This window comes from Peromyscus californicus, unplaced genomic scaffold (genome assembly GCF_007827085.1).
Source record: "Peromyscus californicus insignis strain IS unplaced genomic scaffold, ASM782708v3 Scaffold_5__1_contigs__length_169319896, whole genome shotgun sequence".
NCBI lineage: Eukaryota > Metazoa > Chordata > Mammalia > Rodentia > Cricetidae > Peromyscus > Peromyscus californicus.
In genome coordinates this window covers 32,006,260-32,078,348 of record NW_026294573.1, presented here as the reverse complement: position 1 = coordinate 32,078,348, position 72,089 = coordinate 32,006,260, and the positions used below count along the sequence as shown (strand labels likewise).

Genomic DNA, 72,089 nt, shown 5'->3' with positions numbered 1-72,089 from the left:
ATCACCCAACATTGAACTCTGACCTCCAAACCCATGCTTACTTATGTGCACACACACAGAGGAGCATTTTCACCCACTCACTCACAAAACCACACATACACACACACACACACACACACACACACACACACACACACACACAAGCACTCAAGTACAAAAGGAAAATGAATTAAATCCACATGCTTCCACAGGGACATCTTACAGGTAACTTCTTTTCATTTCTATAGGAGGATCAGAATCATTACAGTCTATTTATTTGAATAGAAGAAACATCAATTCTGTGTAAGTGCTGCTATAGAATAGAAGGATACTTACAAGATATAGACTCCCTTGGAAACTGTAATGGCAATGTAGCCTTGCTGAAATTTAGGATCCTCAGCAAGAAGCTCACACATTTTGGAAGTGGCATTCAAGTCGTTGTTCTCCATATCCTGAAACAGGAACAGTGAGAAATCAAAGGCGGGACTGTTGGTCACTGGCATCTTCTCTAAGAGGGGAACTGACTTAAGTCCCAAGGTTGTTTGAAGGAAAATATCCCCATAGACTCAGCTATTTAAACTCGTGGTACCAAGTTGGTGTGCTGATTGGGGATGATGTGGGGAAGTTCAGCCTTGCTGTAGGAAGTCTATCACTGGGGTGGGCTTTAAGGCTCACAGCCTTGCCTCACTTCCAGGTTGCTCTCCCTGCTTCCTGTCTGCACTGGAAGCTGTGCTCCCTCACCTTCCTCCTCCTGATGCCATGCCTTTCTGCCGTGAGGAACTCTTATCCCTTTACAACTGTAAGTCTATACAAACTCTACATGAGTTGGTTTTCGTCACGGTGTTTTTATCACAGCAACAGAAAAGTGACTCATACAGGGTGAGACCCTCCTGTCTCCATTAGAGTTATGAGCAGGATGGCACATGTCTGCAATGCCAACACTCAGGGGGCTGGGGCAGCGAGATCAAGTTCCAGGCCAGCCTGGGCTACATAGAAAAATCCTGCATCCCAGTGGGGTTATGGTCTGTAAGGCTAAGCATTCAAAGAGAACTGTCTATCAAAGTCCTCAGCAAACCTCTCAGGGAACAAGCTGCCGTGTTACCTCCTTCACGTTCTTCCAAAGCTCCTGAGGTAAGAAGTGAATTCGAGGTGTTTCCACTCCAGCCATCATTTCATCTGTATCAAGGGGGTCATCTGGCCAACAAAAGCAACGATGAAAATTCATGAAGCAAAACATTAAGTGTTTATATTGTGTGTATCGATATTTTTCATATATGTGTGTGTGTGTGTGTGTGTGTGTGTGTGTGTGTGTGTGTATGTGTGTGTGTACCCTTGTGTGTAGTAACCACAGAGGCCAGAAGAGGAACTCAGGTCCTCAGCAACTGGAGTTACAAAGCGTTGTAGGCTGCCATTTGGGTGCTGAGAACTGAACCCAGGTCCTCCAGTGCTCTTAACTACTGAGCCATCCTTCCAGCTCCACCAACAGTGAATTCTAAACTCCAACACTGAAACACAATACTAAAAGGAGACATTAACTTGGTATTTAAACACTGAAGAAAATATTAAAAGTCCTTGATTCTGGTAGTTAAACCACTGTTTCTATAAGAGCATGAACACTGTATGTACAATCAAAGATCAGAGTTCATAACATACATCCAGATAAAACCTTACACAAATGTTGACAGTAGTATTGTTGGAATAGCAAAAGATAGAAACAGCCCAATTGTCCATTTCGGATTGATAACCTGTGGTATAGTCACACAATGGAATACTATTCACCCATGAATAGGAATGAAGCACTGAAGCATGCTACAACCTGGATTAACCTCAAAGCATGTTCCGCACAGTAACCCCACACAAAAGACAAATCATCCACACCTTCAAGAGTTGTGTCCAGAATAAGAGACCCCACTGCACAGAGAATAGGGGGAGGTCATCAGCAGTGAGAGGAGGGGAGGAAACAATGACTTTACCATATGGAGGTTTGCCTGGTGCTCACAGTTCTGAAACTAGAGAGAAGCTGTGGTTGTCTCAGCTGGTGAACAGGCTCAAGGCCACCGAATTGGGCACTGAAAACGGGTGAAGCTGATGTCCCATGAATTTCCCCTCAGCAGGAACAGATAAAAGAACACTTCCTGTGTAGCTCTGTCTGTCAGGTGCTATGAACCTGGAGAAGCAGCCATGGTGATAAAGCGCTTTCCCAGCATGCACCAGGCCCAGGCAGGACCCAGGACTGTGTAAACTGGACAAGGGGGCACACATATGGTCCCAGCCCTTGGCAGGCAGAGGGAGGAGGATTAGAAGTCAAGGTTATTCTCGGCTGCTCATCACATTAATAAAAACAACAAAGGGGGAGTCAGCTGCGCTGACACTAATCTGTAATCTCATCACTCAGAAGACTGAAGCAGGAGGATTGCCAGGATCAGGATGAGGTACATGAAGTGCCTGAGGCACACACAAGTAAAGGCTAAAGTGAAAACCAACTTCCCTGCTTCTCAGATCCTGACAGAGTGACCTGTGCTGCTTTACAAACAATTAGAATTTAAAGAGCCTGCACCCCAAATGGACACCTGGTGTGAGAGGAGTCATCGTTGACAAATAGTGAGCTGCCCACCTTGTCTGCTCAAACAAGTACACAGAGGGCAAAATGAAGCAAGGCCAGGTAACTGTTCTCAACTGTGGTGAAAGTGTCCCACTCCTGCTGGGGTGCAATTCTCTCTCTAAGAACCAGCCAGCTGTGTGTCTGACCACAGAGTCTATTCTTCATTAAAACTCTAATGTCAGTTCTGCTCTGGTGAATCTTTTACCCTGCACCACAGACATTCCAGAACAACACAGCTGTGCTCAGTAACAGCCCGAGTGCTGGAGAGTACGCTATGTCACATCTTCTGTGAGCCTGGCTCCAGCCCTGGGGTCTGAAGCACCCTTGCAGGAACTGTCCATATTCCCCGACTGTAATTCCTCTCGGTGGTTTTCTTTAACCCATTCCAAAAAGATCAGTCTCTAACTGCTTCTGTCAGGATGGAAACAGGTCTTCACGGGTCAGAGTCCAACAATCAGTTCCCAGGCTGCTCCTGAAGGACCCTCTACCTGTGGTCCATTGACCTCCTGTCCTTCTTTTTGCTGTTGTTGGTCGGGTGTTGTTGTTGCTATCATTGTTATTTGTTTGTTTGTATTAGAGGTGGAGTATCACTCCAGACTGTGCAGAGACTCACTAGAATCTCACTAGTGACAAATTAATCCACCCTGGCCTTGAACTTGCAGCCATCTACCTTCCTTTGCTCCCCAGCCCTGGGGCTGCAGGTGTCAGCCCTCACTCTTGGCTTGTTTCCTTCTTCAGGGAACATTTTCTTCACTGGCTTCCAGGACACTGACCTCTCCTGACCTCCCTCCACCCCTCAGGATGTTCCCTCATGTCTCTCTCCTGGGCTGTTTCCTCACTGTTAGATCCACCTCCAGAAGCTGAGGTGTCCCCACTCCTGGCACAGTCACTTCTGGGGTGACCTTACCCCAGGCAGGACTTTAAATTCAAGCCAGATCCCAGTAGCTCTGAAGTAAAGTTCTAACCCTTGAACACACCTCTGTAACACCTCCCAGATGTTCATTTGAAAAGGTCATGAGATTTACTAATTCAAAAGCTGGGTGTGCATTCTAATACCTATAATCCCAGCACTCCAGAGGTGGGACAGGGGAGTCCTGAGGTCAGACTCAATCTGGATTACATCTGAGCCTGGTTTTGAAACTCAGTGCTACTAATTCAGAAAAAAAAAAAAAAAAGAGCAGGGCATTGTGGTATGCTTTTCATAACCCCGAACTTGGAAAAAAGAAGGACATCAGGAGTTTGAGGTTACATTTGAGACCCTGGACTTGAGACTCCTGTAATCCCAGCACTCAGAAGGTGAGGGCAAGAGGATCATGGGAGATTTGAGGCTAGCCTAGACTACATAGTGAGCTCCAAGACAGCCTTGGCTAAATAGTGACACCCTGTCTTTAAATAAGTACTGAGACCAAATACAATAGAGAGAGAGAAAAGAGAAAAATATGGTCATCCTTGGCTGCAAATCAAATTAAGGACAACCTGGCCTACATGAGACTCTGTCTTCAAAAATCAAATTAGCCAGGCATAGTAACACATGAATGTATCCCAGCACTTGGGAGGAAGAGGCTGTAAGCTGCAGGAAAATGTAATGGAATCCAGCTACTATCACAAAAACTTTAACTTGGAAAAGTCAAGGACTTCTCCAAAGGTCAAGCCATGGCTTAAGAAGTCTTGGTGATATTTTAGCTTTTGTATATATACTAGCTGGTTCCTAAAATGGTTTTCTTGTGTGCTTCCAAGAACTCCTAACAGTGTATTTATCTAAAATGCCTATCAAGCATCCAAAGTCAAACGAAACAACACCTGTCTCCTAGGTCAGGTGGATAGCTTTATTTCTTGTGCAATTTAGGGTGAGACCCTCCTTTCTTATACAACCTTACTAACAGATCCCTAACTTTTTACCTAACCACTTCTAGTAATGTAGACTGAGTACATAAATTCCCTTCTTGATAGACTAAGAGATCATTAGCTCTCTATTGACCTCCTCCTTTTCCACTCCCCTTTTGGGTTGTAAAAGAAAGCCTGGTGGTCACTGCCTGAGGAAAATTCTTACCTGCCTATGACTCTATAAGAATTCAAGCCTGGTGACCTTGATTTGTGAGAGGATTGCTATTGCTTAGGTTTATAACTGGATTCCTGAGAGACTTGGGGAGAACTGAGAGAGTTGGAGAACTGAGAGGGAGAAGGAGGATTTTAACTAGAGAACTTGAGGACGAGACAGAGAAAAGAGAACAGCAGAACTAGATGGGTAAGAACTGGAGAGAAATGGACAAGATTGGAAAAACTAGATTGAGAGGAACGAACTAGATGGAAAGAACTGGATTGAAGGGCTAGAAGAGAATACTAGAGGAACAAGAGAGAAGATGAGGAAGAGCCGGATGGGGAAGGACAAGATGAGGAAGAACAAGATGAGGGAGAAGGAGATGGGAGAGGAGCTGATATGGGAAAGAACTAGATGGATGAGAACCTAGATGGGGCAGAACTAAGATGAAGGAATTAAGATAGAACCTAGAGGGGACAGAAGATAAATGTAGAGAGAAATCAGGCAAGGAAGGAGCTAAGCACGAGAGCAGAATAGAAGCTGTGTAGAGAGAGAACTGACTCAGAAGAATAAAGTGTATGGACTAAGGAGTTTCATGTACATAGATTCATTTCTTTACATCAGAGATTAATTATCAGCTGGTTGGAGATTCTTCCCAGGCCCTGAGAGTTGACTATTGAGGGGCTGGACCCTCATAGTCCCTGATATGTAGAGGCAAGAGGAACAGAAGACCAAGGTTATTCTTGGCTACATAAAAAATTCTAGGTTTCCATGCACTATATGGGATTAAAGAAGCCAGTACACAAGGCTCCATGTTGCTACAGTGGGTAAAGACACCTGCTGCCAAGATAATGACCTGAGATCAATCCCTGGGACCCACCTAGGAGAAAGAGAGAGCTGACTCCCAAAAATTGTCCTTTGACCTCCACATGTGGTGACTTGTGCACACAGACACACTCAGACATACACACACGCAAAATAAAATAAAATAAAAATAAAGAAATTTAAAAGCCAAAACTAACAAAAAACTACAAACAACAATAAAGATCCTTAAGTTAAGTAAGGCCAAAAGCTGAAATCAATTTTAGTTTGTTTGTGACAAGGTCTGACTATGTGTGTCTCCTTGACCTCAAACTAGGATCCTCCTGCTTCTGTCTCCTAAATGCAGGGATTCCTGGCTTGTGCCACTTTGTTTGCTTTAAAGGATGCTGTGGATAATTTACTGACAAATAAAATGCTGATTGGCCACTGGCCAGGCAGGAAGCATAGGCGGGACTAGCAGAGAGGAGAATTGGGGGAACAGGAAGGCTGAGTGAGAGAGACGCTGCCAGCTGTGGCCATGACAAGTGAGATATAAGGTACCGGTAGGCCATGAGTCATGTGGCAGCTTATAGACTAATAGAAATGGGTTAATTTAAGATATAAAAACTAGAAAACAAGAAGCCTGAGCTATTAGGCCAAATAGTTTAAATAATATGAGTGTCTCTGTGTGTTTACATGGTTGCAAGACTGGCCGGTGAGAGAGATTTGTCCTGTCTTCTTTCTCTCCCCCACCAGCGGCACCCCCCCCCCCCCGCCCCTCTCTCTCTCTCTCTCTCTCTCTCTCTCTCTCTCTCTCTCCCCAAAGACAGCATAAACCCCAGCAGTGAATAGCTCTTCCCGAGCTCCCATCAGAGACACCTGGCTCCCTTCCTTCCAGTGCACAGCAGTCCCCAAATCCAAAATCTGGAAAGGCAAGAGCTGCAGGATCACTATCCTTGACCCTTCCAGCTGTGTCTTTGCAGATGTGAACCCAGATGGGGAAATAAAGAGGGCTGCCGGCCCTGTGCCAATCCAGTTTTTACTCACCGTTGTCATACCAGATTGTCAAACCTATTGGCCGTGATTCTGACTGGTGGACCAGAACCCCAAGCTCCCAGGACAGAAGACAGACAGCCAGGAGATACCAGGAACCATGGAACACCATCTTAGCTCAGTGACTCCAACAACTGCTTGAGTTCCTGGATGACAATCAGGGTGCCTGCAGGGACCTAGATGACCACGCCCCTGCTGGATGACACAGCCTGAGCATTCACTGCACAAAACATTGCCAACACATATTTGTTCAGGATTTTCCACAGACCAGAAGCTGCTCTTCTGTCCTTTAATTCATCTTATGCAATGCTCCATTTCATATGTAAGGACATGGAGGTGACAATTTTAGTGTCATCAAGGAGTTGAACTGTTTTTCCTTTCTGCTGTGTCTTAGCAGACAAGAGCTGTCTGTTCTTTGACTACTGTCCTGTGGTGATGTATTGTGTCCCCCAATATATTGTACACCCTAATAAAGTTTATCTGAGCATCAGAGGAAAATACCTGCCACTATACTAAACATAGAGGTCAGGCAATGGTAGTACATGCCTTTCATCTCATTACTCAGGAGGCAGGCATCTGTCTGGATCTCTGTGAGGTTAAGGAAATACCAGGAATCAAGCCAGGCATGGTGACACAAGCCTTTAATTACAGCTCTAACCATAGACATCTGGAGGTCTGTACACACGGGCAGGAAGTGATGTAGCTGAGCAGAGAGAGGAAGTGAGATGCAGATAGAAAGGCATGGGTATACAGGAAGTAGGTCTCTTTGGCTAAGGATCTCCAAGAGGTAAGAATGTGATTGGCTTCTTTCTGCTATTCTGATCTCTCAGATAAACTTTATTTTGGTGCACAATATATTGGGGGACATAATACATCACCACACTGTCCAACTTACTTTGGAATGATTTTGTTCCTATTAAGTTTGTACCCATCCAAGTAGAAGAACTAAATTTTTCCCTCCAACCCTAGGCCACTTTCATCCAAACTAATCCTTGCGGTCAGGGCTGCTACATTGCCATCTTTGGGAATCTTCCCTATAAAGAAAGAGCTCCTGGGACATCACTCCAGACAATAATGTGTCCCTTGTTCCCCTACATACCTAGATCTCACATATTCCAGAAACCTCAGATGACCAAAAGGTGACTAAATGTTAATTTGGCCACTCCTCATTCTAGGACATGGGCTCCTTATCTTTAGCCTACATTGACCCCATGTTGTGTTCCAACAGCTGGGAACCATGTCCTTTGCCCATCTACCTCTGACAGGCAGCCCCCTACCCAGCCAGCCTCTTCCTAGACTCCACCAGCTGGACCATCCACCACCCAGCATGTACTGGTTGTCTCTCATTGTCTCTCTCAAGCTTCCTCCACAGAGCTCTGACAGCTGGATGTTCCTCCTCATCCAGTCTCACCACAAGCTTTTCAGTCAGGCAAATTACCCACAGGCCTCTGCTGGGTCTGCCTGTCTACCCAAACCTAAAAGTCTATAGCTCCCTGCTCTCCAGTCTGCCTGGGTCTCCCCAATGAGACTCCACCTAACCGACTTCTCCCCAGCGCATGCTCTGTCTCTGACCTCCACAGATGCCTTAAACTTCCCCAACTTTCATTCCTTGTTCTTTCTGGAGCCCAAATCTGCAGGCCATTGTCCTCCTACAGCTCATTCACTCTGCTGCTATCATTCCCATCCCCAGCCCCTCACAGCTGTCAAGTACACAGAACCTCTCAACATCTCTGGAATCTGCTCCACTTCCCTTCTAGGGGACCATCTCTGCCCAGACTGCTCTCTCCTCTGAATCCCTTCTTTGAATCTCATCCTCCTTCTAAAACTCTTCCTTCAATGCCTTTGTGAAACATCTACCCTGGACCAGTTGTGGTGGTTCACACCTTTAATCCCAACAATGGAAGACAGAGGTAGGTAGATATCTGAGTATCAGGCCAGCCAGGTCTACACAGAGAAATCCAGGAAAGCCTGGGCTAGAGAGAAACCTTGTCTCAAAAAAACAAAACAAAACAACAAGCAAACAAAGAAAACAGATAGGGCTGAGGGCATAGCTCAGTGGTAGAGTGCATGCCTCGCATGCGTGAAGCTCTGGGTTTAATCCCCAGGGTGAAAACAAATGAATATCTGAGAAAAGTTAGAAGGACTTCCATTTTAGCCAGAAAAGCAGGACACTTAAGCTTGGGGTAGAGAGATGGCTCAGCAGTTCAGAGCACCTGCTGCTCGTGCAGAAGACCCAGGTTCGGTTCCCAGCGCACACATGGTGTTCTCAACCATCCATAACTCCAGTTCCAGGGACTCAAACATCTCCTGGCCTCTGCTGGAACCAGGTACTTACATATATGCAGGGAAAACACTCATACACATAAAAATAAACAAATCTTTTAAAAACAAAGTAACAGTAGTAATAACAACAAAACCTTGGGGCTGAGGAAGGCTGGGCATGGTGGAGAAGGCTCATAAGTCCAAGCCAGGTTTCACCTAACAGAGAAACCACAGCCTCTCAAGCCTTGGCTCATTAGTAATCCTTCCTTTTACCCTCTACTTGTAATATAAAAACTTTGCATGCAAAGTTGAGTTTAATCACTGAATGGAATGGAATTTCACATGGGAGTGGAATAGATTTATTTTCTTTATATGCCCAGAATAATTTCCCCTTCTTTACACTGCTAGAGAGCATTCCAATCAGAGACACAGAGCTAAATTCCAGCTTGATGTGAATTTATGGCGGAATGTATACGTTTACATAGGTATGACCCTACATTTATTTATCCCATGCTTTCTTGGCTTATAACACACAGGTCACATGATATAAAACCTTAACTGAATCCTGGAAACCTGAGTCAGAAACTCCCTCTGTGTTTCTAAACTGAAGGCTCCTTCCCTTCAAGTCCCCCATGGCTGTCTGTGACCACAATGCTCTAGCTCTCCTACTAAAGCCCTGCTGAAGGTTACTGTGTCCTTCCTCTCTACTGAAGTCACAGTGTCTTAGAAGCAGGAGAGATGGACCAGCCATGCAGATGCCGGGGAAGAGCGGTCTGGGCTGAAAAAGTGAGGGAATCTTGTGGGATTCTATATGGTGGACTCATGAATGAGAATGGTGATCCTTCCATCCTTCCCGCCTTCAGAACTTCTTCCTTCCTTCTGTCCTTCCTTCCTTCCTTCTGTCCTTCCTTCCTTCCTCACTTCCTTCCTTCCTGATACAACATGTTGCTATGTAAAGGCCTTGAACTCTTACATTTCTTGCTTCTGTCTTCTGAGTGCTTCTATTATTGGTGTGACCACAATGCCTGGCCAGAGAGACATTTTCTTTTTAAATTAATTATAGTCTATAAATTTTATGTGTCTGGGTCTTTGCTTGCATGTATGTCTGTACATTGCATGCATACCTAGTGTCCATGGTGGCCAGAAGAGGGTATCAGACCAGCTTGAACTCAGTTCCAGACAGTCATGAGCCCCTGTGTGGGTGCTGAGAGTGAATTGTTTATTTATTTAATTCTATGACTTCAGCAGGAACAGCCAGTGCTCTTAACCATTGAGCCATCTCTCCAGCCCTGAAATTAATTTTTTAAGATTTAAATCATTTATTAAATATTGTATTTGAGGGAAGGATGTGCCTGTGATACAGGATCCTGTGGAGGACAGAAGAGGGCGTCAGATCCCCAGGGGCTGGAATTGCAGGCAGTTGTGAGCCAACTGAGGAGAGTGCTGGGGTCTGAACTCAGGTCCTGGAGAAGAACAGTGTGTGCCCTTAACTGCCAAACCACCCCTGAGAAACAGACATTAATATGTATTATTTTCATTTACTTAGTGTGTGTGTGTGTGTGTGTGTGTGTGTGTGTGTGTGTGTGTGTGTTCACACCCATGCTGTGCTGTGCACTTCTGTTTGTCTGTTCTGGCAGGTGATACCTCTGTGTTATGAAGGAACTGGATGACTTTCTTGTTTTTCTGTATTCCAGACAGGGTTTCTCTGTGTGGCCCTGCTGTCCTGGAACTTGCTCTGTAGACCAGGCTGGCATCGACCCCAGAGAAGTACTTGCTTCTTCCTGAGAGCTGAGATTAAAGCCATGTACCACCAAGATCTGGCTTTTTTTAAATTTTTCATTTGTTTTAAGACAGGTTGCTTTGTGTAGTCCTGGCCATCCTGAGACTTGCTATGTAGACTGGCCTTGAACTCACAGGGATCTCCTGGCCTCTGCCTTCTGAGTACTGGGATTAAGGGTGTGTCATCCTGACTCACCTTCACCACTTCCTCCTATATAAAGCCAGTGTTGCAGATCCCACTGTACCATGCACACATCCTACTTAACAGATTCTTTTTAACGTTTTTCAAGAAAATAATTTTGAGTAGCTAATTGATACCTTGAATCTAGAAGAAGAGAAAACACTGTGCACAGAACACACGTACTAAAGAGGGGACAAGAGTGACAACAGTCTCTAGCTATAAACCAGATTGCAGCTTGGATAAGAAGAAGCCAGGTTCCCACATCTCTCTGCTGCACTCAACACATGCCCTCAATGACAGTCTGGATCCCTGACTGGATCTCTAATAAGACACCTTCCTCCTGCTCTCACTAGCTAAAGTTTCCTCCTCTGTAATTTCATCTTTACCCATTGAAATCCTCACTTTCCTTCAAGATCCAGAACAAATACCACCTGCCATGACTAGCCCTGGATGAAAATCAAGTCTCCCTCCCCCAGTCCCAACACAAGGAAGAGTCCTGTCTTCCTTCCACACAGCCTCTTCTTCCATGAAGCACAGTGCTGAAGAGCTGCTGCCTCTGTGGACCTACCTAATTTCTCACAAGGACACACAGACACTGAAATAAAATTTTAGTGTTTAAGGCAGCTGCAGCCAAGCCCAAAGTTCTGAGTTCAATCCCTGGAAGTGAATTTTGAGAAGCCAGGAGTGGTGAAAAGTTAGGGTGTCTCTAGAAGTTAGAGGATGGGTGTTCCTATCTCTAACAGAGATGGCAATCCTCTCCTGGAGAGAAGGGTTGAGCACAGGGAAGAAGAGGTAATCCCAAAGACTCGTGCAGACAGGATACACACTCATCACCTCACAGGTCAGAGCATGGCCTTGGGTGGATGGCTGACTGTAAGGGGAAAATGACCTTCATTTTTTTCTGGGGTTAATTGGGGGAAGAAAGAGTGGAGGGGACGGAGGTTTAGGGGAGGGAGGGAGAGAAAAAAGAAGGCCAGGTGCATTAACAAGTGAACAGTTGGAGATACAAGCCCAGAGTTTTGAGAGTTGCCCATGCTAGGACTTGGCAGTCTGGATGAACAGGTCCTTAGTCCAAGGCAATCCACAATCCTTCACCCAGAGGGCAGGAAGAGGGAGAGTGAGTGGGAGAAAGTAGAGGAGGTTCAGAGACAGGGTGGAACTACCTCAGGGACACCTCAGGATCTAAGGGTCAGCCCTGGGTGCCATGCTGTTACACATGCTCTCTGGGTTGCAAGAGGGTCTCCTGCTCCAAGTTCTCTTCCTAATGTGGAAAAAGGAGTCAGGAGACTGGACTCAAATGCAGGCAGGTTTATTTTAGAGAGCCTGAGAAGAGCTCACACTAAGCAAGCATGCCTCTCTTACAGACTAGGAATCTTTTACCAAGCTAGGAGGAGGAGAGAGGAAGGAGGCTGTGTGCATAAGCAAGTGACTAGTTCTTCTTTGCAGACAGGGTTGGCCTTTTGCAGTTAGGTTGTGTCTCAAGAGTTCACCATGGGGTGCAGAGCACTGCGGTGTTCACGATGCTTCGCACTCCTGTGGACTTGTCTTGTGACCAATCATCGTAGTTTAAGGAAGCAGGAAAGTCGCCTCATCACTCTGCAAGTGCAGTTAAAGGTTATTAGTCACTGAGACATCTCTCTAGCCCTGCTTCCTGACCCCCAAACCCACTTTATTTTTAAAGACAGGTTCTCAGTATGTAGCTCTAGCTGTTCAGGAACTCACTGCTTAGACCAGGCTGTCCTCAAACTCAGAGATCTGCCTTCCTCAGACTCCCAAATCCTGGGATTAAAGCCTTTGTCACTACACCCAGCTTCTCTGGTCACTTTTGAACCCATTTTTATCAAAATCTTGCATCAAGGATTCCAGGAAATAGTATATTTCTAAACCCACGTTGGGTTCTTCATTTTGCTTTTGTTTTGTTTTGGTTTTTGCTTTGGGGGTTTTGTTTGTTTGTTTGTTTTAGCCACTATTTTATGTATACCAAACCAGCCTCAAATTCACTATGTAGCCAAAGCTGATCTTGAACTTCAGATCCTACTGCCTCCATCTTCTGAGGGCTGGGATTAAAGACACATGTCACCACACCAGTTTAAATGCTTCTTCTCTTTAATTGACAAGTATTTATGACACTGTTCCCTAAACTATTCTGACCCTGGGAAGAGTATGTGGAGATACGGGATAAGATTGAGTGTGAATGTGGGTGCCATGGCCCATGTGTGGAGGGCAGAGACAACTTTCTGGAGTTGGTGTCTCCTTCCACCAGGGATCTGACAGTCTAAGTCAGCTGGTCAGGGTTGCCTGGCAACCACTTTTAATCCACTGAGCCATCTTACCAGACCCAAATTACCCAGTGTTAATGAGGGATGAAAGCAAGGGCAGAAATATTCACTCTATTGCTCTCTTTTTGTATATATTTATAATTTATTGAGAGCTGCTGGGAGCAAATGACCATGGGAGTATACAGTAGTGACAACTAGAGTTCAGAAGGTCAACCTATCAGAACTAAGGCTTCTGTTAGAAGGAAAACATCACTCAAGGCATTATGGAATTACTGCCTTTTGAATTAACTGGCTGTCTCTTATTGTAAACTTCTGGTGCAATAAACTATGATTCTCCCCATTTACCATGCATTTCCATGTGTGTGTCCTTGTAATCTCATGGCAACATCTCAATTGTATGGGCATACATAATTGTGGATAGTCTAGAAGATGATTTCTTATTTAACTGTACAATTTTTATGCAAAGAAACATATTGAAATATGCTTCATACTAGGTCTATTGTTCTATGTGGACTGTAGACACTTAGAGGTCCTGTTCTCCATCCTTAGCCACTGACAAGACAAAACTGGCCAGACAAAATGTCCTCATAGATCTTTCACAGAGCAGAATTGCAGGTGCCTGGCCTTGTTGGATCAAAACTCTTCAGAAGAATTATAGGGAAGTAGAATTGATAGTGCAGGTGTCCAGCCTTGGTATATCTTAGTCCTTATCTTAGAGAGATCAATAGCACCTATGTTGCCCTAAGCTTCCTCCACCGGCATCTCCCCACTCTGATTCAAATAACAATTAACACTTTGTATTTCTTTCTGCACCAGTTCTTAATGCAAGTTTTTAGGCTCAGTAGACTAATTATATATAGGTTCTCAGATTCAGATGACTAACAGAAAAGGGCTGTTAGCTGACTAACCGTGTCTGGATATTACTAATCACATAAAATAGTACACACATTCTTTGCCTTTTCCTTACATCTCTCATTGGTTTAATTTCTCTCCTTGTAACCTTGTAGCTATCCCTTTAAGAGATAGCCAGAATGTTCTACAGCCTACAGCTGTTGTCAGTCACCAATGAAGCTGACCAAGTCTTTGCCAAGTGTGACTCTTCTCAGAATACTTGTCTCTGAGGGTTTACTTTGCAGTTTTTAATAACAAGTTGTTAATGAATGGATATATATGATTGGGAAAACAAGAAGGGAGGAAGAGGGAAAGAACTAGGTAGATAGGAGAGAACAGCAGAAAGGGAATTGATGGAGAAGAACAAAGATGAGGATGGAGATGGAAAGAACTAGGCAGAATAATAAAAGGACAGAGAGGAACTAAGTATGAGGACAGAAAAGAAACCGTATAGATAGGATTGACTTAGAAGAATAAAGTCAATGGACTAAAGAACTCAAGTACTTAGATTCACTTGTTATCCCTCAGATTAGAATCCCCAGCTGGTTGTTAGACTCTCCCACAGACCCTGGGAGAAAATCATAAAGACTGGACTTTTAATTGTTTTTGGTAATAATTTTCCCATAATAAAAGTTAAAGTAAACAAGATTAATGTATATTCTGTATATGTAATATATATTAATGTTCATATGCATTTCTGAATGTGTCCAGCCCTGTCGCCACCTTGAACTTCAGACACGCATTTTCAATGGCCTGAAATACAGCTCTGTTGGTTTGCCAATCAATCTGTGCTTACAAATGAAGTCTATATCCTGTCTCTTCACACCACAGTCAAATTGCCTGCCTAAACACACACACACATCCTTTGTTATACCCCAGTGGCTCCCAGTTTCTGTTAATGACAATACTAATCAGCCAGTTGCTCAAACTGTTAACTTGGAGACCTCCTTGCCTCCTCTCTGTGGAGATGGTACAGCAGGTAAAGGCAGCAGCTGCCAAACCTGACAACCTGAGTTCAGTCCCTAAGTACCATATGAAAGAAAGACACAACTGACTCCCTTAAATTGTCTTCTACCTTCACAAACACTCCATGGCACAAGTGTGACCACACACAACACATAAATAAATGGAATGAAAATAATATTAGGGACTGGAGAGCTGGCTTAGTAGTTGAGTGTGCACGCTCTTCTAGAGCACCCAAGTTAGGATCCCAACACCCACATCAGTCTCTTCACAGATGCCTGTACTCCATCTTCAGGGGATCTGATGCCCACTTCTGGCCTCCCCTGCACCTGCAGACACCTGCACACTCACAGAAACACTCTCCAACTACTACCTGCCACGTGGCTCAAACCATCTCACCTCCATGAAATCCTGTCAATGAATATGAAGAGAGAGAGAGAGAGAGAGAGAGAGAGAGGCCTAATGATTCTCCTGTGCCACAGAGCTTTGCAATCCCAAGACACTTCCTGCTTCCTCATTAGTGATGGCTGGTTTGTTATATGATGCAGAAATCGGTTTGACAGGGGTGATTTAGTTAGTGTAAACTCAGACTACTATTTTTTTTCTTTGAATGAATGAGTGCTGGGTGTGATGGTATGTGCTTATAATCCCAGCACTCAGAGGGCTGAGGCAGGAGTGTTGCTAGAGTTTGAAGCCAGACTTGGCTACAAAGCAAGACTTTATCTCAAAGAGAAACAAAAATTCAAAGTATCAGGTGGAAACAGGTTAGAAAAGGAAACAATGGTATAACGAAGTGCAAGTAGGGGCTGGAGAGAAGGCTCCGCAGTTGAGAGTTGAGGTTCTTAATTTAGGTAAATTCTCCAGGCAGTGGTGGGGCTCACCTTTAATCCCAGCACCGGAGAGGCAGAGGCGGGTGAATCTCTGTGAGTTCGAGGCCAGCCTGGTCTACAGAGCTAGTTCCAGGAAGCTAGGGCTACACAAAGAAACCGTGTCTGGAAAAACTAAAAGAAAAAAAAATAGTGAAGTTCTAGTTTGATTCCCGGCACTGACTTGACAGCTCACAACTGTCTGTGACTCCAATTCCAGAGACTCAGGCATTCTCTTAGACATACATGCAGGAAAAGCATACATATACATAAAATAATAAAAACAATTTTTTTAAAAAGTGGAAATTACCTTAACTGTCAGAAACCGAGGCCATATCTTTCATGGGAGGCATTTGGCAATTCTCAGCAAAGTCCTTCCTGGAGAAATCAAAGATGACTGTCAGTTTTGAAGGTCAGATTGGAATGTATCAACACTCTCTTCGCAGATTAAGCTATTTAATACACCCTGGGTCCCCAAACCACGGAGTTACAGGATCTTCCTCCCCTAAGGCTGAAGACAAACCTTTCATAGAAAATAAATCAAGAGGGGGCTGGAGAGATGGCTCAGAGGTTAAGAGCACTGACTGCTCTTCCAGAGGTCCTGAGTTCAATAACTAGCAACCACATGGTGGCTCACAACCATCTACAGTCTTGTCCAATGCCCTCTTTAGGCATGCAGGTGTACATGCAGACAGAACACTTGTACATAAAAACACATAAATAAACTTTTTTTAAAAAGAGACAGAAAATAAATGGAGAGAGACTGGGGAGATGACTCAGCCAGAGAAGTGCTTGTCATGCAAGTGTGAGCAATTGAGCCTGGACTGCATGCTGCCCTGTAAAAAATCCACCAAAATATCCAGGCATAGCAGTAATCTGATAATATCAGCACTGGGGAGGTAGAGACTGGAGGGTCTCTGGAGCTTTCCAATCAGCCAGGCTAGCTCAATAACCAAGTACAAGTTCATAGAGAGACTTTTCTCCTCCTCCTCCTCCTCCTCCTCCTCCTCCTCCTCCTCCTCCTTCTTTTTCTTTGTCTTTTTCTTCTCCTCCTCATCCTCATCCTCCTCATCATCATCATCATCATGTTAACCAGCAAGTGAACACTAAGTAATTGACTATAATGCAAAATGTTTAAAGTAAAGTAGAGGGAGGAGAGATGGTTCAGTGGTTAAATGTGTTTGCTGCTCTTACAGAGGACTCAAGTTCGGTTCCTAGCAACCAAAATCACCTGTAACTCCAGTTTGAGATGATCACATGCCCTCCTCTGGCCTCTGTGACATTGCACACACATGTGCACATGTCCACATGATTAATATAAAATAAAATTTAAAAAAATTTTCTAAAATGGTAAGGTACAGGAAGACATCCAACACTGGCCTCTGACTTCCACACTCATGATCACACATGTGCATACACAGAGGAACATGTTACACAAACACCGAGAGAGAGACAGAGACAGAGACAGAGACAGCGACAGATAGAGACAGAGACAGACAGAGAGAGAGACAGAGACAGAATTAATTAAATTCACAAAGCTTCTTGCAGGGACATCTTAAGAATAAATATAAATTCTTTTCATTGCTATGGGAGGATCCAAATCATTACAGTCAATTTATTGGAATGGAAGAAGTGCCAGTTCCAAGTAAGTGCTGCTGTGGAACAGAAAGATACTTACAGCATCTGGAGTTCTTTGGAGAATGCAAGAGCAGTGTAGCCTTCCTGTAATTTAGGATCATTAGCAAGAATCTCACACAAACTGGCAGTGGTATTTGAGACCTTGTTCTCCATATCCTAAAACAGGAGCAGTGAGAAATCAAAGGTGGGACTGCTGGTGACTGGCATCTTCTCTAAGAGGGGAACTGACTTAAGTCTCAAGGGGGTTTGAAGAAGAATGTCCCCCATAGACTCAGATATTTAAACACATGGTCTCCAGGTGGTGTGCTGATTGGGGATGATGTGGGAGGTGCAGACTTGCTGTAGGAAGTCTATCACCGGGGTGGACTATAAGGGCTCACAGCCTTGCCTCACTTCCAGGTTGCTCTCCCTGCTTCCTGTCTGCACTGGAATCTGTGCTCCCTCACCTTCTTCCTCCTGATGCCATGCCTTTCTGCCGTGAGGAACTCTTATTCCTTTGGAATCATAAACTCATATAAACGCTACATAAGTTGATTTTCATCATGGAGTTTTTATCACAGCAACAGAAAAGTGATTTATACAGGGTGAGACCCTCCTGTCTCCATTAGAGTCATGAGCAGGATGGCACATGCCTGCAATGCCAACCCTCAGGGGGCTGGGGCAGGGAGATCAAGTTGGAGGCCAGCCTGGGCTACATAGAAAAACTCTGCATCCCAAAATCAAACCAAGCCAGTTTGATACAGATTTCAAGGTGAGGTGTTCAAATGTTTGTCAAACTTGGCAGCAAACCTTTAGCTATATCTTACCTCCATGGTGTTCTTCTCGATCAGTAGAGGCAGGATGTATACTCCAGGCAGTGTTTTTCCAACAACCTTTCTAAGGCTATCCATGTTTGTTGTGTCTCCTAGACAACAAAAACAATGATGGAAATCATGAATCAAAACATTACTTTTAAGAGATGTATTTATTATTTTTTTCATGTGTATGGGTGTTTTTCCTTTATGTATGTCTATGCACCACTTGTGTGCAGCCACAGAGGCCAGAAGAGGATCTCAGGTTCTCTGGAACTGGAGTTATCAACACTTGTAAGTTGCCATATGGATGCTGGGAACTGAAACCAGGTCCTCCAGTGCTCTTAACCACCAAGACATCTATCCAGTCCCGCCAAACAGCAAATTCTAAAATTCAACATTGAAACACAATATAGTTGAAAGAGATATTAATTGGTTATTTACATACGAAAAAAATATTAAAAGACCTTGATTCTGCTAATTAAACAACTGTTTCTATAAGGGCATAAACATTGCATGCACAATCAAAGATCTGAGTTCATAACATACAGTAGCCTGAAGTCTGAGCAGAGTGTTGAGGCAGCATTTGCTGGCACTCATGCAGGACAGCATGCACAATGCAAAGCGCATGTGTTTGGTGTTCAGAACCAAGGCTCCAGTGGAGTGGAAGATGCACACACTGCCAGAACACTAGATTCACATCACCTTTCCTTTTTAATTAATTTTTGATCATTGTGCATTCAGAATACTATTGTCACATTCTTTTAAACCCTACATTCAGTTACATAAACCCCATGGGGTCTCACCCCACAGTATAAGAAGCTGGAAGCTAGTGGATGAGGTCAGCCTCCAGAATAAAAGAGAATATTTGTGAAACATGTTTCTGAGTTCAATGGCCAGAAGATATAAAGAATTCTTACAACTTAGCAAGAAAAATAGTGTAATTAAGAAATAATGTGTAGGCAGGCAGTGGTGGCACACACCTTTAATCCCAACGCTTGAGAGGCAGAGGCAGGTGGATCTCTGTGAATTAGAGGCCAGCCTGGTCTACAGACAGAGTTCCAGGACAGGCCCCAAAGACAAACCTTGTCTGAAAGAAAGAAAGAAAGAAAGAAAGAAAGAAAGAAAGAAAGAAAGAAAGAAAGAAAGAAAGAGAAAGAGAGAAAGAAAGAAAGTGTGAAGCCTCATGTGGTGGTGCACGCCTTTAATCCCAGCACTTAGGAGGCAGAGGTAAGTGGATCTCTGATTTTGAGGCCAGCCTGGTCTACATAGCGAGTTCCAGGACAGCCAGAGCTAAACAGAGAAACCTTATCAAGAAAAAAAAAATGAAAGAAAGAAAGAAAGAAAGAAAGAAAGAAAGAAAGAAAGAAAGAAAGAAAGAAAGAAAGACAGAAAGAAAGAAAGACAGAAAGAAAGAAAGAAAGAAAGACAGAAAGACAGAAAGACAGAAAGAAAGACAGAAAGAAAAAATGATGCGTGTGTGTATGAATGTGTGAGTGCATAAGTGTGTGTTGTGGGGGGTAGACTGAAGAGGGATGCTAGAGAGGATAAGTTGTATACTTCTTTTGCAGAGGACACAAATCTTAGCACTAAGGACTGGTGACTCACAACCCCTGTAACTTCAACTATGGAGGTTCAACTATTTCATCTACCCTCTATGGGTTCCTTCACATAAGACATACACAAATACATAAAAAAAAGTTTGTTAAAGATTTTAAAACTCTTTTATTTTCTGTCTGTGAGTGTTTTGCCTGCATGTATGTATGTGCACTCCCTGTGTGCCTGGTACCTGAAGAGTCAAGAAGAGGGCACCGAATCCTCTGGAGCTGGAGGCACAAGCAGTTGTGAGCTGCCATGTAGGTGCTGGGAACCCAACCATAGTCCTCTGCAAGAGCATCTAATGCTCTTGGCTACTTAGCCATGTCTCCAGCCCCAGTTTAAAAAAAATCAGTTTTGCATGGTGGTGGATGCCTTTTATTCGAACATTCTGGAGGCAGAGACAGGGAGGTCTCCGTAAGTTCAAGGCCAGCCTGTTCTACCTATCAAACTCCATGCCTATAGTGAGACCCTCTCTCAAAATAAATAAACAGAGCCGGAGAAATGGCTCAGCAGTTAAAAGCACTGACTGTTCCTCCCAGCACCCACATGGTGGCTCAAACTGTCTGTAACTACAGTTCCTGGGAATCAAACACAACTCTCTGTGCGCATGGTGCACATACATACATACAAGCAAAACACTCACATTATTTTAAGATATAGAATATTATTTTAAGATGTGTTACATTTGTTTATGTTGTGGAACATTTGTTTAATGATGCAAAGCTGTGTTGCATTCCTTTATGTTGCATTTGTTTAACTCTGTGAAGCTATGTTACTTTGCCTGTCTAACACAGGTCTAATAAAGCTGAATGGTCAATATCAAAGCAGGAGAAAAGACAGACGGGCCTGGCAGGCAGAGAGAATAAATAGAAGGAGAAATCTGGGAGGAGAAAGGTAGAGCAAGAGAACAAGGAGAGGAGGATTCTAGGGGTCAGCCACCCAGCCGCACAGCCAGCCATGGAGTAAGAATAAGATATACACAAGTAGGAAAAGGAAAAAGCTCAGAGGCAAAAGGTAGATGGGAGTATTTAAAGTTAAGAGAAGCTGGCAAGAAACAAGCCAAGCTAAGGCTGGGCATTCATAAGTAAGAATAAGCCGCTGTGTGTGATTTATTTGGGAGCTGGGTAGCAGATCCCACAAAAGAGCAAAAACAACAAACAACTCATTAGTACACATAAAATAAAAAATAAATAAATCTCAAAAGCATCAAAATAAATAAAATTATAAAGAAGGAAATGGGAAAGGATGAAAAGACATGTCTCCAAGAAGACAGGAAATGGCCAAAAGCACCATAGGTCTTTAATAATATGCAAAACAGCAAAGTTCTGATTCAGACCTGACAGACTTTGAGAACATGAAGAAATAAGAGCACTTGTGCCTTATTGATGGAAAAGTAACAAAGCAACCTTTGTGAAAAAGTATGGAACTGCCTAAAAAGTAACTAAGCATGTAATGATCCAATGACCGAGCAACTGCATTCCCACCTAACTCAAGAAAAAAATTAAACATACATCCAGAAAAAACCTTACACAAATGTTGATAGAAATACTGTGGTAAAAGCAAAGGTAGAAACAGCCCAAATGTCCATTACAGGATGAATAACACAATGGAATACTGTTCACCCATGAATAGGAATGAAGTACTGAAGCATGCTACAACCTGGATGAACCTCAAAGCATGTTCTGTACAATAACCCCACACAAAAGACAAATCATCCACAACTTCACCTGTTGTGTCCAGAATAAGAAACCCCACGGCACAGAGAATAGGGGGAGGTCATCAGCAGTGAGAGGAGGGGAGGAAACAATGACTTCACCATGTGGAGGTTTGCCTGGTGCTCACAGTTCTGAAACTAGAGAGAAGCTGTGGTTGCCTCAGCTGGTGAACAGGCTCAAGGCCACCGAATTGGGCAATGAAAATGGTGAAGCTGATGTCCCATGAATTTCCCCTCATCAGGAACAGATAAAAGAACACTTCCTGTGTAGTTCTGTCTGTCAGGTGCTAACAAGCTGCAGAAGGCCATGTGAGGCTGGAGACGTAGCTCTGATGACAGCATTCCCAACATTCACCAGGCCCAGGCAGGACCCCAGGACTGTGTAAACTGGACAAGGGAGCACACATATGGTCCCAGCCCTTGACAGGCAGAGGGAGGAGGATTAGAAGTCAAGGTTATTCTCGGCTGCTCATCACATTAATAAAAACAACAAAGGGGGAGTCAGGTGTGCTGACACTAATCTGTAATCTCATCACTCAGAAGACTGAAGCAGGAGGATTGCCAGGACCGGGATGAGGTACATGAAGTGCCTGAGGCACACACAAGCAAAGGCTAAAACTGAAAACCAGCTCCCCTGCTTCTCAGATCCTGACAGAGTGACCTGTGCTGCTTTATAAACAATTTGAGCTTAAAGAGCCTGCACCCCAAATGGACACCTGGTGTGACAGGGGTCACTGTGGACAAATAGTGAGCTGCCCACCTTGTCTGCTCAAACAAGTACACAGAGGGCAAAATGAAGCAAGGCCAGGTAACTGTTCTCAACTGTGGTGAAAGTGTCCCACTCCTGCTGGGGTGCAATTCTCTCTCTAAGAACCAGCCTGCTGTGTGTCTGTCCACAGAGTCTATAGTTCATTAAAACTCTTCTACTCTGGTGAATCTCTTACCCGCTCCACAGACATTCCAGAACAACACAGCTCTGCTCAGTGACAGCCTGAGAGCTGGAGAGGGCAGCATCCATCTCACATCCTCTGTGAGCCTGGCTTGAGCCCCCCGGGGTCTGAAGCAGCCTTGCAAGAGCTGTCTGTATGCATTGACTCTAATTCCTCTTTGTGGTTGTCTTTAACCACTTGCAAAAAGATCAGCCTCAAACTGTGTCTGTCAACATGGAAACAGGTCTTCATGTGGCTAGTGCAACAATCAGTTCCCAGGCAGCTCCTGACAGACCTTACCTGAGGTCCATTGACCTGCTCTCTTCCTATTTGTTGTTGTTAGCGGTGGTGGTGGGGTGGGGGGGTTGTTGTTTTTGTATGTTACTTTTTGAAGTGGGGTATTACTCCAGACTGTGCAGGACTCACTAGAATCTCACTAGTGACAAATTGATCCACCCTGGCCTTGAACTTGCAGCCATCTACTTCCTTTGCTCCCCCAGCCCTGGGGCTGCAGGTGTCAGCCCTCACTCTTGGCTTGTTTCCTTCTTCAGGGAACATTTTCTTCACTGGCTTCCAGGACACTGACCTCTCCTGACCTCCCTCCACCCATCAGGATGTTCCCTCATGTCTCTCTCCTGGGCTGTTTCCTCACTGTCAGCTCCACCTCCAGAGGCTGAGGTGTCCCCACTCCTGACACAGTCACTCCTGGGGTGACCTTACCCCAGGACAGGACTTGAAATTCAAGGCAGAGGACAATGGCTCTGAACTAAAGTCCCCATCCTTGAAAACAACTCTGTAACACCTCCCAGATGTTCATTTGAAAAGGGCATCAGATTTACTAAATCCAAACCTGGGTGTGCCACCGAATGCCTTTAAGCCCAGCACTCCAGGGAAGAACAGAGAGATCCTGATTCACAGTCAGCCTAGACTACTCACTGAACCTGGTTTTGATACAAAGTGCCCCTCACCCTTACCCCAAAATGAGCTAGGCATAGTGGTTCACTTTTAGTAACCCCACAACTTAGAAAGAAGAAGGAGGATCAGGAGTTCAAGGTTACCTTTGGGACCTTGGACTTGAGGCTCCTGTAATCTCAGCACTCAGAATGTGGAGGCCAGAGGATCATTATAGAATTGAGGTTAGTCTCTCTCTCTCTCTCTCTCTCTCTCTCTCTCTCTCTCTCTCTCTCTCTCTCTCTCTCTCTCTCACACACACACACACACACACACACACACACACACACACACACGCGCGCGCGCACACACACACCCCTAGTACTCATCAGATGTGCTTGTCCTATAAGCTTCCCCATCTTGGTAACTCACTTTCTAATCGTCCCAGTCCAATTCCCAGTCCTTACACCAGTCTTGAGAGTCCCAACAGACACGTCCACCCTCTCTTCCCTGCTCCCTCTGCTCCTGCTACACTGATCTGGACACTTACATGCTCAGCTCAGGGCCTTTGCCTCTGCTGTTCCTTTGACCACACATCCATATGGCATCTTCCCCCATCCACTGCCGATCTGCTCAGCTGTCACTCTCCAGGGAATCCTTTCCTAACCTTGCTCTCTCCAAGCTCATGCTCACACCTCCAGCTCTGTCTTCTTCCAGGCTGTCTGTCTGTCTACACTGCACTCATCACCATTTGACACATTTCCCCCATTTCTCTAGAGTGTGTTTCCCCACCGGAAAGTGAGTTCCGGAAGGGCGGACAGTTCAGTCTGTTTCCTGCTCAGGTGTAGTCGTGCTGTGTGGTGACTGTAAAAAGGACGCACAGGTGATTGACTGGTAGATCTCCATTCAGAGAGTGGAGGAATGAAAGCGTGAGTGTGCTGCCAGCTCTGCAGGGACCGACGGCCTGACTGTCAGGTGCTGCTGGCTGATGCCATAGCTGCTAGGATTTCAACAAGGGCAGCATAAACCCTAGCAGTGCACAGCTCTCCCTGAGAGCTCACCAAAGACACTGGACTCCCTTCCTTCCAGTGCAGATGGGTCCTCACAGCATAAATCACTATCCTCACCCTTCCAGCTCTGGCTTTGCAAGTTGGAACCCAGATGGGAAAAGGAAGAGTGTTGCCTGCCCTGTGCCATGCATTGGTCACTCACCTGTCTCATACCAGATCACCAGAGGTAATGATGTGTCTGACTCTGAGTCTACAATCCTCATCTCCCAGGTGTTGCAACACCAGGACAGAAGACAGACAGCCAGGAGCCACCAGGAACCACGGAACACCATCTTAGCTCAGTGACACCAACAAGTGCTTGTGTCCCCGGGTGGCAATCAGGGTGCTTACAAGGACCCAGGTGACCACGCCCCTGCCAGATGCCACAGCCTGAGCATTCCCTGCAGGAAAACCGTTCCTGACACGTGCTTATTCAGAGCTTACCACAGCCCAGAATCTGCTCTTGTGCTCTTCAACTGATCTTATGCAATGCTCCCATTATATACATAAGGACATGAAGGTGACAGTTTCAGTGTCATCAAGGAGTTAAAGTGTGCCTCCTCTCTCAGATGTGTAGAGAAGAACTGTCTGTTCTGTGACAGCTGTCTCACTTCCTTTGAAATGACTTTGCTCCGATTGTACCCCCTCCACGTAGAAGTACTAAAATTTGCCCTCCAACCCCAGGTCCTTTTCATTCAAGGTAAGCCTTGCCATAAGGGCTACTTACACAGGCATCATTTGGAAGCTTCCTTTAAGAAGCTCCTGGCACTTCACTCCAGACAATCTATGTCCCTCATCCCCCTGCACACCTACATGACCTAGGTCTCCAATATTCCAGAAACTTCAGGTGACCAAAGGTGATAAATGGTCCCCAGTATGAAGCCCAATTTCAACACCCTCTCCTTCTGCCACCCTCCTTCCTTCATTCCCTTCCTCCCTGTCTGTCTGTCTCTATCCTTCTCTTTCTGTGTGTGAGTGGCGCTGGCTGGCTTGAAACTGGACTTGTAGACAGGCTGGTCCCAAACTCACAGAGATCCACCTGCCTCATCCTCCTGAATGCTTGGAATACTACCACACCTGGCTTCTAAACTAAACTTTAAAACATCTTTTATTTTAGCTACACCTCATTCTAGGACCTGGGCTCCTTATCTTTACCTCACATTGACCCCATGTTTTGTCCCCACAGCTGGGAACCGTGTCCTTTGCCCATCTACCTCTGACAGGCAGCCCACGGCCCAGCCAGCCCCTCTTCCTAGACTCCACCAGCTGGACCACCCACCACCCAGCCCTGTTCTAGGTGTCTCTCATTGTCTCTCTCAAGCTTCCTCCACAGAGCTCTGACAGCTGGATGTTCCTCCTCAGTCTCATCACAAGCTTTTTAGTCAGGCAAATTACCCACAGGCCTCTGCTGGGTCTGCCTGTCTACCCAAAACTAAAAGTTTATACTTTTTTCTACTCTGCATTATCCCTGGGTCTCCCCAGTGAGACTCCACCTAACCGACTTCTCCCCAGCGCATGTGCTGTCTCTGACCTCACAGATGCCTTAAACTTCCCCAACGTTCATTCCTTGTTCTTTCTGGAGCCCAAATCTGCAGACCATTGTCCTCTTACATTTTGACTCTGCTGCTATCACTCCCATCCCCGGCCCCTCACAGCTGTCAAGCGCACAGAACCTCTCAACAGCTGTCTGGAATCTGCTCCACATCCCCTCTGGGGACCCCTCTCTGCCTAGACTGCCCTCTCCACTGATCTGTACTTTGCATCTCATCCTCCTTCTAAAACCCCTCCTTCAATGCCTTTGGAAAAATCTAGCCTGGACCAGGCATGGTGGTGCATACCATTAATGTGTGTAAGGGACTTGAACTCTTACATTTCTTGCTTCAGTCTTCTGAGTACTTCTATTATAGGTGTGAACACAATGCTTGACCAGAATGACATCTTCTTTTTAAATTAATTATATTATATAATTTTTATGTGTATAGGGCTTTGCTCTTATGTATGTCTGTACATCACATGCATACCTGGTGCCCATGGATGCTAGAAGATGGTTGTCAGACCAGTTTGAACTCAGCTACACAGAATCATGACCCCTGTGTGGGTGCTGAGAGTGAATCGTTTATTTATTTAATTCTATGACTTCCGCAGGAGCAGCCAGTGCTCTTAACCATTGAGCCATATCTCCAGTCCTGAAATTAATTTTTTTAAGTCATAAATGGTTTATTAAATATTGTATGTGACGGGTATGTGCCTGTGAGTGTGGGTTGTTGTGTAGGACAGAAAAAGGAGTCAGATCCCCAGAGCTGGAATTACAGGCAGTTGTGAGTCACCTGAGGAAGGAGCTGGGGTCTGAACTCAAGTCCTGGAGAAGAACAGTGTGTGCCCTTAACTGCCAAACCACCTCTGAGAAACAGACATTAATATGTATAATATCCATTTATTTATTGTGTGTGTGTGTGGGATGACTCATCCCTAACCGGCTTGAGGGCCAGAGGGCTCAAACAAGTAAAAAAGATACTTTCTGAGAGCCAGCCTGCGTCTGCCTAAGGGTCTTAGCAACAGCAGCTGAAACATGATCTGGAGATGACCTGGACCAATGAGAGGCAGCCATGTCACACCAGCTAATGCATATTCATCAGACCTCCCCCAAGGGTAGGGTGGAGGGTATATAAGGCTTGCCTCTTCCTGAATAAACTGAGCTTGTTGTTTCCACATTCTCCCAGAGTCTGTGTGGTTTGACTCTGGGCCTACTTGGCCCCAAGCCCCAAAGGGAGCAACAGCAAAGGACCCTGCTACAGGCGTGTGTATGTGTGTGTGTGTGTGTGTGTGTGTGTATGTGTGTGTATGTGTGTGTGTGTGTGTGTGTGTGTGTGTGTGTGTGTTGACTACCATGCTATGCTGTGCATGTCTCTGTCTGTTCTGGAAGGTGATGCCTCTGTGTTGTGAAGGGACATGATGTAAGTGATATTCAGGGTGTGGTGTGATTTTGACAATCAACCTCAGGGAGGAAAGTGTCACCTTCCCCCAGGTTTGTCAACAGAACCTGTCTCTGCCCTTGCCAGGCCAGTTTTGTTTTGAGGGATTCACTGTGTAGCCCCGGCTAGCCTGAACTTACAAAGATTCTCCTGCCTCTGCCTCAAGTGCTGGGATTAAAGGTGTGTGCTGCATTGCCTGGCTGGTACAGCATTTTGCATGAAACTATTGATGTGTACACTATTATTTTATCCTGCTTTGTGAAGTTGTGTTTCCTAGCAGGCATGGTGGCACATGACTGTCCTCCCAGCATTTGGAAGGCAGAAGCAGAAAGATTGCCACAAGTTCTAGGCCAGTTTGGTTTACACAGCTATTTCCAGTCCAGCCAGGACTGTATAATGAGAGTCTATGAATAAAAAATAAAAGTGCTGGGGTGAGGGTTGCTGAATAGCTGGCTTAGCAGATAAGAGTACTAGCTGCTCTTCCAACAGATCCAGGTTAACATTGTGGATCAAAACTACATGTAACAACTGTTCCAAGGGATCTGACCCACTCTTCAGGCTTCCATGGACATCAGGCATTCATATGGCACACAGATATACATTCAGGCAGAACACCATTAACTTTAAGTAAATAAGTAAGAAGTAAATAAATAAAATCCAACAAAGGACTGGGACAGCTCAGTCAGTAAGGTGCTCGCCTTGTAAGTTCCAGGGCCTGGGTTTGCTCCCCAGAACCCAGGTGAAAATTCCACGCAGGGTGGTGAGTGCTTGTAATTTTAGCACTGGGCAGGTTCCTGGAGATCTCTGGCCACCCAGCCTAGGCTACTTCAAAAGTTCCAGGCCAGTGAGAGACCCTGTCTCAGAAGTAAGTAGATAGCTCCTGAGGAATGACACCTCAGAACATTCTGGGCCTCCACATGCACAGACACACAGACAGACAGACAGACAGACACACACACACACACACACACACACACACACACACACACACACAGAGTGTGAGTCTTGCTATGTATCCTTGCTGTAAAAATACAAACCATACAGAAGTGTATAAAGTAAAATACCAGCTGGGTATGGTGGCCCAGGCCTGTAATCCCAGACTTATAAGGCAGAATTAGGAGAGGCAAGAGTTCCAGGTCATCTACAGTTACACAGAGAGTTCCAGGACAACCTGGGCTACATGACAGAGACCTATCTGGTTTCTCCCTCAATCCTCCTCACCTTATTTTTGAGACAGTTTCCCATTAACCCTGGAACCTAGTGATGTGGGTAGACTGTGTGGTCCCAGGGACCCCCTTGTCCTCACTCCTCAGCACAGGATGACAGGTGCATGTCCTGCACCTGTGCATGTGGATCCGATCAGTTCCCACACTTCTGCAGCAAGCCCTTCACTGACTGAGCTCTCTCCTGAGCCCCGAACCTGCTTTCCTTTCTTTGCTTTTATTACTTAAAATGATTTATTTATTTAATTCTATGTATACGTGTGTGTGCATGTATGTATGTACACCATGTGTGTGCTAAGTATCTGGAGTGACTGAAGAGAGCATTGGGTCCCCTGGAACTGGAGTTACAGAAGGCTGTGGGTTCTGGCAGGCAAGCCCGAGTCTTCTGAGAAACCAGTGAATATGCATAACTAGTGAACCCTCTCTTATCCTTATGTTTTTATTACATTTTACTTATTTATTTTGAATTTTGACGCACATGTGTATGGGAATGTACGGTGGATGTATTTTCTGCTCCCACAACCAGGGTTGGTAGCAGCTACCCCTGACCCATTATGTTGACCTAATGATTTCTTTCTGTTTTTCTTTCTTTTTTGTTTTCCAGACAGGGTTTCTCTGTGTAGCTGTGCAATCCTGGAACTTGCTCTGTAGACCATGCTGACATCAACCCCAGAGAACAACTTGCTTCTTTCCGAGAGCTGAGATTAAAGGCATGTACCACCAAGGTCTGGCTGGTTTGTTTGTTTGTTTGTTTGTTTTTATTTTTCTTGAGACAGATTGTTTGTGTAGCCCAGACATCCTGAGACTTGCAATGTAGACCAGGCTGGCTTTGACTCACAGGGATCTCCTGGCCTCTGCCTTCTGAGTGCTGGGATTAAAGGTGTCCTCCTAACTCACCTTCACCACTTCTTCCTATAGAAAGCAGTGTTGCAGATCCCACTGTACCGTGCACACATCCTACTTAACAGATTCTTTTTAACATTTTTAATGTTTTTCTGGGAAATAATTTTGAGTAGTTAATTGATACCTTGAATCTTGAATAAGAGAAAACACTGCACAGAACACACATGTACTAAAGAGGGGACACCAGTGACAAGAGTCTCTGGCTATAAACCAGATTGCAGCTTGGATAAGAAGAAGCCAGGTTCCCACATCTCTCTGCTGCACCCAAGACATGCCTTCCATGACAGTCTGGATCCCTGACTGGATCTCTCATAAGACACCTTCCTCCTGTTCTCACTAGCTAAAGCTTCCTCCTCTGTAATGTCATCTTTACCTGTTGGAATCCTCAATTTCCTTCAAGATCCAGAGCAAACACCACCTGCCATGACTAGCCCTGGATGAAAATCAAGTCTCCCTCCCCAGTCCCAACAGAAGGCAGAGTCCTGCTTCCTTCCACAGCCTCTTCTTCCATGAAGCACAGTGCTGAAGAGCTGCTCTCTCTGTAGACCTACCTAATTTCTCACAAGGACACACACGCTGAAATAGAATTGGCTTAGTGGTTAAGGCAGCTGCAGCCAAGCTCCAAATTCTGGAGTTCAATTTCTGGAAGTGAATTTTGAGAAGCCAGCAGGGATGAGAAGTTAGGGTGTCTGTTGGAGGATAAGGGAGAGGATTGTTGAGCACCGGGAAGATAAAGGAGTCAGTCCCAAAGACTCATCCAGACAGAAGACACCCATCACCTCACAGGTCATGATTGGCCTCAGGTTGGATGTCTGAGTGTAAGGGGTTGGGTGTCTGAGTTTAAGGAACAACCCTCATTTTTTTCTGGGGCCAGTTGGAGAAGAACAAGGGGAGGGGACAAAGGTTTGGGGGAGGGAGGGAGGGAGAGACAAGAGGAAGTCCAGGTGGATTAACAAGGGAGCAATTAGAGAAACAAGCCCAAGTGTTTGGAGAGCTGCCCATGCCAGGACCTGGCAGTCTGGATAAACAGGTCTTTGGTCCAAGGAAAACTGCAATCCTCAATCCAGAAGGCTGGCAGTGGGAGGGTAAGTGGGAGAAAGTAGGGGAGGTTCAGACACAGGGTGGAACTACCTCAGGGACACCTCAGGATCTAAGGGTCAGCCCTGGGTGGCCTGCTGCTGCACATGCTCCCTGGGTTGCTAGAGGGTCTCCTGCTCAGAGTGACTGTCCCAGGATTGAGTACTATGTTAGGAAACAATGTGGAAAAAGAAGTCAGGAGACTGGACTCAAATGCAGGCGGGTTTATTTCAGAGAACCTGAGAAGAGCTCACACTAAGCAAGCATGCCTCTCTCACAGACTAGGAATCTTTTACCAAGCTAAGAGGAGGAGAGAGGAAGGGGGCTGTGTGCTTAAGCAGGTGACTAGTTCTTCTTTGCAGACAGGGTTGGCTTTTTGCAATTAGGTTGTGTCTCAAGAGTCTAAAAGGGACGCAGAGCACTGCTGTGTTCAGGATGCTTTGCACTTGCTGTGGGTTGGGACAAATCACTGGATTTGAGATCGCAGAAAGTGGCTTCATCAGTCTGCAAGAGCAGTTAGAGATTATTAGCAACCGAGCATCTCTCTAGCTCAGCTTCCAGACCCCCAGCCCTCTTTTTTTAAGGCAGGGTCTTGGTGTGTAGCTCTAGCTGTGCAGGAACTCACTGAGTGGACCAGGCTGGCCTCAAACCCATGGATCAGCCCACATCTGCCTCCCAAATTCTGTGATTAAAGCCTGTGTCGCTCCACCCAGCGTCTCCAGCCACTGTGGAACCCGGTTTGATCAGACTCTTCTTCAAGGTCTCCAGAAAATAAAAAATGAACATATATGTGTGTGTGTGTGTGTGTGTGTGTGTGTGTGTGTGTGTGTGTGTGTGTGTGTGTTATATTGTTTTTTGAGAGACAGGGTTTCTCGGTGTAGTTTTGGTGCCTGTCCTGGATCTCACTCTGTAGACCAGGCTGGCCTCGAACTCACAGAGATCTGCCTCTCTCTGCCTCCCCAGTGCTGGGATTAAAGGTGAGTGCCACCAATGCCCAGTGAAAACAGTATATTTCTAAACCTGAGTTGGAGTTACTGTTTTGTTTTGTTGAGTCGTTGTTTCATGTGTTCCAGGCATATCTCAAATTCACTAAGCAGCCAAGGCTAATCTTGACCTCAGATCCTACTCTCTCCATCTCCTAGGGCTGGGATTAAGGACACATGCCACCACACCAGTTTAAATGCTTCTTCTCTTTAATGACAAGTATTTATGGGTCACAATATGGGACTTTGCTTTAAACTACTCTGGCCCTTGGAAGAATAGGTAGAGATATGGGATAAGATTGAGTGTGAATGTGGGTGCCATGGCCCATGTGTGGAGGGCAGAGACAACTTTCTGGAGTTGGTGTCTTCTTCCACCAGGGATCTGACAGTTAAAGTCAGCTGCTCAGGCTTGCCTGGCAACCAGTTTTAATCCACTTAGCAATTTTACCAGACCAAAACTAACAAATGTTAAGCAGAGATGTAACTAAGTACTGAGATATTCATTCTATTACTCTCTACTTTTATAAATATTTAGAATTTTCCCATAATAAAAGTTAAAGTAAACAGATTAATTATATACTATATATGTAATGTATATTAATGTCTATATGCATTTCTGATTGTGTCCAGCCACACCATCTTGAATATTGGACACATATTTTAAATTGCTTGAAAAACAGCCCAATTAGTCTACGAAACTGCCAGCCTAAACAAACACACGTGCCCTCTATTCCTCCCCAGAGGCTCCCTGCCCCTTTGAAATAACAATACTATTCAGCCAGTTTCTCAAACTGATAACTTGGAGACATCCTTGACTCCTCTCTGTGGACATGGTACAGCAGGTAAAGGCAGCTGCTGCCAAACCTGACAACCTGAGTTCAGTCCTTGAGTACCTATGGGAGAAAGACACAAGTGACTCCATTAACTTGTCCTCTACCTCCACAGCACACCATGGCACACATGTGACCACACACAACACATAAGTAATTGTAATGGAAGTTAGTTTGAGGACCTGGAGAGATGGCTTAATAGTTGAGTGTGTACTGATCTTCCAGACCCCAAGTTAGATCCCAACATCCACATCAGTCTCTTCACAGATGCTTGTACTCCAGCTTCAGGGGATCTTTTCCCCTGACTTAGTGTACAAATCAAACTACTAATTTTTTTCTTTAAATGAGTGGGTGCTGGCTGTGACGGCACATGCTTATAATCCAGCACTCAGAAGGCCGAGGCAGAAGTGTTGCTAGAGCTTGAGGTCAGCCTGGGACACAAAGCAAGATTTATCTAAAAAAGAAAATAGAAATAAAAGTATCAGTTGGGTGTGGGTTAAAAAAGGGAACAGTGGTATAAAAGTGAAAGCAGGGGCTGGAGAGAGGCTCAGCAGTTGAGAGCTGAGGTTCTTAAGATAGTTAAGTTCCAGAGGTCTTCAGTTCGATTCCCAGCACTTACTTGGCAGCTCACAACTGTCTGTAACTCCAATTCCAGAGAATCGGATATTCTCTTAGAATTGCATGTATGGAAAAACACCAATACCCATACAATAATAAAAACAAATTTTTAAAAGGTGGAATTACCTAAATGTTTATCTGCCATAAAGTGAGAAATCAAAGGTGACTGTCAACTGTGAAGGTCAGATTGGAATGTATCAACAGTCACTTCACAGATTGAGCTACTTAATACACCATGAGTCCCCAACCACAGAGTTACGGATCCTCCTCCCCTAAGGAAGGATACAAACACAAATCTCTCATAGAATATAAATCAAGAGAGGCTGGGGGATGGCTCAGTCAGTGAAGTGCTTGTCATGCAAGTGTGAGCAACTGAGCCTGGATTCCAGGTTCCCCGGAAAAAAGACAAAAATCCCTGCAGAGCAGTAATCTGATGATATCAGCTCTGGGGAGGCAGAGACAGGAGGATACCAGAGCTCCAGTCAGCCAGTGTAGCTAATAGTGAGCTCCAGGTTAATCGAGAGACCTTTTCTTACGCTCCCTCTCCTCCTACTCCTCCTTCTCCTCATCCTCATCATTATAATCCCAGCATCAGCATCATGCTGCTCATCATGCACACAATAAATAAATAAATGTACTTTAAACACTTTAAACTAGAGGGCTGGAAAGATGGTTCAGCTTTTAAGTGTGTTTGTGCCCTTGCAGAGGACACAAGTTCAGTTCTTAGTAACAACATGAGTAGCTCACAATCACCAGTAATTCCTGCTTGAGGTGATCTGATGCCCTCCTCTGGCTGCTATGGGCATTGCATGCAGATGTGCCATGGAATCTCCCCCCACATACACACATAATTAATAAAAATAAAATTTTTTGATATTATAAAATTTTAATGTAGAGAAAAAGTGAAGAAATCAGCCAACATTAAACTCTGACCTCCACACTCATGCTCATATTCGTGCACACACACAGAGGTTTACCCACTCACACACACAACCACACATACACACACACACACACAAACACTCAAGCACAAAAGGAAAATGAATTAAATTCACATGCTTCCACAGGGACATCTTACAGGTAACTTCTTTTCATTTCTATAGGAGGATCCAAATCATTACAGCCAATTTATTGGAATAGAAGAAACATCAATTCTGTTTAAGTGCTGCCATGGAATAGAAGGATACTTACAAGATGTAGACTCCCTTAGAAAATGTAACAGCAATGTAGCCTTGCTGAAATTTAGGATCCTTAGCAAGAAGCTCACACTTTTTGGAAGTGGCATTCAAGATGTTGTTCTCCAGATCCTGAAACAGGAGCAGGGAGAAATCAAAGGTGGGACTGCTAGTGACTGGCATCTGCTCTAAGAGGGGAACTGATTTAAGTTGTTTGGGGGTTTGAAGGAGAATGTCCCCATAGACTCAGATATTTAAACACATGGTCTCCAGGTGGTGTGCTGATTGGGGATGATGTGGGAGGTGCAGCCTTGCTGTAGGAAGTCTATCCCTGGGGTGGGCTTTAAGGTTCACAGCCTTGCCTCACTTCCAGGTTGCTCTCCCTGCTTCCTGTTTGCACTGGAAGCTGTGCTCCCTCACCTTCCTCCTCCTGATGCCATGCCTTTCTGCCATGAGGAACTTTATCCCTTTACAACCATAAGTCCAAACAAACTCTACATAAGTTGATTTTCATCATGGTGTTTTTATCACAGCAACAGAAAAGTGACTTATACAGGGTGAGACCCTCCTGTCTCCATTACAGTCATGAGCAGGATGGCACATGTCTGCAATGCCAACACTCAGGGGACTGGGGCACGGAGATCAAGTTCCAGGCTAGCCTAGGCTACATAGCAAAATCATGCATTCCTCCCCGCCCCCCAAAAATAAAACAAAACCAGTGGGATTATGGTCTGTAAGGCTAAGCATTCAAAGAGAACTGTCTATCAAAGTCCTTAGCAAACCTCTCAGGGAACGAGCTGCCATGTTACCTCCATCACGTTCTTCCAAAGCTCCTAAGGTAAGAAGTGAATTCGAGGTGTTTCCACTTCAGCCATCATTTCATCTGTATCAAGGGGGTCATCTGGCCGACAAAAGCAATGATGAAAATTCATGAAGCAAAACATTAAGTTTTAATATAGTGTGTATGGATTTTTTTCATATATATATATCCACCCTTGTGTACAGTAATCACAGAGGCTAGAAGAGGAACTCAGGTCCTCTGCAATTAGAGTTACAAACTGTTGTAAGCTGCCATATGGGTCCTCCAGTGTTCTTAACTACTGAGCCATCTATCCAGCCGCACCAACACGGAATTTTAAAATCCAACACTGAATCACAATAAATAAAAAGAGACATTAACTTGGTATTTAAACGCTGAAGAAAATATTAAAAGTCCTTGATTCTGGTAATTAATCCATTGTTTCTATTAGAGCATAAACACTGTATGCACAATAAAAGATCTGAGTTCATAACATGCAGTAGCCTGAAGTCTGAGCAGAGTGTTGAGGCAGCATTTGCTGGCACTCACGGCAGGACAGCATGCACAATGCAAAGTGCATGTGTTTGGTGTTCAGAACCAAGGCTCCAGAGGAGTGGGAGATGCACACACTGCAGAAGGACTCCATTCACTTCACCTTTGATATTGAACTAATTTTTGACCATTGTGGGTTCAGAATACTCCTGCCACAATCTTCAGTTACATAATGCCCCATGGGGTCTCACGCCACAGTATAAGAAGCTGGAAGCTTATGGATGGGTTCAGGCTCCAGAATAAATGAAGATATGTCTGAGTTCAACATTCAGAAGATATGAAGAATTCTTACAGCTTAGCAAGACAAATAGTGAAATTAAGAAATAGTGTGTGGGCTGGGGCTAAAGCTCTAGGTGCCAGTGGTGGCCTAAGGCGCACTCTACATGGGCCTGGCCTGGGCAGTTTTGGGGCAGCGCCAAATGCCTGGGTGTTCCTTGCTTGTTAGATGAATGAACTAACCTTGGTCTCCTTTTCTGGCAGGCAGAGGTGGAGGAAATGCTCAAGAGACTTCAGAGCCAGAACAGAGTGCAGGGAATCATTGTGGTGAACACGGAAGACATTCCCATCAAGAGCACCATGGAGAATCTCACCACTACACAATATGCCAATCAAATGCACAACTTCATCTTGAAGGCACAGAGCACTGTGCATGAAATTGACCCCCAGAATGATCTAACCTTCCTTGAAATCGCTCCAAGAAAAATGAAATTATGGTTGCACTAGATACAGACTATTTCCTGATTGTGATTCAGAATCCAACTGAATAACAGAATAAGCCACTGTCTCAGCTTCCTGTGTCTTTCCTTAACTTAACGTCCCCCAGAATAATAGTGTTAATCATGTCAGTGGACACAGGGTGGTTGCCCAAGAGCCCATATAGACCATACCATAGATCAATGGTAGCTCTGCCCACCCCAGCAAGGAGTGTCTCTGGTGATCCAGTCAATTCTCATTTCCAGGCTTTGAAGGAAGAGTTTATGATAAGCCCACACACAGCTTCCTTCTGACCCACAGTTCACGTTGTCACCCTTGGAAAGTCTGTTTTTTTTTTTTCTTTAACTAAAAATAACTTTGAAATAAAAAAAAAAGAAAAGAAATTGTGTGTGTGTGTGTGTGTGTGTGTGTGTGTGTGTGTGTGTGTGTGTGGAGGCAAATCGAACAGATGGTTGAGTGATTAAGTTGTGTTACTCTTTTGCAGTACTAAGGTCTGGTGACTCACAAACACCTCTAACTCCAACTATGGGTTCAGCTATTTCTTCTGTCCTCTGTGGGCATCTGCATACAAGAGATTCACATAAATTTTAAAGTTTAAAGATTTTTTTTTTTATTTTCAGTGTGTGAGTGTTTGGCCTCCATGTGTGTATACACACTGCCTGCGTGCCTGGTACCTGAAGAGTCAAGAAGAGGGGGATGCATCCTCTGGAGTTGGAAGCACAAGCAATTGTAAGATGCCATGTGGGTGTTGGGAACCCAACATGGGTCCTCAGCAAGAGCATCTGATGCTCTTGACTAGTCAGTCATCTCTACAGACACAGGTGGAATGAAAAATGGAAATAAATATGCATGGTGGTGGATGCCTTTCCTCCAAAATTCATGAGGCAGAAGCATTCAAAATAAATAAACAGAGCCCTAGAAATAGCGCAACTGTTAAGAGCACTGACTGCTCCTCCCAGCACCCACGTGGTGGCTCACAGCTGTCTGAAACAATTCCAGAGAATCTAAAACATTCCTCTGACCTCTGTGGGTACTGCATGTACAGGGTTCACAGACAATCATACAAGCAAAACACTCATACATATTAAATAAATAAATATAAATAAATGTTAAGAACATCAAAATCTAAAAAAAAAAAAAAACCAAACAAACAAACAAACCAAAAACATAAAGAAGGAAATGGGAAAGGATGAAAAGACATGTCTCCAAGAAGACAAAAATGACCACAGGACCATCAGTCTTTAATGAAATGCAAATAAAACAACAAAGTTCTAATTCTGACCAGACAGACTTTGAGAAAGAAATAGGAACACTTGTCCATTTTTTGGTGGAAAAGTAACAATGCAACCCCTGTGGAAAAGTATGGAACAGCCTAAAAAGTAACTAAGGATGTAATTATCCAATGACCCAGTAATTGCACTCCTACCTTTATACACACAGAAAAAGTTAACATACATCCAGATAAAACCTTACACAATGTTGACAGCAGTATTGTGGTAATAGCAAAGGTAAAAACAGCCCAAATATCCATTACTGGATGAATAACCTGTGGTTTAGTCACACAATGGAATATTATTCACCCATGAATAGGAATGAAGTAATGAAGCATGTTACAACCTGGATGAACCTCAAAGCATGTTCCGTACAGTAACCCCACACAAAAGACAAATCATCCACACCTTCACCTGTTGTGTCCAGAATAAGAAACCCCACGGCACAGAGAAGAGGGGGAGGTCATCAGCAGTGAGAGGAGGGGAGGAAACAATGACTTCACCATGTGGAGGTTTGCCTGGTGCTCACAGTTCTGAAACTAGAGAGAAGCTGTGGTTGCCTCAGCTGGTGAACAGGCTCAGGCCACCGAATTGGGCACTGAAAATGGTGAAGCTGATGTCCCATGAATTTCCCCTCAGCAGGAACAGATAAAAGAATACTTCCTGTGTAGCTTTTTATGTCAGGTGATAACATGCTGCAGAAGGCCATGTCGGGCTGGAGAAGTAGCCCCCGCTGATAGAGAGCTTTCCCACCGTGCACTAGGCCCAGGCAGGACCCAGGACTGTGTAAACTGGACAAGGGAGCACACATATGGTCCCAGCCCTTCACTGGCAGAGGGAGGAGGATTAGAAGTCAAGGTTATTCTCGGCTGCTCATCACATTAATAAAAACAACAAAGGGGGAGGCAGGTGTGCTGACATGACTCTGTAATCTCATCACTCAGAAGACTGAAGCAGGAGGATTGCCAGGACCAGGATGAGGTACATGAAGTGCCTGAGGCACACACAAGTAAAGGCTAAAGTGAAAACCAACTCCCCTGCTTCTCAGATCCTGACAGAGTGACCTGTGCTGCTTTACAAACAATTAGAACTTAAAGAGCCTGCACCCCAAATGGACACCTGGTGTGACAGGGGTCACTGTGGACAAATAGTGAGCTGCCCAGCTTGTGTCCTCAAACAAGTACACAGAGGGCAAAATGAAGGGGGGCCAGGTAACTGTTCTCAACTGTGGTGAAGGTGTCCCACTCCTGCTGGGGTGCAATTCTTTCTCTAAGAACCAGCCTGCTGTGTGTCTGTCCATAGAGTCTATTCTTCATTAAAACTCTAATGTCAGTTCTGCTCTGGTGAATCTTTCACCCTGCACCATAGACATTCCAGAACAACACAGCTGTGCTCAGTGACAGCCCTGGGGTCTGAAGCAGCCTTGCAAGAGCTGTCCATATTCACTGACTAATTCCTCTCTGTGGTTATCTTTAACCCATTCCAAAAAGATCAATTTCTAACTGCTTCTGTCAAGATGGATACAGGTCTTGACATGGCTAGTTCAAAAATCAGTTCTCAGGCTGCTCCTGATGGACCTGCCTACCTGTGGTTCATTGACCTACTCTCTTCCTATTTCATTGGTGTGGGGTTTTGTTGATGTGTGTTGTTTGTTTATTAGTTTCTGAGGTGGAGTATCACTCCAGAGTGTGCAGGAACTCACTAGAATCTCACTAGTGATCAGATGAACTTGCAATCATCTGCCTTCCTTGGCCTCCCCAGCCTTGGGACCCCATGGGGGCTTGTTCCTTCTTCAGGGAATATTTTTTTCCACTGGAATAAAGGACACTGAACTCTCCTGACCTCCCACCACCCTTCAGGATGTTCCCTCATGTCTCTCTCTGGGATGTGCACTTTTTGTAACCCCACAACTTGGAAGTTCAAGGTTGCCTTTGGGACCCTGGACTTGAGGTTCCTGTACTGCCTGAACTCAGAAGGCAGAGACAAGAGAATCGTGAAAGATTTGAGTCTAGCCTGGACTACATAGTGAGCTCCAAGACAGATATAGCTACAGAGGAAGACCCTGTCTTAAAATAAATACTGAAACAAAATAAAATAGAGAGAAAGAAAAAGGAAAAAAGGTCATCCTTGGCTACATATCAAATATGGGCTAATTGGGCTACATAAGACACTTTCTGCAAAAGTCAAATAAGTCAGGCATGAATGTTTCCTAGCACTTGGGCAGTAGAGGCAAGAAGAATAGGAGATAGAGTCTATCCTTGGTTACACAGGAAGTTCTAGGTTTCCATGCACTATATGGGATTAAAGAAGCCGGTACACAACACTGCATGGTGCTGGAGTGGGTAAAGACACCTGCTGCCAGGATAATGACCTGAGTTCCATCCCTGGGACCCACGTAGGAGAAGGAGAGAACAAAACTCCACCCAGCCCTGTACTGGGTGTCTCTCATTGTCTCTCTCAGGCATCCTTCACAGAGCTCTGACAGCTGGATGTTCCTCCTTGGTCTCACCACAAGCTTTTCAGTCAGGCAAATTACCCACAGGCCTCTGCTGGGTCTGCCTTCCTACCCAAACCTAAAAGTCCACAGTTTCCCCTGCTTTCCAGTCTGCCTGGGTCTCCCCAGTGAGACTCCACCTAACCGACTTCTCCCCAGCGCATGCTCTGTCTCTGACCTCCACAGACGCCTTAAATGTCCCCAACTTTCCTTTTTGGTTCTTTCTGGAGCCCAAATCTGCAGGCCATGGTCCTCCTACAGCTCATTCACTCTGCTGCTATCATTCCCATCCCCCGCCCCTCACAGCTGTCAAGTGCACAGAACCTCTCAACAGCTGTCTGGAATCTGTTCCACTTCCCCTCTAGGGGACCCCTCTCTGCCCAAACTACACTCTCCTCTGAATCCCTACATTGCATCTCATCCTCCTCCTAAAAACCCTCCTTCAATACCTTTGGAAAAATCTAGCCTGGATCCGGCGTGGTGGTGCTCGCCTTTAATCCCAGCAGTGGGAGACAGAGGTAGGTGGATCTCTAGTTCCAGGCCAGCCTGGGCTATAGAGAAACCCTGTCTCAAAAAAACAAAACAAAACGTAACAGACAAACAAAATAAATACGGCTGAAGGCATAGCTTAATAGCAGAGTGTTTGCCTAGCATGTGTGAGGCCCTGGGTTTAATTTCCAGGACTGAAAATAAGTGAAAATCTGAGAAAAATTAGAGCAACTTCCATTTTAGCCAGAAAAGCAGGACACTTAAGCTTGGGGTATTGAGATGGCTCAACGGTTAAGAGCACCTGCTGCTCTTGCGGAAGACCCAGGTTCGGTTCCCAGTGCACACATGGAGTTTATAGCCAGCCATAACTCCAATTCCAGGATCCAATACCATCTTCTGGTCTCTGCTGGATCCAGGCACATGTGCAGCGCACTTACATATATGCAGGCAAAACACTCATACACATAAAAACAAACAAATCTTTTAAAACAAGGTAACAATAATAACAACAAAAGCTTAGGGCTGAGGAAGGCTGGGCATGGTGGTATAGTCTCATAATTCCAAGCCAGTTTTCACCTAACAGAGAAACCACAGCCTCTCAAGCCTTGGCTCATTAGTAATCCTTCCTTTTATTTATTTATTTACTTGTAATATACAGACTTTGCATGTAGTACTTGATTTTATCACTGAATTCCCATGAAAGAAATTTATTTTCTTTAACTGCCCAGAATAATTCTCCCTCTTTAAACTGCTAGAGAGCATTCCAATCAGAGACACAGAACTAAAATCCAGCTTGATGTAAATTTATGGTAGTATTATATGTTTACACAGGTATGACTGTACATTTATTTTTCCCATGCTTTCTTGGCTTATAACACACAGATCACATGATATAAAACCTTAACTGAATCCTGGAAACCTGAAAGAGCCAGAAACTCCCTCTATGTTTCTAAACTGAAGTCTCTTTCCCTTCAAGTCCCCCATGGCTGTCTGTGACCACAATGCTCTAGCTCTCCTACTAAAGCCCTGCTGAAGGTTACTGTGTCCTTCCTCTCTACTGAACCCGCAGTGTCTTAGAAGCAGGAGAGATGGACCAGCCATGCAGACGCCGGGGAATAGCGGTCTGGGCTGAAAAACTGAAGGAATCTTGTGGGTTTCTGTATGATGGACTCATTTGACACAGCACAATGATTCTTTTCCCTTTCTACCTCCCTCCCTCCCTTCCTTCCTTCCCTCCTTCCATCCTTCCTTCCTTCCCTCCTGATACAACATGTTGCTATGTAAAGGTCTTGAACTCTTACATTTCTTGCTTCAGTCTTCAGAGTGTTTCTACTATAGGTGTGACCACAATGTCTGGCCAGAATGACATTTTCTTTTTAAATTAATTATATTACATAATTTTTATGTGTATAGGGCTTTGCTTGCATGTATGTCTGTATATTACATGCATACCTAGTGTCCATGGTGGCCAGAAGATAGTGTCAGACCAGCTTGAACTCAGCTACACAGAGTCATGAGCCCCTATGTGGGTGCTGAGAGTTAATAATTTATTACTTAATTCTATGATTTAAGCAAGAGCAGCCAGTGCTCTTAACTAATGAGCAATCTCCCCAGCCTGAAATTAAATTTTTTAAGTTTTAAATGATTTATTAAATATTATATGTGTGAAGGGTATGTGCCTGTGAGTGTTTGATCCTGTGGAGGACAGAAGAGGGCGTCAGATCCCCAGGAACTGGAATTGCAGGCAGTTGTGAGCCAACTGAGGAGAGTGCTGGGGTCTGAACTCAAGTCCTGGAAAAGAACAGTGTGTGCCCTTAACTGCCAAACCACCTCTGAGAAACAGACATTAATTTGTATCATATTTATATATTTATTTATTTATTGTGTGTGTGTGCATGTGAGTGTGTGTGTGGAGTGTGAGTGGGTGGGTGTGGGTATGGGTATGTACTCACATCCATGCTATGTTGTACACTTCTCTGTTCTAGAAGGTGATGCCTCTGTGTTATGAAGAAACAGGATGTAGGTGTCATTCAGGGTGTGGGGTGATGTGACAATTAACCTCAGGGAAGGAAGTGCCTGCCCGCCCCCTGCATATGCCCCCCCCCATACACCCTGGTCTTATCAACAGAACCAGTCTCTGCCCTAGCCAGGCCAGTTTTGTTTTGAGGGACACTCTACATAACCCTGGCTGCCTGAACTCAGAGAGATTCACCTGCATCTGCCTCAAGTGCTGGGATTAAAGGGGTGTGCTGCCATGACTGGTCAGTGCAGCATTTTACATGGATCTGTTGATGTGTAGATATCATTTTATTCTTCTTTGTAAAGTTGTGTTTCCACAGCAGGCATGGTGGCCCAGCCTATAATCCCAGCACTTCTGAGGCAGAGGCAGGAAAATTGCCACAAGTTCTAGGCCAGTTTTGCTACATAGCTATTTCCAGTCCAGCCAGGACTATGTAATGAGATTCTATGTTTAACAAATGAAAGTACTGGGGTGGGGGTTGCTGAATAGCTGGCTTAGCAGATAAGAGTACTAGCTGCTCTTCCAACAGACCCAGGTTTAACATTGTGGATCATAACTACATATAACGACTGTTCCAAGGGATCTGACCCACTCTTCAGGCTTCCATGGGCATCAGGCATTCATAAGGCACACAGATACACATTCAGGCAGAACACCATTAACTTTAAGTAAATAAGTAAGAAGTAAATAAATAAAATTCAACAAAGGGCTGGGACAGCTCAGTCAGTAAGGCGCTTGCCTTGTAAGTGCCAGGGCCTGGGTTTGCTCCCCAGAACCAGGTGAAAATTCCAGGCAGGGTGGTGAGTGCTTGTAATTTTAGCACTGGGCAGGTTCCTGGAGATCTCTGGTCACCCAGCCTAGGCTACTTCAAAAGTTCCAGGCCAGTGAGAGACCCTGTCTCAGAAGTAAGTAGACAGCTCCTGAGGAATGACACCTGAGGACATCCTGGACCTCCACATGCACAGACACACAGACAGACACACAGACAGACAGACAGACAGACAGACAGACACACACACACACACACACACACACACACACACACACACACACACACACAGTGTGAGTCTTGTTTTGTATCCTTGCTGTAAAAATACAAACCATACAGAAGTGTATAAAGTAAAATACCAGCTGGGTATGATGGCCCAGGCCTGTAATCCCAGCACTTATAAGGCAGAGTTAGGAGAGGCAGGAGTTCCAGGTCACCCACAGCTACACAGAGAGTTCCAGGACAACCTGGGCTACATGACAGAGACCTATCTGGTTTCTCCCTCAATCCTACTCACCTTATTTTTGAGACAGTTTCCCATTAACCCTGGAACCTGGTGATGTGGGTAGACTGTGTGGTCCCAGGGACCCCCTTGTCCCCACTCCTCAGCACAGGATGACAGGTGCACGTCCTACACCTGTGGATGTGGATCTGATCAGTTCCCACACTTCTGTAGTAAGTCCTTCACTGACTGAGCTCTCTCCCAAGCCCCGAGCCTACTTTCCTTTCTTTGTTTTTATTACTTAAAATGATTCATTTATTTAATTCTATGTATACGTGTATGTGCATGTATGTATGTACACCATGTGTGTGCTAGATATCTGGAGTGACTGAAGAGAGCATTGGGTCCCCTGGAACTGGAGTTACAGAAGGCTGTGGGTTCTGGCAGGCAAGCCTGGGTCTTCCGAGAAACCAGTGAGTATGCTTAACCAGTGAACCCTCTCTTAGCCTTATGTTTTTATTACATTTTACTTATTTATTTTGAATTTTGATGCACATGTGTATGGGCATGTACGGTGGATGTATTGGTCAGAACACAACTTTGAGGAGTCAATTCTCTGCTCCCACCACCTGGGTACCAGGAATGAAACTCAGGTAGTCAGGCTTGGTAGTAGCACCTTTACCCCCTACCCATTGTTGACTGAATGACTTTCTTTTTTCTGTTTTTCCAGACAGGGTTTCTCTGTGTGGCCCTGCTGTCCTGGAATTTGCTCTGTAGACCAGGCTGGCATCGACCCCAGAGAAGTACTTGCTTCTTCCTGAGAGCTGAGATTAAAGCCATGTACCACCAAGGTCTGGGTTTTTTTTTAATTTTTAATTTTTCTTGAGACAGATTATTTGAGTAGTCCTGGCTTAACCTGAGACTTGCTATGTGGACCAGGCTGGCCTTGAACTCACAGGGATCTCCTGATCTCTGCCTTCTGAGTACTGGGATTAAGGGTATGCCATCCTGACATGCCTTCACCAGTTCCTCCTATATAAAGGCAGTGTTGCAGATCCCACTGTACCATGCACACATCCTACTTAACAGATTCTTTTTAACGTTTTTAATGTTTTTCAATAAAAATTGTTTGAGTAGCTAATTGATACCTTGAATCTAGAAGAAGAGAAAACACTGTGAACAGAACACACATGTACTAAAGAGGGGACACGAGTGACAAGAGTCTCTAGCTATAAACCAGATTGCAGCTTGGATAAGAAGAAGCCAGGTTCCCACATCTCTCTGCTGCACTCAACACATGCCCTCAATGACAGTCTGGATCCCTGACTGGATCTCTAATAAGACACCTTCCTCCTGCTCTCACTAGCTAAAGCTTCCTCTTCTGTAATATCATCTTTACCCATTGGAATCCTCGATTTCCTTCAAGATCCAGAACAAATACCACCTGCCATGACTAGCCCTGGATGAAAATCATGTCTCCCTCCCCCAGTCCCAACACAAGGCAGAGTCCTGTCTTCCTTCCACAGCTTCTTCTTCCATGAAGCACAGTGCTGAAGAGCTGCTGCCTCTGTGGACCTCACCTAATTTCTCACAAGGACACAGACGCTGAAATAAAATGTGCTTAGTGGTTAAGGCAGCTGCAGCCAAGCCTGAAGTCGTGAGTCCAATCCCTGGAAGTGAATTTTAAGAAGCCAGGAGGGGTGAGAAGTTAGGGTGTCTGTTAGAGGATGGGAGTCCCTGACTCTAAGAGAGATGGCTGTCCTCTCCTGGAGAGAAGGGTTGAGCACGGGGAAGAGGAGGGAGCCCCAAATTTAATCCAGACAGAATACACTCATCACCTCACAGGCCATCCTCAGGTTGGATGTCTGACTGCAAGGGGAGAATGACCTTCATTTTTTCTAGGGTTAATTCAGGGGAAAAAAGAGGGGAGGGGACGGAGGTTTAGGGGAGGGAGAGAGAGACAAGAAGGCCAAGTGCATTAACAAGTGAGCAGTTGGTGAAACAAGCCTAGAGTTTTGAGAGTTGCCCATGCCAGGACCCATCAGTCTGGATGAACAAGTTCTTAGTCCAAGGAAATCTGCAATTCTCCATCCAGAGGGCAGGAAGAGGGAGGGTGAGTGGGAGAAAGTAGGGGAGGCTCAGAGACAGGGTGAACTAACTCAGGGACACCTCAGAATCCCAGGGTTAGCCCTGGGTGAGCTACAGCTGCACATGCTCCCTGGGTGGCAAGAGGGCCTCCTGCTCAGAGTGACTGTCCCAGGATTGAGTACTGTGTTAGGAAATAATGTGAAAAAAGAAGTCAGGAGACTGGACTCAAATGCAGGCGGGTTTATTTCAGAGAACCTGAGAAGAGCTCACACTAAGCAAGCATGCCTCTCTCACAGACTAGGAACCTTTTACCAAGCTAAGAGAAAGAGAGAGTAAAGGTGGGGGGGGGGGGGGTGTATGCTTAAACAGGTGACTAGTTCTTCTTTTCAGACAGGGTTGGCCTTTTGCAGTTAGGTTGTGTCTCAAGAGTTCACCATGGGGCGCAGAGCACTGCTGTGTTCAGGATGCTTTGCACTCGCTGTGGGTTTGTCTTGTGACCCATCACTGTCGTTTAAAAAGTCTGGAAAGTCTCCTCATCAGTCTGCAAGAGCAATTAAAGGTTATTACCTAATGAGCATCTCTCTAGCTTACATTCCTGATCCCCAAACCCCGCCCCCCTTTTTGAGACAGGGACTCACCATATAGCTCTAGCTGTCCTAAAACTCACTGATTAGACCAGGCTATCCTCAAACTCACAGATCAGCCTGCCTCTGCCTCCCAAATCGTGGTATTACATGCCTTTGTCACTACACCCAGCTTCTCTGGTTACTTTTGAATGCATTTTGATCAAAATTTTGCATCAGGGTTTCCATGAAATAGTATACTTCTAAACCCAATTTGGGTTCTTGTTTTGTTTTTTAGGGTTTTTTTTTTTTGAGGCACTATTTCTTGTATCCTAGGCTAGCCTCACATTCACTTTATTATAGCCAAGGCTGATCTTGAACTTCAGATCCTACTGCCTCCATCTCCTGAGGGCTGGGATTAAGACACATGCCACCACACCAGTTTAAATGCTTCTTCTCTTTAATGACAAGTATTTATGGGTCACAGTACAGGAATTTGCTTTAAACTGCTGTGGCCCTTGGAAGAGGAGTTGGAGATATGGGACAAGTTTGAGTGTGAATGTGGGTGCCATGGCCGAGGTGTGGAGGGCAGAGACAACTTTCTGGAGTTGGTCTCTCCTTCCACCAGGGATCTGACAGTCTAAGTCAGCTGGTCAGGCTTGCCTGGCAACCACTTTTAATCCACTGAGCCGTCTTACCAGACCAAAACTAACCAATATTAAGGAGGGATGAAAGTAAGCACAAAAATATTCATTCTGCTACTCTCTTTTTGTGTAAATTTATAATTTTCCCATAATAAAAGTTAAAGTAAACAAGAGTAATGTATACACTGTATATATAATGTATATTAATGTTTATATGCATTTCTGAATGTGTCCAGCCCTGTCACCATCTTGAACTTCAGACACCTGTGTTCAATGGCCTGAAATTGAAAGGCCATTGGTTTGCCAGTCTATTGGTTGGCCATCTCCAACTGTGCTTACAAATGAAGTCTACATCCTGTTTCTTCACACCACAGTCAAACTGCCTGCCTAAACAAACACACACGCCCTCTGTTCCTCTCCAGTGGCTCCCCATCTCTGTAAATGACCATACGATTCAGCCAGTTGCTCAAACTGTTAACTTGGAGACATCCTTGACTCCTCTCTGTAGAGATGGTACAGCAGGTAAATGCAGCTGCTACCAAGCCTGGTGACCTGAGTTGGGTCCCTGAGTACCATATGGAAGAAAGATACAACTGACTCCATTAACTTGTCCTCTACCTCCACAAACACACCATGGCACAAGTGTGACCACACACAATACATAAATAAGTGTAATGGAAGTTACTTTTAGGGCCTGGAGAGTTGGCTTAGTAGTTAAGTGTGTACTGCTCTTCCAGAGGACCCAAGTTAGGATCCCAACACCCACATCAGTCTCTTCACAGATGCCTGTACTCCAGTTTCAGGGGATATGATGCCTGCTTCTGGCCTCCCCTGCACCTGCAGACACCTGCACATACACAGAAACACTCTCCAAGTACTGCCTGCCGTGTGGCTGGAACCATCTCACCCCCATGAAATCCTGTCAATTAATATGGAGAGAGAGAGAGAGAGAGAGAGAGAGAGAGAGAGAGAGAGAGAGAGAGAGACCTTATGATTCTCCTGTGCCACAGAATTTGCAATCCCAAGACACTTCCTGCTTCCTCATTAGTGATGGCTGGTTTGTTGACTTCAAATACAATTTGAGTATTGAGTAGGGTAGTTGACTTCAAATGCAATCAAACTACTAATTTTTTTCTTTAAATGAGTGGGTACTGGCTGTGATGGCACAAGCTTATAATCCAGCACTCAGAAGGCTGAGGCAGGAGCGTTGCTAGAGTTTGACGCCAGCCTGGGATGCAAAACAAGATTTATCTCAAAGGGAAACAAAAATCCAAAGTAACGCCGGGCGGTGGTGGCGCACGCCTTTAATCCCAGCACTCGGGAGGTAGAAGCAGGCGGATCTCTGTGAGTTCGAGGCCAGCCTGGTCTACAGCGCGAGATCCAGGAAAGGCGCAAAGCTACACAGAGAAACCCTGTCTCGAAAAACCAAAAAAAAAAAAAAAAAAAAAAAAAAAAAAAAAAAAAAAAATCCAAAGTATCAGGTGGAAACAGGTTAGAAAAGAGAACAGTGGGGATAAAGAAGTGAAAGTAGGGGCTGGAGAGAAGGCTCCGCAGTTGAGAGCTGAGGTTCTTAATTTAGGTAAATTCTCCGGGCAGTGGTGGCACATGCCTTTAATCCCAGCACTGAGGGGGCAGAGGCAAGCAGATATCTGTGAGTTCGAGGCCAGCCAGGTCTACAGAGCTAGTTCCAGTACAGCTAGGGCTGTTACAGAGAAATTCTGTCTCAAAAAACCTTAAAAAAAAAAAAAAAAAGATAAGTTCCAGACATCTTCAATTTGATTCCCAGCACTGACTTTGTGACTCACAACTGTCTGTAACTCCAATTCCAGAGAATGAGACATTCTCTTTGACATACATGCAGGAAAAACACCCATACACATAAAATAATAAAAACAAATTTTTTAAAAGGCAGAACTTACTTTTTAAACTTTCTACCAGAAACTGAGGCCATATCTTTCATGGTAGGTATTTGGCATTTCTCAGCAAAGTCCTTCCTGGAGAAATCAAAGGTGACTGTCAGCTCTGAAGGTCAGATTGGAATGTATCAACACTCTCTTCGCAGATTAAGCTATTTAATACACCCTGGGTCCCCAAACCACGGAGTTACAGGATCTTCCTCCCCTAAGGCTGAAGACAAACCTTTCACAGAAAATAAATCAAGAGGGGGCTGGAGAGATGTCTCAGAGGTTAAGAGCACTGACTGCTCTTCCAGAGGTCCTGAGTTCAATTCCCAGTAACCACATGGTGACTCACAACCATCTATAGTGGGGTCCAATGACCTCCTCAGGCATGCAGGTGTACATGCAGACAGAACACTCATATGTAAATATATAAAAATTTTTAAAAAGTGAGACATAAAATAAAGCAAGAGCTGCTGGGGGATGGCTCACTCAGTGAAGTGCTGTCATGCAATGTGAGCAACTGAGCCTGGAGTGCATGCTCCCCAACCCCCACCAAAAAAGCAAAATATCCAGGCAAAGCTGTAATTTGATAATATCAGCTCCGGGGAGGTAGAGACAGGAGGGTCTCTGGGGCTTCTCAATCAGCCAAGCTATCTCAGTAATGAGGTACAAATTCATGAAGAGACTTTTCTTCTTCTCCTTCTCCTTCTCCTCCTCCCGCTCCTTCTCCTTCTCCTCCATCTCCTTCTCCTTCTTCTCCTCCTCCCCCTCCTTCTCCTTCTACTTCTCCTTCTCCATCTCCTTCTCCTTCTTCTTCTCCTCCTCCTTCTACTTCTCCTCCTCCTCCTTCTCCTTCTACTTCTCCTCCTTCTCCTTCTACTTCTCCTTCTCCATCTCCTTCTCCTTCTTCTTCTTCTCCTCCTCCTCCTCCTCATCATCATCATCATCATCATCATCATGTTATCCAGCAAGCACACACTAAGTAAATGATACAATTCAAAATTTTTAAAGTAAAGTAGAGGGCTGAAGAGATTGCTCAGTGATTAAAAGTGTTTGCTGCTCTTACAGAGGACTCAAGTTCGGTTCCTAGCAATCACAATCACCTGTAACTCCAGCTTGAGATGATCACATGCCCTCCTCTGGCCTCAGTGGCATTGCACACATGTGCCCATACCCACATGATTAATATAAAATAAAATTTTGCTGAGCAACGGTGGTGCATGCCTTTAATCCCAGCACTTGGGAGGCAGAGGCAGGTGAATCTCTGTGAGTTCGAGGCCAGCCTGATTTACAGAGAGAGATCCAGGACAGGCAGTAAAATTACACAAAGAAACCCCATCTCGAAAATAAATAAATAAATAAATAAATAAAATTTTAAAAATATTCTAAAATGGTAAGGCAGAGGAAGACACCCAACATTGGCCTCACACATGTGCACACACAGAGGAACACACACATACACACACAGAGAAAATAAATTAAGTCCACAAAGCTTCTCACAGGGACATCTTAAGAATAAATATAAATTCTTTTCATTGCTATGGGAGGATCCAAATCATTACAGTCAGTTTATTGGAATAGAAAAAACTTCAATTCCGTGTAAGTGCTGCTAAGGAATAGAAGGATACTTACAGCATCTGGAGTCTCTTGGAGAATGTAATAGAAACGTAGCCTTGCTGCAAATTAGGATCGTTAGCAAGAATCTGACACACTTCAGAACTAGCATTCAAGACATTGTTCTCCACATCCTAAAGAGTAGACAGTGAGAAATCAAAGGCGGGACTGTTGGTAACTGGCATCTTCTCTAAGAGGGGAACTGACTTAAGTTGTTTGAGGGTTTGAAGGAGAATGTCCCCCATAAGTTCAGATATTTAAACACGTGGTCCCCAGGTGGTGTGCTGATTGGGGATGATGCGGGGAGCTGCAGCCTTGCTGTAGGAAGTCTATCACTGGGGTGGGCTTTAAGGCTCACAGCCTTGCCTCACTTCCAGGTTGCTCTCCCTGCTTCCTGTCTGCACTGGAAGCTGTCCTCTCTCACCTTCCCTCTCCTGATGCCATGCCTTTCTGCCGTGAGGAACTCTTATCCCTTTACAACCATAGGTCCATACAAACTCTACATAAGCTGGTTTTCATCATGGTGTTTTTATCACAGCAACAGAAAAGTGACTTGTACAGGGTCAGACCCTCCTGTCTCCATTAGAGTCATGAGCAGGATGGCACATGCCTGCAATGCCAACACTCAGGGGCTGGGGCAGGGAGATCAAGTTCCAGGCTAGCCTGGGCTACACAGCAAAATCCTGCATCCCAAAACCATATGAAATCAGTGGGGATATGGTTTGCAAGGCATAGTATTCAAATGGCACTGTCTGCCAAACTTGGCAGCAAACCTTTAGCTGACGTCTTACCTCCATTATGTTCTTCCCAATCTCGAGAGGCAGAAAGTACATGCCAGGTATTGACTTTTCAACAACCTTTCTAAGGATGTCCATGTTTATCATGTCTCCTAGCCAAGAAAAACAATGATGAAATCATGAATCAAAACATTACTTTAAAAAATTTATTTTTTTTATTTTGTCTGTATGGGTATTTTTCCTATATGTATGTCTATGTACCACTTGTGTTCAGCCACAGGGGCCAGAAGATCTCAGGTCCTCTGGAACTGGAGTTATGAACACTTATAAGCTGCCATGTTGGGGCTGGGAACTGAACCCAGATCCTCCAGTGCTCTTAACTACTGAGCCATCTATCCAGCCCCACCAACAGTGAATTCTAAAATCCAATATTGAAACACAATACTAAAAAGAGACATTAACTTGGTATTTAAACACTGAAGAAAATATTTAAAGTCCTTGATTCTGGTAATTAAATCACAGTTTCTATTAGAGCATGAACACTGTTTGCACAATAAAAGATCTGAGTTCATAACATACAGTAGCCTGAAGTCTGAGCAGAGTGTTGAGGCAGCATTTGCTGGCACTCATGCAGGACAGCATGCACAATGCAAAGTGCATGTGTTTGGTGTTCAGAACCAAGGCTCCAGTGGAGTGGGAGATGCACACACTGCCAGAGGGACTCCATTCACTTCACCTTTGATATTGAACTAATTTTTGATCATTGTGGGTTCAGAATACTGTTGTCACATTATTCTCAACCCCACAGTCAGTTACATAATGCCCCATAGGGTCTCACGCCACAGTATAAGAAGCTGGAAACAGCTGGGCGGTGGTGGCACACGCCTTTAATCCCAGCACTCAGGAGGCAGAGGCAGGTGGATCTCTGTGAGTTCGAGGCCAGCCTGGTCTACAGAGTGAGTTCCAGGAAAGGCACAAAGCTACACAGAGAAACCCTGTCTCAAAAAACCAAAAATAAAAATAAAAAAGAAGAAGAAGCTGGAAGCGAGTGGGTGAGGTCAGTCTCCAGAGTAAAAGAGAATATTTGTGAAACATATTTCTGAGGTCAATATCCAGAAGATATAAAGAATTCTTACAACTTAGCAAAATACATAGTATAATAAAGAAATGGTGTGTGTGTGTGTGTGTGTCTGTGTGTGTCTGTGTGTGTGTGTGTATGTGTGTGTGTGTAGTGGAGTAGACTGAAGAGACGGCTGAGTGGTTAAGTTGTGGTCTGCCTTTGCAGAGGCCCCAAGTTCCAGAACTAAAGTCTGGTGACTCACAACCACCTGTAAATCCAACTCTGGGGGAACCACTATTTCTTCTGTCCTCTTGAGAACCTGAACACAAGACATTCACACAGATACACATACATAAACTTGAACATTTTAAAGATGCTTTATTTTTATTTTCTGTCTGTGAATGTTTTGCCCGCATGTCTGTATGTGCACTCTGTGTGCCTGGTACCTGAAGAGTCAAGAAGAGGGCACTGAATCCTCTGGAGATGGAGGCACAAGAAAAATGTAAACATACATCCAGATACAACCTTACACAACTGTTGACGGTAGTGTTGGGGTATAGCAAAGGTGGAAAGCTGATGTCCAGTGAATTTCCCCTCAGCAGGAACAGATAAAAGAACACTTCCTGTGTAGATCTGTCTGTCAGGTGCTAACAAGCTGCAGAGGGCCATGTGGGGCTGGAGAGGTAGTGGTAGTGCGGCAGATAGAGTGCTTTCCCAGCATGCACCAGGCCCAGGCAGGACCCAGGACTGTGTAACTGGACAAGGGAGCACACATATGGTCCCAACCCTTCACAGGCAGAGGGAGGAGGATTAGAAGTCAAGGTTATTCTCGGCTGCTCATCACATTAATAAAAACAACAAAGGGGGAGTCAGGTGTGCTGACACTAATCTGTAATCTCATCACTCAGAAGACTGAAGCAGGAGGATTGCCAGGATCAGGATGAGGTACATGAAGTGCCTGAGGCACACACAAGTAAAGGCTAAAGTGAAAACCAACTCCCCTGCTTCTCAGATCCTGACAGAGTGACCTGTGCTGCTTTACAAACAATTAGAATTTAAAGAGCCTGCACCCCAAATGGACACCTGGTGTGACAGGAGTCATCGTTGACAAATAGTGAGCTGCCCACCTTGTCCACTCAAACAAGTACACAGAGGGCAAAATGAAGGGGGCCAGGTAACTGTTCTCAACTGTGGTGAAAGTGTCCCACTCCTGCTGGGGTGCAATTCTCTCTCTAAGAACCAGCCTGCTGTGTGTCTGTCCACAGTGTCTATTCTTCATTAAAATTCTAATGTCAGTTCTGCTCTGGTGAATCTTTTACCCTGCACCACAGACATTCCAGAACAACACAGCTGTGCTCAGTGACAGCCTGATGCTAAAGAGGGCAGCATCCATCTCACATCCTCTGTGAGCCTGGCTCTAGCCCTGGGGTCTGAAGCAGCCTTGCAGAGCTGTCCGGATTCCCTGACTCTAATTCCTCTTTGTGGTTCTCTTAAGCCATTCCAAAATGATCAGCCTCTAACTGCTTCTGTCAAGATGGAAACAGGTCTTCAGGTGGCTAAGTCCAACAATCAGTTCCCAGGCTGCTCCTGACTGACCCTCTACCTGTGCTCCACTGACCTGCTCTCTTCCTTTTTGTTGTTGTTTGTTTTTGAGTTGGGGTATCACTGCAGAAGTTGCAGGGACTCACTAGAATCTCACTAGTGACAAATTGATCCACCCTGGCCTTGAACTTGCATCCATCTACCTTCCTTTGCTCCCCCAGCCCTGGGGCTGCAGGTGTCAGCCCTCACTCTTGGCTTGTTTCCTTCTTCAGGGAACATTTTCTTCACTGGCTTCCAGGACACTGAACTCTCCTGACCTCCCTCCACCCCTCAGGATGTTCCCTCATGTCTCTCTCCTAGGCTGTTTCCTCACTGTCAGCTCCACCTCCAGAAGCTGAGGTGTCCCCACTCCTGGCACAGTCACTCCTGGGGTGACCTTACCCCAGGACAGGGCTTTAAGTTCAAGCCAGAGGCCAATGGCTCTGAAGTAATGTCCCCACCCTTGAAAACACCTCTGTACCACCTCCCAGGTCTGTGCAAAGGGCATCAGATTTACTAAATCCAAAGCTAGGTGTGCCATCGAATGCCTTTAAGTCCAGCACTCCTGGATGGGACAGGGGAATCCTGAGTTCAGAGTCAGTCTGGACTATACACTGAGTCTGGTTTTGAAACAAAGCCCCTCCCCCTTCCCCCAAAATGAGCTGGGCATAGTGGTCCACTTTTCATAACCCCACAACTTAGAAAGAAGAAGAAGGATCAGAAGGTTACCTTTGGGACCCTGGACTTGAGGCTCCTGTAATCCCAGGACTCAGAAGGTGGAGGGAAGAGGATCAAGGGAGATTGAGGCTAGCCTGGACTACATAGTGAGCTCCAAGACAGCCTTGCTAAATAGTGAAGTCCAGTCTTAAATACTGAAACAAAATAAAGTAGAGAGAAAAAAAGGGGCCGGGCGGTGGTGGTGCACACCTTTAATCCCAGCACTCGGGAGGCAGAGGCAGGCGGATCTTTGTGAGTTCGAGGCCAGCCTGGTCTACAGAGCGAGATCCAGGAAAGGAGCAAAGTTACACAGAGAAACCCTCGGGGGGGGGGGGGGGCAGAAAAGTCATCCTTGGCTACATATTAAATTAAGGCTACACTTGACTGTAATCCCAGCACTTGAGAGGTAAAAGATGAAAAACAGAATTTCAAGGGCATCCTTGACTACATAGAAAGTTCTAGGTTTCCATACACTACATGAGATTAAAGGAGTCAGTACACAAGGCTCCATGGTGCTACAGTGGGTAAAGACACGTGCTGCCAAAACAATGACCTGAGTTCCATCCCTGGGACCCACATAGGAGAAGGAGAGAGCTGACTCCCAACAATTGTCCTCAGACCTCCACGCATGCTGACCTGGGCTTTCATGCATACAAAGGTGTCTGTGCACGCGCGCACACACACACACACACACACACACACACACACACACACACACGCGCGCGCACACACACGCACGCACACACACACACACACACACACACACACACACACACACACCCCTAGTACTCATCAGATGTGCTTGTCCTATAAGCTTTCCCATCTTGGTAAATCACTTTCTAATCGTCCCACTCCAATTCCCAGTCCTTACACCAGTCTTGAGAGTCCCAACAGACGTGTCCACCCTCTCTTCCCTGCTCCCTCTGCTCCTGCTACACTGATCTGGACACTTACATGCTCAGCTCAGGGCCTTTGCCTCTGCTGTTCCTTTGACCACACATCCACATGGCATCTTCCCCCAACCACTGCAGATCTGCTCAGCTGTCACTCTTGGGGTGAATCCTTCCCTAACCTTGCTCTCTACAAGCTCATGCTCACACCTCCAGCTCTGTCTTCTTCCAGGCTTTCTGTCTGTCTACACTGCACTCATCACCATTTGACACATTTCCCCCATTTCTCTAGAGTGTGTTTCCTCACTGGAAAGTGAGTTCCGGAAGGGCGGACAGTTCAGTCTGTTTCCTGCTCAGGTGTAGTCGTGCTGTGTGGTGACTGTAAAAAGGATGCACAGGTGACTGACTGGTAGATCTCCATTCAGAGAGTGGAGGAATGAAAGCGTGAGTGTGCCGCCAGCTCTGCAGGGACCGACGGCCTGACTGTCAGGTGCTGCTGGCTGATGCCATAGCTGCTAGGATTTCAACAAGGGCAGCATAAACCCTAGCAGTGCACAGCTCTCCCTGAGCGCTCACCAAAGTCACCTGGCTCCCTTCCTTTCAGTGCAGAGGTGTCCTCACATCACAAATCACTATCCTCACCCTTCCAGCTCTGGCTTTGCAAGTTGGAACCCAGACTGGGAAAGGAAGAGTGTCCCCTACCCTGTGCCCATCTACTCCTCACTCACCTATCTCATAAAAGAGCACCAGAGGTGTTGTTGATGATTCTGACTCTGGGTCCTCACTCAGCTCCCAGGTGTTGCAACACCAGGACAGAAGACAGACAGCCAGGAGCCACCAGGAACCACGGAACACCATCTTAGCTCAGTGACACCAACAAGTGCTTGTGTCCCCAGGTGGCAATCAGGGTGCTTACAGGGACCCAGGTGACCACGCCCCTGCCAGATGCCACAGCCTGAGCATTCCCTGCAGGAAAACCGTTCCTGACATGTACTTATTCAGAGCTTACCACAGACCAGAATCTGCTCTTGTGCTCTTCAACTGATCTTATGCAATGCTCCCATTATATACATAAGGACATGAAGGTGTGACAGTTTCAGTGTCATCAAGGAATTGAACTGTGCCTCCTCTCTCAGCTGTGTAGAGAAGAACTGTCTGTTCTGTGACAGCTGTCTCCCTTCCTTTGAAATGACTTCACTCCAATATAGTTTGTACCCCCTCCACGTAGAAGTACTAAAATTTTGCCCTGTGACTCTAGGTCCATTTCATTCAAGGTAAGCCTTTCCATAAGGGCTGCTACACAGGCATCATTTGGAAGCTTCCTTTAAAAAGCTACTAGCACTCCACTCCAGACTATCTATGTCTCTCATTCCCCTGCACATCTACATGACCTAGGTCTCACATATTCTAGAAACTTCAAGTGACCAAGAGGTGACTAAATGGTCCCCAACATGAAGCCCAACTTCAACATCTTCTCCCCTCCTGCCCTCCTTCTCTCTCTCTCTCTCTATCTATTTATCTATCTATCTATCTATCTATCTATCTATCTATCTATCTATCTATCTATCTTCTGTGTGTGAGTGGCCCTGACTGGCCTGAAACTGGCCATATAGACAAGCTGGTCTCAAACTCACAGAGATCCACCTGCCTCAGCCTCCTGAGTGCTTGGATCACCACCACACCTGGATTCTAAACTGACCCTTTAAAACATTTTTTTATTTTAGCCACTCCTCAGCCGAAGATCTGGGCTCCTTATTTTTAGCCTAACAATGACTTGTGTATTGTACCCACAGCTGGGAACCATGTCCTTTGCCCATCTACCTCTGACAGGCAGCCCACTGCCCAGCCAGCACCTCTTCCTAGACTCCACCAGCTGGACCACCCACCACCCAGCCCTGTACTGGGTGTCTCTCATTGTCTCTCTCAAGCATCCCCACAGAGTTCTGACAGCTGGATGTTCCTCCTCAGTCTCACCACAAGCTTTTCAGTTAGGCAAATTACCCACAGGCCTCTGCTGGGTCTGCCTGTCTACCCAAACCTGAAAGTCCACACTTCTCCGTACTCTTCAGTCTGCTTGGGTCTCCCCAGTGAGGTTCCACCTAACCGACTTCTCCCCAGCGCATGCTCTGTCTCTGACCTCCACAGATGCCTTAAACTTCCCCAACTTTCATTCCTTGTTCTTTCTGGAGCTCAAATCTGCAGGCCATGGTCCTCCTACAGCTCATTCACTCTGCTGCTATCATTCCCATCCCCAGCCCCTCTGTCAAGTACATAGAACCTCTCAACAGCTGTCTGGAATCTGATCCACATCCCCTCTGTTGGACCCCTCTCTACCCAGACTGCCCTCTCCTCTGAATCCCTACTTTGCATCTCATTTTCCTTCTAAAACCCCTCCTTCAATGCCTCTGGAAAAATCTAGCCTCAGCTGGGCAGTGGTGGTGCATACCTTTAATCACAGCACTAGGGACTCAGAGGCAAGTGGATCTCTGAGTTCAAGGACAGCCTGGTTGACATAGAAGGTTCCAGGACAGCCAGAACTACATAGAGAGACCCTATCTCAAAATAAAATAATAATAATAATAATAATAATAATAATAATAATAATAATAATAATAATAAAAGAAAAGGAATCTAGCCTGAGCCAAGTTCAACTCTACTTTAATCCTTTCCCTGTCCAAGAAACACTAAAACATAGACCCCTTTCTACTGCCACCATGGAGACCAGATGGAAGATGGGAAACTCTGCTTTGGGCCCCTGCTGGATCATGAGATGGCATCAGCGATGCAAGTTGCCCTGTGGATAGCTCCTGAGGTCACACCTTCTCTGTCCCCTTGGATACTCTGCCCCAAACCCCCTTCTTCTGCTGCAGAATACTGCTACAATCTCAGCATATTACAATCCTTCAACCTTGCTTTCAAGGGCAAAGCAACTCTCCATCCATTTTCCTCCAAGCCCTTTACAGGGATGGCCCTCTCCGGTGACTATTCCGTCTGGGAGAATGAATAACTATCTGACAATTGGCCAGCCACTTCTGGTATCCTCCATATCTACCAACACTGTCTTAATTCCTCGGGTAATCTTTCTCCCTGTGGAATCTCTACCAATTTGTGCCTTCTAGCCAACTGATCTGGCGCCTATGCTCCAGTCTTCCAGCTCCCACCTACCAACCACTTCCTCCTCCACAGCTAGACCCCTCTTCACTTCCACTTCCTCCTCCACAGCTAGACCCCTCTTCACTTCCACTTCCTCCTCCACAGCTAGACCCCTCTTCACTTCCACTTCCTCCTCCACAGCTAGACCCCTCTTCACTTCCATTCCCTCCTCCACAGCTGATACTGGCAGATACAGATTCTCCTGGCCTGCCTCTGCTTCGGCCAGGGCCTGCACTAGGCTCTGGTATACCAGTCAGTGCTTTGCCTTCCATTTACATTCGCCACCTCTCAAAAGTCCTTTCAAGGTTCTGGAGAGATGACTCGGAGGTTAAGAGCACTGGGCTACTTTTCCAGAAAACCCAGGTTCAATTCCCACCTGGCAGTTCATAACTGCTTCTCCCTTCAGCTCCAGGGGATCAGATGCCCTCTTCTGGCCTCAGTGGGCATTGCGCTCATATACACACCCCACTCCACATATATATACATGATAAAAATATAATATATATATAATACACATCCCTCTTTATTTATTTATTTTTCTTATATTTTGAGATAGGTTCTCACTTTATAGTTTTGGCTCTCCTGGAACTTACTCTGCAGTGTGAGCCATCACACCCAGCAACATAAAGTCTTTTTAAAAAAACACAACTGAGAGTGTTGGTGTACACCTTTAATCCAATCATTTGGGAGGCAAACGAAGAAGGATCTCTGTGAGTTCAAGGCCAGCCTGGTCTACAGAGAGAGTTCTAGGCCAACCATGGCTGCATAGTGAGACCTTGTCTCAAAAATAGAGAAACAGACAGGGAGTTCCAGAGAAAATGAGTGCAGGGGCAATAGAAACACCAAGCGCACACCACTGGGTAAGAGTTGTTTTCTCTGGTGAGAAGCAGTTTTAGAGAATCATAAGCAGAGGAAAGATGACGTTCCAGAACCCAGTTTGTTCCACCGTGCCAAATACATGTACCATAAAATTAATTATCTTGCTGCATTAAAGAAAAATTTCGCCGGGCAGTGGTGGCGCACGCCTTTAATCCCAGCATTTGGGAGGCAGAGGCAGGTGGATCTCTGCGAGTTCGAGGCCAGCCTGGGCTACAGAGTGAGTTCCAGGAAAGGCGCAAAGCTACACAGAGAAACCCTGTCTCGAAAAACCAAAAAAAGAAAAAAAGAAAAATTTCAGGCAGGGCAATGGTGGTACAGGCCTTTAATCCCAGCACTTGGGAGGCAGAGGCAGGTGGATCTCTGTGAATTCGAGGTTAGCCTGGTCAACAAATTGAGTTCCAGGACAGCCAGGACTGTTATACAGAAAAACCCAGTCTCAGAAAAAAAAAAAATTCTTTTTTTTTTCTTATGTTCATAGGTGTATTGCCTGCATGTACATCTGCATATCATGTGTGTGCCTAGTGCCAGGAAGAGGGCCAGATAAAGAAGGTGGATTCTTAGAACTGAGTTGCACTCATGTGGGTGATGAGAATTTAAGAATTTAGCCTGGGTTGTCTGGAATAGTGGCCAGTGCCCTTAACTACTGAGGCATCTCTCCAGCCACTGGTCTGTTTTTGTTTTTGTTTTTGTTTTGTTTTGTTTTGTTGTTTTTTTTTTTAGACTGGCCTAGTACAAATTGTTCTTAAACTTACAGAAATCCTATTGCCTCTGCCTCCTCCTGAGTACTGGGATTACAGGCTGAAGGCACCTCTCTAGTGTGTCTGTGTGTGTGTGTGTGTGTGTGTGTGTGTGTGTTTACGGTGTGTGTGACTGTGTATAGTGTATGTGCACATGTGTGTATGCAGAGACCAGAGGACCATGTCAGGTGTCCTGCTCTACCACATTTCACCTGATTCCCCTGAATCTGGAGCAGGCTGGTGGCCAGTATGCCCTAGCAACCTTTCCCCCAAAACTGGAATTATAGGTGTGTATAAACCACATTCAGCTTTTTTTTTTTTTTTTTTTTTTGGTTTTTCGAGATAGGGTTTCTCTGTGTAGCTTTGGAGCCTGTCCTGGAACTCGATTTGTAGACAAGGCTGGCCTCGAACTCACAGAGATCCGCCTGGCTCTGCCTCCCAAGTGCTGGGATTAAAGTTGTGCGCCACCACCGCCCGGCCACATTCAGCTTTCTATGTGGGTTCTTCAGGTCCTGTACTAGCACAGCAAATCACTCTTAACTGACAAGCCATCTCCCCAGCCCTTATCTTAATATTTATTAGTGTATTATTTAGAGGCATTGAGTCCAAGTTGGGCTTTAGCTTTATTTTTTATTATTGTTTTAGTTATGTGTAGCTGTGTGTGGCTGTGTGGGGGTGTGCAAACATGTATCTAGGTGCCCACAGAGACCAGAGTGATTCCTAGAGCTGGAGTTACAGAAGTGAGTCACCTGACATGGTGCTGGGAACTGAAACTCAGGTGCTCTTAACTGCTGAGACATCTCTTCAGCTCTTGAGTCCATCTTGTACAACCATCACCACCTGTAGCTAGAGTTTTCCTGCCTGGCCCACAGTCAGGACAAATCTCTCTCACCTGCCAGTCCCACAGCCGCTCAGACCCGACCAAGTAAACACAGAGACTTATATTGATTACAAACTGTATGGCCGTGGCAGGCTTCTTGCTAACTGTTCTTACAGCTTAAATTAATCCATTTCCATTAATCTATACCTTGCCACATGGCTCGTGGCTTACCGGCATCTTCACATGCTGTTTGTCATCATGGCGGCTGGCAGTGTCTCTCTCTCACTTAGCCTTCCACTTCCCAGCTTTATTCTCCTCCTTGTCCCGCCTATACTTCCTGCCTAGCCAATGGCCAATCAGTGTTTTATTTATTGACAAATCAGCAACACATTTGCCATACAGAACATCCCACAGCAGCCAGCATCCACCTCCAGGGTCTTTTTCATTTTTGCAAAACTCCAATTCAGTACCCACTTGTGCTGGCTAGTTTTATGTCAACTTGACACAAGCCAGAGACATCTGAGAGAGCATCTCAACTGAGAAAAAACATCTCCATCAGATCAGGCTATAAGCAAGCCTGTAGGGCATTTTCTTTATTAGTGATTGATATTGGAGGGCCCTGCCTATTATGTGTGGTGCCACCACTGTGCTGCGGTCCTGTGTTCTATTAGAAAACAGATTGAACAAGCCCTAGAGAGCAAGCTAGCAAGCAACACTCTTCCTCAACCTGTGCATCAGCTCCTGCCTCCAGGTTCCTGCCCTGTTTGAGTTCCTGCCTTCACTTTCTTTAGTGATGAACTATGACTAAGGGTAAGCAAGATATACCCTTCCTCCCCAAGTTGCTTTTGGTCATCACAGCGACAGTTACCCTAAGCCACCACTAAACAATGACTCCTTATTCCCTGTGATGGCCAATATTGATTGTTAACTTGTCAGAATCTAGAATTGGCTAGTAGGCAAACCTCTTGGCATGCCTATGAGACAGTTTTTAGATTGAGTCTACCGAGAATGCAAGACTTGCCTTAAGTGTTGGTGGCACCATTTCAGGGCCGGCGTTCTAGACTGAAGTAAAAGGAGAAGGAAATCTGAGCATCAGCCTTCACTGCTCTCTTTGTTTCCTGGCTGTTAATGCAGTGGAACCAGCTGACTCAAGCGCCTACCACCGTGCCTTCCCTACCATGATGGACTGCGCCCTCAAATGGTGAGCCAAGAGGACAAGTGTGGTGGTGCACATCTTCAGTCCCAACACTCGAAGGCAGAGGCAGGCAGAGCTCTGTGAGTTCAAGCCAATTTGGTCTACATGGTGAATTCCAGGTCAACTAGAGCTACATAGTGAAACTGTCTCAAACATAGGTAGGTAGATAGATAGGTAGATAGGTAAATTTTTTTTCTTTCTTTAGGGGCGGGGAGTAGGTGTTTGAGACAGGGTTTCCTCTGTGTAGCCCTGGTTGTCCTGTATCTCGCTCTGTAGACCAGACTGGCCTGGAACTCAAGAGATCCACCTGCCTCTGCCTCCCAAGTGCTGGGATTAAAGTCAGGTGCCACCACTGCTCAACTTTCTCAGATATTTTTTCAAGCAATGAGAAAAATAACCAATACACTTCCCTTCCCTGCTCCCTGGCAACTGTCATTCTACGTCTTGTCTCTGTGATTTTGATTTCTGTAAATACCTCATATAAATGAAACATCATATTAGCTGTGACTGGTTTATTTCACTTAGCATGATGTCCTCAAGATCTGTCCACGTGGTAGTGTGAGTCAGAATTCCTTCCTGCCCGAGGATGAGAGATCTTCCTCTCTGTGTCTATACCACATTGTGTTCACCCATGCATTCTTTGGCAGACCTTGGATTGCATCCATATCTGAACTATTGTGAATAAAGCTGCTACAAATATGTATCTCCAAGTACTTCTTCAACACCTGCTTTCCATGCCTTTGAGCCCACACCCAGAACTGGAAGTGCTGAGTCATATGGTGATTCTACTTTTAAATTCTTTTACATTTAAATTTTGTTATGTGTATGGGTGCTTTGCTTGCATTATCTGTGTGTACCATGTGGGCGTCTGGTGCACACAGAGTCCAGAATAGGAAGTTGAATCCCCCGGACCTGAAGTTACAGATGGTTGTGAGCCGACAGGTGGGTGTTGAGAATCAAGCCCTGGTCCCTGGAAGAACAGCCAGTGCTCTTAACCATGGAGCCATTCTGTAGCTCTGTAATCCTATTTTTAATTTCTAAGGATAGTACCAGATTGTCTCCCAAACTGTCTGTGTGTTTTCACTTCTTTACCAATGATACACAAGCTGTCATTTCTCCACCTCCTCACCAACACTTGTTTTGTTTCGTTTTGTTTAATAGCAGTCTTTGTGAAATACTGTGGAATATGTCTCTGCTCAGCTCTGAAATAAAGCTCTAACAATCGTAGGAGATGAGGGTGCCAAGAGAAGCCTGCATTCCATACTTAGTCTGTGGCCCCAGTGTCTCACACAAATATTCTTAGACCCTTGTAATTTCTAGACTGATAGAAGTGTCTGACAGAGTTCCTAAACCACTCAAATCTCCCTGCAGATAGACTTGTCTTTGGTTGTAATGAGGTGAGTCTTAATGGACTCTGACACAGCGGATGGTCACAGAAAGACCAGACCATGATTAGAAGTTTGGAACTTTCAGTCCTGCCCCAATTATTTAAGAAGTGAAGACAGAAGATTCAGTTACCATCAAAAATCAAAGAACTTTGGCTGAGGAGGTAGCTCAGTCTGGACTCAGACCTCCATTCAAGCCGTAGCCCTCACGAAGACAAACAACACAACCGGGTACTGTGTGTTAGATTTGGGGTAGAAAGGAAAGATACAGAAGGCCAGAGACCAGACTCTGACTCCAACAGACGAGACTGTTCACCTCAAACAGCAAAGGGCACACACTCTCCCTCTGGAATGGAAGGTCTGTAAAGGGGGAAAGTTGTCTGGGACCCTTTATAGGAGAAGGTGAGGGCCTAGGGAACAAGGAAGTTGAAGCTGTAGTGGGGATATGTGCAGCTTAGTGGTCTCTTCTTCCTGGAATTGTTTGCTCTTCTGAGACAGACTATCTCGGGAAAATGGTTGTCTCGGTAAACGGTCTCTTTGTGGCTGACTCATAACAGTTGAGCAAGGCCAGCTGTAACCTCATAGGAATCCTGCTTTTACAACTGAGGCACTCTGACATGGCGGTTTGTAATCCCAGCAATGGGACAGTGGAGAGGGAAATACCCCTAGAGGTGATGGGCCAGCCACCTTAGCCTAATTGGTGGGTCCCAGTTCCCAATCAGAGACCTTGTCTTAAATAAAAAACGAGGTGTGTGACCCCTAAGGAATGACATCTGAGGCTGACCTCTGATCTTCACACACTTGTGCACCTGCACACATACAAGCACTTACACACACACACACACACATACACACACACACACACACACACACACACACATACACACACACACACACACGGTTAACATTTTCTTTCTTCCTTCCTTCCTTCCTTCTTTCCTTCCTTTTTTTTTTGTTTTTTGTTTTTTGTTTTTTGTTTTTTTGAGACAAGCTTTCTCTGTATAACCCTCCATGTCCTGGAATTCACTCGGTAGCCCAGGCTGGCCTTGAACTTAGAAATCTGCCTGCTTCTGCCTCCTGAGGCTGAGATCAAAGGCATGCGCCACCACCACCCAGCCCTTCCTTCCTTTTTTAAGACAGGGTCTCACCATGTCTCTCTGGGTGGGCTTGAACTCAATATGTGGGCCACGCTGCCCTGCCCTGGAACTTACAGAGATCTAACTGCCTCTGCCTCCTGAGTGCTTGGAATAAAGGCATGCATCACAGCTTGTCTACAGTCTTTATAATGAACTCTCAAATGTAAGTAAATCCTGTTATATGCAACACTAGCAAATAACTAAACCCTAAGAAGGCGTGATCAGAACTCCAGTTTATAGTTCAGAAGCCCTGGAGGCAAAAAGTACTTTTCCTTTCCATTTCTAAGCTTATGTCTTTGATGCAGTCCTTTGCCCTGAGACACGGAAACCCGGAGGCAGGCACTCTCTGAGCTCAGATAAGGCTTGGCGTTCCCTGCTCTCCCTGGCACTCTGGCCATTCTGTTTCTCTGACCTCCGTGCCTAACTTAACGGCACGACTGTTCTTCGTTTTGCCTTCTCTTTGAGGCTGTGGAGATCTTTCAATTTGCCTGTCCTATCGCATTTATCTCAAATTTTAATAAAAGTGTACCTGGGCTTCAAGAAAAAAAGATTTTATTTATTTATTAGTATTAGTGTCTCTCTGTGTTCATGTGTTGTGTAAGGTTTCCACAGCATGTGTGTGGAGGTCAGAGGACAATCTTCAGGCTCTGGTCTTCTCCTTCCTCTGGGATGGGGTGGGGTGGGGTGAGATGGTGGGGTGGGGTGAGATGGGGTGGGGTGGGGTGAGAGCTCTGGGTATCAATCTCAGGCCATCAGGCTTGTGTGACAAGCACTCTTACCTGCACAGCCATTTCACAGGCTCTTACACATCATCTTTAGGGAAAAGTCCACATGCGGCCTTTGACCATTTTCTGACTGGATTTCTGAGTTTACCTGCTAGATCAGCAGATGGAAAGGTGGGATAAGTCTATGGAAACAGTAAACAGTGGTAAATAGAAGACTCACAAACTCAGAAGAGAGGCAGGTGCTTTTAGAACAAGTTCACTTTTAGACATTTGATAAGTTGGGTCTTTTTTTTTTTTTTTTTTTAATTTTGAAACAGAGTCTCACTATGTAGACTTGGCTGTCCTGGAACTCATTTATTATATAGGCCAGGCTGAGCTCAAACTAGTGATAATTCTCCTGCCCCTGCCTCCCAAGTGCTAGGATTACAGGCATGGACTCCCTATGCCCACCTCTAAATTATATTTTAATTTCTAATATTTCTTTAACTGTTAACTTTTGATAAATCAAAATATTACTGTTTCATTTTAGAATTTGCTTTATCTATTAGTACATTCTTAAACTGTCCATCAGTGCACCTTCCTCTTGCCCAACTTACCTACACCTTCCCTTTAAAACAACTATCCTTTTTAAAAACTGGAGACTCCTGCACGGCAGGGCTCCCTCTCAGCCCCGGATTAGGCATAAACCACACCCAAACACCCGTTTCCACAGAGAGATCCTTTATTAAGTGGGAAATAAATGTTAGAGTGGCTGCTTTCTTACTCAGGCAGGAAACAGCAGCAAACGACCTTACGGGTGTAATTTTTTTTTTTTGGTTTTTCGAGACAGGGTTTCTCTGTGTAGCTTTGCGCCTTTCCTGGAACTCACTTGGTAGTCCAGGCTGGCCTCGAACTCACAGAGATCCGCCTGGCTCTGCCTCCCGAGTGCTGGGATTAAAGGCGTGCGCCACCACCGCCCGGCCAATTTTTAAGAGGAGGGAAAAAGGAGGTCTGTGTCAGAATGGGCTAAGGATGTGGTGGTAGAGGAGATAGGTGATGAGGGAGAGGGGAAGGGGATAAGGGAGAGGGGGCAGGGTTATCTGACCCAGAGGGACAAAGGACTGCCTCTGGAGAGAGAGGAGACCCATGTGGCACATGGGCAAATGGTGGTTTATAAAGGTAAAACGGGAACACACACACACACACACACACACACACACACACACACACACACACACACACACACACACACCCTGTTAGGATTGTCACGCCTAGCCCACTATGTGCCACGAGGAAGGAGAGAAACAACACTTATGGGTTCCAAAGATTTTAATAAATCACCACATAAGCAGGTCACTGATCAATCGGGGCTGCAGGACAAGGACTGGGGAGCCTTGTTTGTCCTGACAGCGCCGAGCAGGGGCAAAAGTGGGGTTTATAAGCACAAAAGTCACAAACATTTGTGGCCAAGTTACAGTTTCAGTTTTCACCCATCAGGCTCAGGTGATGTAGCCTTGCTGGAGGAAGTGTGTCGAGAGCTCTGCCCTGCTTCCCCTTTGAGCTCTGTGCACTGTGTTTGTGGACGACATGACGCAGTAAGGCGTGGTGGTGGTGGTGGTGGCGGCGGCGGCGGCGGCGGCGGCGGCGGCGGCGGCGGCGGGGGGCGGCGGGCACCTCTAATCCCAGCGCTTGGAAGGCAGAAGCGGGTGGACCTCTGTGAGTTTGAGACCAGCCTGGTCTACACATCGAGTCCCAGGCCAGCCAGGGCTACAGAGTAAAACCTTGTCTCAAAACAAACAAACAAACAAACAAACAAACAAGCAAACAAAAGAGGCGATGAAGATACAGTTCCTCAGCTCCCTGCCCTAGCCGCCGTTGTCATCCTTTCCCACCATTATGGACTCACTGGAACCAGCAGACCAAGCAAACCCTCTCATCTCAAGTCGCCTTGGTCATCACAGCAACAGAGAAGGGACTAATACAGACCTCTAATTTTTCTAACAGGCAGTCTGATACGTTGTCCAGTCTGACCCCTGACTCCTAGACTCAAGGAACCCCCGTCTCAGATCCTGAAGTCGCTGACCTGCAAGTGTGCTTTACTGTACACGACTGGAGTCGCCAGCTGGTATTATAAAGGGGATGCTTTTTGTTGTCGTTGTTGTTTGTTTTTAAGATAGAGCCTCCCTGACTGAGCTGGAACACACAGAGATCTGCCAGCCTTGGCCTCCTGAGTGATGCTTTTAAAGGTGTGTGCCATCATGCCCTTCCAGGGAAATGCATGTTTAAAATCAGAGAAAGCATGGCATGTTTGTAGTGCTCAGGGAAAAAAAATCAAATGCTAAGGACATTCTGACAATAAGGAAGAAAGAGGGAATAAATTAAAACTAAGCCGTAGGAGGAAAGAAGAGGAAGTGAGATCCAAGGTCTTAGGTCATTTATTTCAATAACCATAAGATTTTTTTTCCTCCCAATGCTGGGGATCAACCCAGCACCCTATGAGTGCTTAGTAAATGCTCTACCGCTAAGCTACACTCCTAGGCCACCACAAAAAATATAAAGAACTATGTATCTGCCCTTCCTTATTAGTGTTTTTTGTTTGTTTGTTTGGGTTTTTTTGTTTTTGTTTTTGTTTTTTGTTTTTTTAAGAGAATGAGTTTCTTTGCCCAGGGAACAATCAGGGCCTGCGGTTGAGAGATATGAGCTGTCTGTCACTAAGGTAACTACCATGTATCTGATCCACTGTGGCATTTAGACCTGTATCGCCATCTCACTATAAGAGGTTCCTTTGACCGCCATCAGAATGCAAAAGTGTGAATTCCTTAGGAATTAGCAATAAATTCGAGTTAACCAATTACTTCAAAGTAGAGAAAAAAAATGAAAAGAAAAAGTTTTCCTTCATTATGTTTCTTTTTGTCCAGGGGATGCAGACTCTTAACTCCAGGGTAGAGGACTTCAGGGCATATTCAGCCATGGTGATAGGTTTGGGTTTTCGCATCCTCCAATCCAATCTGCTCTCTCTTTTTTTTTTCCCTTAGTGAGTGCTAAACTAAAGACTCTGCCCTATAAGATGGGAAAGATGGTCCTATCCCTGCAGGGACCACAAAAGAAGTCACAGGACCACAAAAGAAGGACAGAGTTAGTAGATGAAGATAAACTAGGTCCGTGTTGAACTGCTGGGTCAAGCTTTCTCTGAAGGTCAGATTTCAAGTTTCAACAGAGCTCTGCCATTTTTCAGTCCTGTGAGATGATAAATTCTGGTTGCTTATTTATTGTTAGATTTAACTTTTTCTTATTTTTTTTTTATCTGTGTATATATTGGGGAGGGGTACACCCATGCCACAACACTCACATGCGTGTGGAAGTCAGAAGACAGCATATGAGAGTTGGTTCTCTCCTTCCACCATGTGAGACCTGGGGGGCAAATTTAGGTCGTTGGACTTGGCAACAAGTACCTTTTAGACCCAATGAGCCACCTTGCTGGCCCAATTTTATTTTATTTATTTTACTTTTGTTTTGTTTGAGATGGCCTATGACATCATAGTCCAGGCTGGCCTGGAACTTGTGATGCCCCGTCTTAATTTTCTGAATCTAGATTTATACTCCCACACCGTGTTAATAATTCTCTTTATTAACTGAGCGAGCTTGAGTTGGACTTTGTATTGTGACAGCCACTGGAATGGAAGTACAGAGAATGGGACAGGTCACAGCAAAGGGATGTTTAGCCTACTCCAGTGCCCTGTGATCCTGTGCTAGGCAAACGATGTAGCTATGTCGAATACAGGTGCTCATGTGGCAGTGACCCCAACCAGAAAATTCTTCTTGTTGCTACTTCATAACCGTAATGTAAACATCTGTGAAATGGTCCTGGCCCACAGGTTGAGAAACACTGCTCTAGACTCTCATTCCCTGGTACCTCTGCTCTCAGGCCCCTTGGACCTTCTGCTCTTCCCAGGGTGCATCAGTCCTCTTTCCCTGAGCCGCATCTCTCGCCTTCAGGATCTAGGACCTTATTTAGCCAATTTTGTTTTCAAACTGGTTTATCTTCCTAACTTCCCATGTCTTTCCCATTTTGTCAGTCAGGGAAAAATAAATAACACCTCCAGAAAGCTCAAACAGAAAACTAGTTCTTTCAGAGAAGTCAGTGTTTTACAAAATCATGAGGGCCAGAGTGTAGAAAGTCAGAAAAAGTCAGCCATTGCTCTCAGACTGACACCAGCTCTCAAAGGGTTGGAAATTCTAGGAACTGCACCAGTTACTACTGCTTGCAATAGCCGTGTGGGTGACTGTAGAGAAACGTGTGGAGGCCCTGAAACCCTTTTGTCGTCCAGGGCATCTCAAGAGCAATGCCTCGGCCTCTCTTTCTCTTTTGCTTTACAAATCTCATCTCCAACGCCTTTCATGCCTGGGCACTAACCCACACCTTACCCCAAAGGGATTTGGGAAAATACAGATCTTAGATTTCCGTTTCTTGAGTGATATGGGAGAAAGACTTAAGTAGTGTGGATTGTCAATAGACACTTAACACAGCCATTCACTAAAGGAATGCACCATCTATACGCACCCACCCACCCCTTGGACCTCATGTTAAATTTTAATACAGAATCTCTCTCTATAACGTAGATTGGCTTGGTATTCAGCCATCCACATGCTGGGATTATAGGTATTCTGCACTATACATGATTTACTTTTATTTTTATTTTATTTTTTGAGTTATGGTCTCACTATGTAGCCATGGCTGACCCAGAATGACCTTGAACTCACAGAAATCCTCCTGCCTCTGTCTTTAATCCCAAGTTTTGGGATTAAAAGCCTGCACCACCACACCTGGCAATACTTGTCTTTTTTATGTTAATTAGCTCTGTAATTTTGATATTATAATTTGAAATAGTAATATATACTCATAAGGAACATAGAGAAGTGGAGGCAGGTCGGAGTGAGAAGCAGGAAGGAAAGACCACGGACTGAGCTGCAGAGTTAATTCCGAGTCTACACAGTGTGGCCTCACGCATCAGAAAACACACTTGATTCCTTTCGTGTTTGTAGATGGGTACTGTGACAGTCCCCAGACCTCAGCAGGCCCAGAGACCTCAGCACAACTGACTCCATGGGGAAGTACCGTTCAGGCAGTAAAACTCAGCACACAGACAGCACCACCTGCCAAAACTAAAACAAAGGCCTAATTCATCAGAGTCTCTAAATGTACTAACTTTGCCTTTTGGCTTCTGTAGCTCTGCTTCTGGCTATCTGTTCTTGTTAACCGAACATGTCAATCCAGGACATGGATTTTGTGCTTAAAATCTCACCCTGAAAAAGGCTGGAGGCCACACTGGGATCCCGAACACCCAGTGCAATCGCCAGATGGCTAATAAAGACTTTCTATTGTTTTAAACCCATGTCCGAGCAGTCTTCTCTGATGAATACACCACAAGAGGGGACCATGCATTTGTGTGCCCATGGAGGACAGGGCTCAACATTGCTGCCTTCCTCAACCGTTTTTCCTCCTATTCTTTTAAATTTTTATTTGTTTAATTATTTGTGTGTGTGTGTGTGTGTGTGTGTGTGTGATATTCCACCACACATGTGGAAGTCAGTGACCAGCTCTGTGGAGTTGGTTTTTCACTTCCTCCTCGACATGAGTCCCAAGGATCACACTCAGTTCTTTGTGTTTGTGTGGCAGTGGCTCTTACCACTGAACCATCCCTCCAGCCTCACCTTATTTCTGAGACAGCCTCTCAATGAGCTTGAAGCTTTCGGATTCACATAGACTGGTTGGCCAGCGAGCCCTGGGGATCCTACTGTTTCTATGTCCCTAGTACTGATAACACAGGCGTGAGTCACTGTATCCAGCTTCAGCTCAGGTCCTCATGCTGTGTGACAAGATATTTGCCACAGAGTCATCTCTCCAGTTTCCACTTGTATTCTTTATAGTTAAATGAATCGGACATGGTTGACGCTTTCCTAAATATAGCAGCAATGTGGCATGATTTTTTTTTATTTTATAATTTAATTTTACATATCAGCCACGAATTCCCCTGCCCTCCTCTCCCCCCCCCCCCGCCAGCCCACCCCCCCCCCATTCCCATCTCCTCCAGGGCAAGGACTCCCCTGGGGATTCAGCTCAGCCTGGTAGATTCAGTCGAGACAGGTCCAGTCCCCTCCTCCCTTCACCCAGACTGAGCAAAGTGTCCCTGCATAGGCCCCAGGTTCCAAACAACCAGATCATGCACTAAGGACAGGTCCCAGTCCCACTGCCTGGATGCCTCCCAAACAGTTTAAGCTAATCAGCTGTCTCACTTATTCAGAGGGCCTGATCGTTTTTTGTTGTTGTTGTTGTTTTGTTTTGTTTTTAAAGCTTTCAATTGCCTGGTGATTAGGTCCAACTTTCTTCCCTTCTCAGAGGTCGTATGCAGCAGCCTGGCTTCCCCTCCCCTTAGCAGCCCCTGGTGAGGAGGCTTCAGGCTCCCGGGTACACTTTCCTCAGAGTAGAATCTAGATTGTTCTCGGAAAGATTTGGATGTGCACGATGTGTGCCCTTGCCTTCGTTGCTTATTATGTGGGAACTACAGAACGCCAGCTTTGTGTTAGATCCTCCGAGAACCAAGTGAAAAAGAGTTAACGTCTGGGTATGGTAGTGCACGCCTTTAATGTC

General features: G+C 45.3%; 1 pseudogene; it reads left to right on the top strand.

Annotated features, from left to right (window-relative positions):
• The first annotated feature begins 34,888 nt into the window (after window positions 1-34,888).
• Window positions 34,889-36,445, top strand: LOC128096346 (dynein light chain roadblock-type 1-like; annotated as a pseudogene).
• The last annotated feature ends 35,644 nt before the right edge of the window (window positions 36,446-72,089 follow it).